This window comes from Pelophylax lessonae (assembly GCF_965119305.1).
Source record: "Pelophylax lessonae genome assembly, chromosome: 8".
Classification (NCBI taxonomy): Eukaryota; Metazoa; Chordata; class Amphibia; order Anura; family Ranidae; genus Pelophylax; species Pelophylax lessonae.
This window is the reverse complement of record NC_138775.1, coordinates 145,694,741-145,766,829: the sequence shown is the minus strand read 5'-3', so window position 1 is coordinate 145,766,829 and position 72,089 is coordinate 145,694,741. Positions and strand designations below refer to the sequence as shown.

Here is a 72,089-nt window from a genome sequence, read left to right as displayed (position 1 = left end):
TAACAGTGTAAATTTTATGTCCCCTTAAAATAACTCAACACACAGCCATTAATGTCTTTACCGCTGGAAACAAAAGTGAGTACACCCGTAAGTGAAAATGTCCAAATTGGGCCCAAAGTGTCAATATTTTGTGTGGCCACCATTATTTTCCAGCACTGCCTTAACCCTCTTGGGCATGGAGTTCACCAGAGGTTCACAGGTTTCCACTGGAGTCCTCTTCCACTCCTCCAGGACGACATCACGGAGCTAGTCGATGTTACCTTGCGCTCCTCCACCTTTCTTTTGAGGATTCCCCACAGATGCTGCGGCCCAGTCTCCAAGGGAAGGGGATCATGCTCTGCTTCAGTATGTCACAGTACATGTTGGCATTCATTGTTCCCTCAATGAAATGTAGCTCCCCAGTTCCAGCAGCACTCATGCAGCCCCAACCAGAACACTCCCACCACCATGCTTGACTGTAGGCAAGACACACTTATCTTTGTACTCTTCACCCGGTTGCCACCACACACTCTTGACACCATCTGAACCAAATAAGTTTATCTTGGTCTCATCAGACTACAGGACATGGTTCCAGTAATCCATGTCATTAGTCTGCTTGTCTTCAACAAACTGTTTGCAGGTTTTCTTGTGCATCATCCTTAGAAGAGGCTTCTTTCTGGGACAACAGCCATGCAGACTAAATTGATGCAGTGCAGCGTATGGTCTATGGATGTCCCGTCCCCATGACTTAAGTCACACGGCTCTCCTGTCTGAGTTAATTAGGCCCGTGGTTCTCAATGAGACTGACTGCTTCCGCCGAAGCATATGCTAGGAAGGCTGCTGCTCTGGTTAGCGTGGGAATGGTCTTAATTAACTCTTCCCTCGGTGTATACCCTTACAGAAATTCTTGCAGCTGAGTCAGCCAAACTAACAGAGTAAGAGCGGTGCATGTAGACGCGATTGCCGAATTCAGGTTCGCCGCACCTGCTTCCCATGCTCTTTGTAGCATTGCTTCTATTTTCTTGTCCATGGGGTCATTGAGAATCCCTGAGTCATCAAAAGCTAGGTCAGCCTTATTCCTGACCCTAGAGACCTTGGGACATTTTACCCAGGTTTGTGTGTCTTCTTCAGAGAAGAGGTATCTGCGTTTTACTGCGGGTGGTGTGAAGAGCTTCTTTTCTGGCTCTTCCCATTCCTTTTTAATTTATGACCTTCAAGGTTTGGTGTACTGGAAATGTTCTCAGTTTTTTGGGTCATGCAAAGAGAGTTTCCGAGCTTTTTTGTTCCTTGATGCCCAGGGTGTCTGCATTAGCACCGCAGTAGATTTTCAGTGTCCTCTGAAGGGAAGAGTGTACCTTTTAAAGCTGCATCTTCCTCGTCAGACTCTGAGCATAGATAATTTTCTTACTCTGAGCCTGGGTCATCAGAATCAGCTTCCTGGCTCTGCTTGATACACGTCCTCCCCACTACAAGAGGGGAGGGATGCCCTGTTAGTAGAAGGGGCACTGGCCTGGCCAGTACTTGCTGGGACTTCCAGCTTCTCTATGGCCGAGCGCAGTGGTCCAATGGTGCTTTTTATTTCATTTTTTAAGGAATTAAGCATATCCTTAAGGAAGCCTTGTGATTCCTTGGCAACCATTTTATGAATGCATTTCTGGCAGAGCGGTTTCTTCCAGTCTGCTGGAAGCCTGTGACTGCAAGAGGTGCATGCCTTGCTGCCGGTCTTTGCCCTTTTCTCTTCTGGGGCCTAAGCCTGCAAATAAACATAAGGGAACCCAAGTGAGATTAGGTGGTTGCTGTACCCAAACGCAGTGTAACGTCTGAGGTGAGGTTAAGACAGAGGTGACCCTGGAGTGCTCTGGCTTACCTTGGAGCTTTCCTGGTTCACAGGATCTGCAGGGCAGGGCGTTGAAGCATCCAACATGGTCAGCCAGACTGGGATACTGCCTAGTGCTCTTTTATCTGCTCCAGCCCCGTCCCGCCCCCATGCAGGTTGGTGGACACATACCTGCATTCTTACTCTGCTCCCCCAATGTCAACAGAGCTTCCTTATATTTGAAGGGAAGAGGGTACCTTATTGGTATTCTTCCCTATATTTCTTTTTCCTTTTTTTTCTTTTTTTCAATTTTGCCGTTTGGCGAAACTGGAAGTGACGTCAACCGCTGGGTGAGGCTTACGTCCGGTGGACATCCTTGCCTCCACCAAAATGGCCATTGACCAGAAGTCATCCGGCGGAAGGGACGCGGAGGCCGGATACACTGCATGTTTTTGGCCCTGCCACCATCTTTCTGCTCCCATCCATGCCGGGGGAGGGAAATGGGGAAATGTACCACAACGCTCTATCAGCTGGGGGGATGATTGTAGATTCCCCCTTAGGGGACGAAACCTCGGGGGAAATGAGCCGTCTGGCTCTGTTGCTGCCCCTGGCAGCTGCCCAAGCCCCACAGGACCAGATGGGAGGCCGGCCAGGGAGTCCCCTGCAACAAGCACAGGGACTGAAGAAAAAACAAACTGGTGCAGCTCTTGTGTGGTCCGGAGGAACCACAAAAACTGAGGCACACAGTTATCACAGCTAATTTTATAATGGTGGACAATTGTGTTTCCTGCTACAGGTGGGAGGAGCCTCTCTCTCAGATGCTGCCCTGTAAGATGATTAGAGAAAAATGAATGTAAAAGGGACTTTGGTGCAAGTAATGGGGGCTGCCTAGGAGATTGTGATGCAAAGGGGGGTGGGGCTGATGTAAAGGGTGGAGGTCCTGTTATTTGAAAGGGGACAGAGGGGGGATGCAATGTAAAATGGGGGGATACAAAGGGTTTCTGCAAATGCAAAGGGCATCTGCGATGTAAAGCAGGCACTGTTAAATAAAGGGGGTGCTGTATTGTAAAGGGGAGTGCTATGATGTAAATAGGAGCACTGTAATGTAAATGGGGTGTTCAGTGATATAAGAAAGGTTCTGCAAGACACTGATGTAAAAGGGGAAACTGTAATGTAAACAGCTGTGTAATATTAAAGGCTGTGATGTAAAGAGTGTGTGTCATAGCACAAACATAAGACTCAGAGCTCTGCTGGATGAAAATTTAAATGGCTGGACCTTCATGAATTTTCACTCAATACCCCTGCTGTAAAGCATAGCACCAGGGATCTGTGGATCGCAGGTGCAACATCAGGCTCCTGCTAACTCTTCTGCTAGCTTTTTGTCCTTACCCCTGTATGGGCTGTCAGTTGGAGAGCTGGAGGAAGATTCAATGGACTACGAGTGTGCTGATTACCGCATTCATAGTCCACTGACAGCCTGGACTTGTGGTTAAATAATTCAAAGATTCCGGTGAATGAATGATGCAGCTACATGGGTTCAGCCCCACAATACCCTACAGGTGCAACATGTAACATGGTGCAAAAGGTGAACTTAGCCTTAAAGCCATCTTGGAAATTTTACACTGATTGGTGATACATCTGTCTAAGAGGGAGGACATTGTGCATCACAGACTAATCTAATATAGATCTACCTGTGACTGGTGGATCTCTTGTCTTCCTTTAGGGTAAGGTAAGCGACATATGGAACCCATTATGGGTTTAAATACTGATAGATATAATATTTGTGTGTTTAGAGAGCACCTGATGAGGTAGAGACTCAGGTCTTTACACCAACAGAAAGGGCAGCACAGTCTGGGAGAGCAAATTGACTAGCAGAATGGCACTTCTGATAAGTCAAGAAGATAAAAATGTGTAAATGCAGGACATTATTATGACACGTTTATGAAAGGCCAAGATGTAATTATGTTCTGCTGGATCTGTTGGGCAGTACTATAGAGCATTTGTTACAATCAGCGATCACAGGACTGTTCTCAGTCATTTTAAAATTGGTGGTTCACGCTAGAAAGGCTAGACAATTTTTGGTGGAAAAACTCGTCATAAGCACTATACTATTTATTCCTTTGAGCAAAAAATCGAAGACCAAATAAAAAAACCTATGCAGCGTAATTCTGAAGATAAAAAGCAATACATGGTAATACATAAAATTCTAAAAAAGCATTTTGAAAAAAAGACAGCCAAATTAGCCGCTATATTATTTGAAATTTAAAGCTGAACTCCAGGAAATTTGCTAAAATCTACTGGCAAAGAGCATGCCACCTCTTGGACTTATCTTTTTTACTTACGACTCAAACTTTTTAAACTTCTCAAAGCTTGCAGCCTGGAAATTCTGGAGTTTATCAAGCTTGAGAAAGAGGCTTGTGCAGCCTTGAAATGCATAGCTCTGTCCCTCCTGTGGTGCCAATTATATCACATCTGGTCAGCTCTGCATCCCGCAGAAGCTCTCCACTATCTTGTTGGCTTCCACTTCCTGCCTGATATCCAGACTGCAATTGTTTTGGAGTGGCTCCCCATCCCAGATGCATGAGCCCGACCACTCACAGATTACATACAAAAAGTTAAATTTCTTCTCATGTGAAAGCAGGGCTCTCTGATTCCTCCTGTATTAAATTGTATTTTTTTTTTTTTAAAAGGTGTTTATTTATGAATTTTCAACCAACAACACATAATACAAGTACAGACAATGCAAGTAAGAGAAATTATATATATATATATATATATATATATATATATATATATATATATATATATATATATATATATATATATATATATATATAACAGGCAATGAAAATATACCAGGTCAATAGAAGGCACTGCAGAATAAACAGAATAAACATAACAAGAAGGCCAACAGGGCCCAGGGGGAGGGAAGGAGGAAAGGGAATGGGGAGGAAAGAGGGGGGGCGCATAGCGAAAATCTCCCCAAAATGGCAAACAGCGGCTTTGGAGCACACCCAGCAGGACACCGTAAGGGGGCCCCACCCTAGGATAGAGAAGGGGGGGAACAGCAACGGAACAAGACAACCAACACAAACAAGGACACACGACCATACACACCCCCAACACTCACACTAACACAACCACTCACACACACCTCCCTCTACCCTCAAGTACCCACCCCCATCTGGGGGAGGGAGCAGGTAATACACAACATGTTAACCAAATAATCCTTCAGTACACCTGGGAACCACAACAGCCTCAGTCAGCAGTCAAGCTTGAGGGCAGAGGGGCATCTGCCCAGAACGAATTCTCCACATCAAGCCAAGGCTGCCAATTTTAGTAAACTTATCAGGGCACCCTCTACTCTTATAGATCAGTTTAAAGAGTGGTACATCACCTCGTACTAAAACATAGAACTGTTGCATGGTAGGCGGTTCAACACTTTTCCAATGTAGTAAAATAAGCTTCCTGGCATAGAACAGTAGGATACAGAGCAAGATCCTAGGACGCACACGGTGTATGATATCATTCAACACACTCAACAGGCCTACCTCAGGCGTGTGTGGGACCGGTAGATGTAATTTTTCATTAAAGAAAGCGAAAATAGACATCCAGTAACCGTTAATATGGGGACAGGACCAAAACATGTGGATGAGGTCTGCTGCGGGACAGCCGCATCTAGAACAGGCGGCGCCCGGGGCAACCCCCATATGGACCAACTTTTGAGGTGTGTAATGTAAATGGAAAATGAATTTAAACTGTATCAATCTGTGGTTGGAACTAATAAGGTCCTGGAAGCACACCTCTGAGGCCTTGTCCCATACCTCCTCCGACAGCTCAGGAAGGAGCGCGACCCACTTGCCCATGGCCAATTTAAACGGGTCGGCACCCACCGCCTGCAACCTCGAGTAAAATGTAGTGACCAGTTTATTTATCTCTGGAATAGACAATAGCTTCTCTATTGGAGATTCCTCGAGCTCTAGGGTCAATCCAGCAAATTGCGCACGGGAGGCGTGGCATAGCAACAAGTATTTAAAAAAGGAACGGTTGCTCACACCGTGGCGGGCCTTCAGGTCATCAAAAGAAACAAAAACAGTTGACTGAAAGACATGGGAGACATGAGTCACCCCAAGTCCAGACCACCAGCCCGAGTCCGGATCACCGTAGAGCTTCGGGAAGTTGGGATTTTCCCACAACGGGGCATTAGGAGACACCACCGGTGCATCCCACAGCATCGCGTTGCCAGCATGCCAGGCCAGCCAATCAACCTCCACGGGAGAGGCACGAGAGCAGCGCCTGTGGAGCGACCTGTGGAGAGCATCTAGAGCCTGCATTCTCAAGCCATGCAAGGCCCATACAAGGGTAGTGGAGGAGTTCCCAGGAGAGTCACCAAACCAGCCATACAAATAGGTAATGCAAGAAAATATTTGTGGAGATCTGGACATGCCAGGCCCCCTTGAAATTTGGAGGCCTGGAGAGAGGATCGAGCTATGCGAGGGCGGGAGCCCTGCCAAAAAAAGGAAGTGAGGGTGGAATCAATTTTATGGAATAAACGCTTGGGCAGAAAAACAGGGGAAGCACGAAAAACGTAAAGGAATTTAGGCAAGTAAATCATCTTAAAAATATTAATCCTACCAATGAGATTCAGTGGCAACAAAGACCAGGTGCGCAACCGAACCTCCATATGCGGAATTATAGGCTGGACATTAAGAGAGCTGTAAGTTTGGAGATCTGAGTGCACCTGAATCCCAAGGTATTTAAAGGTGGGAGACAGGCGGACTCCGAAGCGCTGCAAAAAACTAAAGTCTGTGGGCGGGCCAAGCGGAAAAGCCACCGATTTATCCCAGCCCACTCTAAGGCCAGACACCCCACCGAACTCCACCACCACCCTCAGCAAGGCTTCAAAAAGAGGACTCACGGCCATCAAGGTAAATAAGTGCGTCATCCGCATACAGTGAAATTTTCTCCTCCAGGTCGCCACAAAGGATGCCGCCCACCGTCACCGTCTGACGCACCGCCAGAGCCAAAGGCTCAATGGCCAGAGCAAACAGAAGCGGCGACAGAGGGCAGCCCTGCCTGGTACCTATTGAATTGTATTTTAATTGACTGTCTGCCCTTATGTTGTAAAGCAATATTTCTCAAACTTTTTTCAGTCAAGGCACCCTTTAAAATTATAGACAGTCTTGAGGCACCCCATTCTAAACTGTAAAAACTATTCTAATGGTTTTAAATAATGCAGCATATCCACACGTAGGACACCCAATGTTAAGATGTTATTTATTCTTCCAAAGCAAATACACTTGCACACTGGTACTGACTAGTATTCCTAGGTTTCTATTCTCCTTTACTTTTACTCCATCAGTCAGCTAATGTGACCCCAGTGCTGAGGGAGAGGGGCAGAGGAGGGTCAAACAAAGATGTTGTGGGGGCAACAGACCTCCTCCTTATCAACTAATGAAGTCTTTGGTTTTTAGGCTTTGTGTAACTAAAAGACAAGCTTCATCCACCTGCTGGTCTGTATACAATTTTTGATACATTTTTAAGCATTTTGCCAAGGCACCCCTGAAGAAACCCCAAGGCACCCTGGTTGAAAAAGGCTGTTGTAAAGTGCTGCGCAAACTGTTGGCGCTATTTAGATCCTGTATAATAACAATATAATAATAATAAAAATAATAATGTGAGTTGCCAATTTATTAGTGTTTCGCAGTACATTTTTTGCTGCACTTAGTTTGGTGCCCCCTGGTGTGTTCTTTTGGTCCTGCAGGCGTATTCATCCACCCAGTGTTTCTAGCCTTGTCGGAGGTTCCCAGTTGTTGTGCAAGTGTCCACTGGAAGCCCTTACTATGTGTTGAGCCTGATTTTAAAGTTCACAATGCAAGTTTCCATTTGTCTTTTCACCACAATAAATACGTTTATATACAACACTCAGATTGCACCCTGTTGTTATCTAAGCAATACACACGCACCTGGCCATCCACATGATGTAAAAGAAAATGGAACTCATCAGAACAGGCCACCTTCTTCCACTTCTCTGTGCTCCAGTTCTGATGTTCACATGCCCATTGTAGGCTCTTTTGGCTATTGGCACCCTTACTTGTCTGTGACTAAGCAGCCCTATACACAACAAACTGCAATGCCCACTGACTTTCAGATGCCATTGTAGCAAGATAATCAATGTTATATACACTTTACCTGTTCATGATCTTAATAGTATGGCTGATGGGTCTATGCCTGTTTCTAAGACAGCATTGCATCTCAGTGTAACAAAAATATTTAAAAAAGTTTTCAGCTGCTGTTGGGGACAGTGCATCAATGGTCTTGCTGTTGGGGTAGGAAGTAAGTCATACCTTGAGCAAGAAGTGTAGAGCAGGAAGGCTCATATGTCCACTAAAATCATTCTGCCCAATAATGAAAGTGTGTCATGGTTTACAGACTGTTCTATCCATGCAAACAAATTAAAAGTTAAATAACTAGCTCAGAGGGAAATTAAATAAATGTATTGCCCCTGGCTGTGGATGTTACTCCACATGTTGGCTATGATGTGAGATCAGGCCACTGGACTGACACTGCTGCTGAGGTGGTTGGGTAGTGCAAGTTTAAATTTGCTGAATACATATGGAGACTTTCTAATTACATTACATGACAATGAAAAGGAGCTTGATTCTGCCAGCTTATACTGCAGGAGCTGCAGTGCCAACACTTTTTACAGATGAGTGTTTGGATGAGAGATTGTTGGGTTTATAGCATTTTATCCAAAGATTTTCTGATGGAGGACTCACAATGACATTTTTAGGCAGGATACGTTGAAGGAGGGAGAGACTTGGTTCTGCTGTAAATTTGGATGCTTAGCTCCTTTCCTTGATAAGATAAAGTGGCCTAACCATTGAGCTCTTTAAAACGCACATCCCTTTATCAACACTGGAGGCATGCTGCCCAAGTCAGAAACCTGAGATGACTATTATGTCTAGTGCACACGGTTAAAATTTTGGACAAATGATCATCTGGTTTTTGGTGTTTTTTTGCATGCTAGTCTCCTATCCAAAACCAATAGGTTACTAAAGTTACAAAATTTCTCGTATGACAGGATACAACTTTAGAAGTGATGTAATGTATTATATTGAATTCTTTAGTTTCTGAGCATGCATGGTCTTGGCCACATGATTTTTTTCGTACAAATCAATACTAAATTACACAAAAATCATTAATTCTGTTATAGCATGTGAAAAAGTTTGTGCTCGTGCCTTCAGATATTTTTATATGAACTGTCGTGATCAGCTCTCGGAAGCTGTGTACTAATAATCAGATTATGGGAGGATATTTTTCGTCCAATTTTCTCATTGTGTGTACTAGGCTTAGGATTGAATGTTAGAATGCTTTAAAAACCTGGGGAGCAGCTTCCATGTGGGCTGCAGATCACAGTTTAGCATAGGTGTGCAGCAAATTATGCAGGTTCAAAATTTCCAGCCCTGGCAAATTTATGTCAGAATTTACCTAGGCAATTTTTAAAAACCATAATAGACTGCATGGTTCTTGAACCATGGCTATCGGGCTCAGAAACGCCAATAAAGTGTTTTTTTTTTTTTTTTGATAAGCCACCCCCTGAATATATAGAGATAAATACAAGGAAAAATACAGTGTGCCTGAATTAGCAGAAGAAAATGCTTATAAACAATGCTTAGTGGTCAGAAAAATGTCTGGCGTTGTTGGTTAGCGGGAAGGAAAACTGTCCCGTATCAATAGTCAGAGAAAAAAAAATATCCCAGTGCTACTGATCAGTAGTAGGAAAACATGTTGGCTGTAACAGATCAGAGAGAAAATCATTTGTTAATGCTGATGGTCATTTGGAAGAAAAAAAACGCCCTGCTATCAATGGGGGAAAAAAAGGGTTGGCGCTCACTGGCAAAAAAGGAGGGGAATTAGGGTCAGTAGAGGGTATAGGTGCTTAGTGGGAGTATTTCTGTTCAGTGGGAGCAAAGGGAGAACATTGGTAACTGTGGGGGGGGAACTAGCGCTCTGTAGAGAAGAACTAGTGTTAGTGGGGGATATTGAGGATCTGTAGGATCCTGGAATTGTATTCAGAATTCCCAGGACCGTCATGCGGAATCCAAGACTGTTGGGAGGCACGTGTATAGCACAGAGTAGGATGGAGTGTAATGTTGAAGTGCAATAGTTCAGAGTATCAAAGTTACAGCTTAGTATGCAGACTGTATCAGTTTGGAATATGTGACATACAGCAGAGCACACAAGACATAAGCTCGTGAGAGTACAGGAAGCAAGAAACAGTAAAGTGTAAAATTACTGTATTTTCTGGCGTATAAGACTACTTTTGAACCTCAAAAAAATCCCCCAAAAATGGGAGGTCGTCTTATACGCCGAGTATAATATCTCCAAGGTAACCTAAGTATAAGTATTACCGGTAGATCATGTAATAGGGGGGTCGTCTTATACGCCCAGTCGTCTTATATGCCGGAAAATACGGTAAGTTTTTTTCTTGTTTATTATTCACCAGATGTGCTATTTCTGTCCAAATTCTGCCAATTAGCCCCGGTTCACACTTATGCGATGCGGGAAGGCTGCGAATCCGCAGCCTGTTCCCGCATCGCAAACGCACCCCCGGCAGTTCACACTGCCATATGCGATACGCTGGGGGTGTCAATGTAATCTTAACGACACCCCCAGTTTGATCGCATATCGCAGTGCGATCTTGCAGTTCGCACAGGATCGGATCGCACAAGTGTGAACCGCTGTGCGATCCGATCCTGATGCGGCTGCCAAAAAGGGTCCTGTGCGTGTTTGCTGCGGGTGCGGTGCGAATTTAGCCATACAAAGTGTATGGCTAAACTCGCACCGCACAGCCGATCGCATGTAATGAAGGAGCGGTGCACTCCGACATTACATGCGTTCAACAGGCTTGGCAGTGGCATGCAATGCCAAGTCGCTGCAAGCAAAGCCAACAGAATACTGGGATGTATAAAAAAGGGGATTCACTCCAGAAATAAAGAGATTATTCTCCCGCTCTACAAGACTCTGGTCCGGCCACATCTGGAGTATGCTGTCCAGTTCTGGGCACCGGTACCTCAGGAAGGATGTGCTGGAATTGGAAAGAGTCCAGAGAAGGGCAACAAAAATAATTAGGGGAATGGAGGACATCAGCTATGAGGAAAGACTACAAGCACTGAACTTATTCTCTCTGGAGAAGAGACGATTGAGGGGGGATATGATATCAATGTACAAATACTGTACTGGCGACCCTAGCATAAGGAACAAACTATTCAGAGTAAGGGAATACAATAAGACACGTGGCCACTCACTAAAACTAGAGGAAAGGCGGTTTAACCTTAAAATGCGTTAGGGGTTCTTCACTGTAAGAGCGGTAAGGATGTGGAATTCTCTTCCACAAGCAGTCGTATCAGCAGGAAGCATTGATAGTTTCAAAAGACTATTGGATGGGCACCTTAGAGACCACAACATACAGGGGTATAAAATGTACGGTTAAAAGCAAACACACACGCACATCATAGGTTGAACTGGATGGACTGATGTCTTTTTTCAACCTCACTAACTATGTAACTAAGGGGGGGGGGGGGGGGGGAGAGAGGGGGTGAAATAGAAGGATAGTAATAGAGGAAAAAGGAAAAGTGGTAGAGGTAAATGTACTACCAGGGCACTGATGAGTGCTCTTGGTAGTTTTTTTGATGCTTTCTGTCATTCAGTAACTGCCTGCTCACATGAAGTACAGGCAAACAGCTACACTGACAGTCTGCAGGGGCTTGAGATTGCACCCGCAATCTGCTGATATTTTATTTTTATTGTCCTATTTATTCCTTTCATTATTTTTTTCTTTTTTCAAAAGATGAGCATATTTTCTTATTAGTTACTAGCAAATATATACAGTATCTCACAAAAGTTAGTACACCCCTCACATTTTTGTAAATATTTTATTATATCTTTTCATGTGACAACACTAAAGAAATGACACTTTGCTACAAGTTAAAGTTGCCACGGTTTAGACTAGGCCTGCACGATATTGGAAAAAAAATATATTGCGATATTTTTTTTTTCAACGATATATATTGCGATATTGAGGGACCCGTCAATCCAGCCTTTCTGACCATACAGGGTTAATGTATGTTACTGTAGGGAATGGGATTCAGTGCACACTGCAGCCTTGTACCATAGGGTTAATGTTACTGACACTGTAGGGATTGGGAAGGATGCTGGGAATGGAAATCAGGAAGCATGCAGGCAGCCTTGTAAATTTTAATTGCAGATACAGGGCACTGGGCAGGTCAGGGTTAATATGGTAAAATCAATTACTCAGTGACAGTGTGGACTGTGGAATCGATCAGAATATTCAGTGACAGACAGTCTCTCTCATAGTGGTGGTGGTAGGAGGCTGGAGCGGTGGACTAGGAGCCGGGAAAGGATCACAGCACAGCCGCATACATTTACATTACTCACTCGTGCACTGCAGCCCGCCCCACACGTTCAGTGAGTCTCACTCTCCGCCCTAGTTTTCTCAATGGCACATTCAGGGAGCCAATCACGCCATGAGTAGCGGCACAGTGGAACCAATCAGGTGTGCAGGCACGCGTGATTGGTTAGCTGTGCAGCTAATCACGGCGTGATTGGCTCCCTGAATGTGCCATTGAGAAAACTAGGGTGGAGAGTGAGACTCACTGAACGTGTGGGGCGGGCTACAGTGCACGAGTGAGTAAGTGTATGCTCACCGCTGAAGTGTCCCGACTTCTCCCTGCCTAACACGGAAGTCTGTGAGTCCTCCTGTCCTCCTCCGAGTCCCTTCCCCCTGCCTATGCAAATATCGTGACCTCGGCGATATGAATATCGCCTACGGCCACAGAACGATAGTCGATATCATATCGACTATCGTTCAGCCCTAGTTTAGACATTAATGGCTGTGTGTTGAGTTATTTTGAGGGGGCAGAAAATTTACACTGTTATACAAGCTGTACACTCACTACTTTACATTGTAGCAAAGTGTCATTTCTTCAGTGTTGTCACATGAAAAGATATAAAATATTTACAAAAATGTGAGGGTGCACTCACTTGTGAGATACTGTGTATATTTACAAACCGCAATTTGTGAAGGCTTGCATTTTGTTAAGTGCAATAATTCAGTCAAGGAGCACACATAAAACAGAGAGCATTTAAAAAAGGGGGGGGGGGGGGGTTAGCAGACACTGAAGAGTCAAGAGGATAGAAAAAAAAAAAAAGAAGAGATCAGAAACTTGTTGAAGAGGAAGATGAAAAAAGGTTGCAGAGGTGGAGGAGAAGGAGAGTGGGTACTGGGTTAGTGGAGGAGTAAAGGAATGGAGACCAGAAGATGTGTGTAGGTGGTGATGTAGGTATACCACCACAGAGCAGTCTTTGAGAAGGAGGACAACAGTGGTGAAAGAGAACAGACGCTGTGAGAGGACGAAGACATCAAATGTGCAGAGACAGAAGTAAATTGGAGAGTGGGCACTTTATAGGAGACAATAGTATAGCTTTTCTTTCTTAAGCTGGCCATACATGTAGTGAATTTCACTCATAGGGTGACCCTGTCAGCTGCCTCCTGCCCAACATCACTTGATTGAAAAACTGATGGGACAAGGCAGAAATTTGTCAGCTGCATATTGCCTGCATCTAGATGTTGGCGGTCAAAATACAAAGCCACAGCAGGAGAGTCATCCATTCACGCTGTATAACATGGATAAAGGTAACGGTAAGATTTTTTACACTGTTGGTGTGTAGCCATCTTTAGTAGCAAAGTAGTTACAAAATGTAATTATGTTTTTGTCCTCAGTAAAAATGTATAATTAAACAAGTGAAAATCAGCTCTTGGAAAACATATGTTAAGAAAACATGGAGGACAATTTGTTTTCATTGTTTAAACATTTAATGTCACATTTAATACTGCTAACTATAGTTTTTCTTAATAAGGAATGATTGATGATAAACCAAAACTATTAACATGTTAATGACTTCTGTTTATAATTTCACTTACTGTAGAAGAAAAAAAAATATTGTACTACATTTATTAGCATCATAGTTATATGTATCAGTCCTGGTTTATGAAAGTATCACCTTCCACAGATAGGCAAAGGCTTAACCTCATCAACTCTGTTCTTATGCACCTGGAATGCTGGTGTCACCCACCGACCACAAGAACACTGTTCTCCATACCAGTTGAATGAGCCCAATTTTGAGTGACATCTGGGGCAGAGGAGCTGAAAATATATAAAGTATTACTATTATTAAGTAAAAGGTAAATTAAACCGTGCTTTAGTGAGAAAACAGATAATTCACTTTGACAAGTGTAGAGATTATTAAAAAAAAAAAAAAAAGGTTAAAAAAAAAAAAAAAAAAAGAGCCTTGAGAGATAATCAAGCAAGGTCTTTACAAGCCCACCCAACACTGATTACATGTTTGAACCCCAGAGGTTTGCAGGGCGATTAGTTACTGGAAGCAGCCCCAATGAAAGCAATGGGAGGCTGCCAGCAACATGTTAGTGATTGACTCTGGACGCAGACTGCCTGTGTCCATGGCTGATTACTGCATGAGCGAATATATGGGAGTTGTCGTGGATAGTTGTGGGAGCCTATATTAAAACAGAGATGACCAGCGCTATGGAGTATGTAAAATATGGATCTAAAATAGGTGTAAGCTGTCACCAACCAACCCCTGGGGTGCAAGGGTTAAAAAGTGAGATAAAATGTAAGAAAGGTTGGTAATGGCGCTACCCGTAAAAAATAACTAGAATAGATACGGTGTGTATAGAGTCACTAAATACACAAAAGAGTTCAATGTGAATATAAAGTGCAAAGTGCTAATAAACTGAAATAATCCGGGGTGTGATCTCCACAGAAATGTTCAGTATAAAGGATTGCTACAGTGAGCGAAAGGAAATGTGCAATCAGCAACAATAACAGAGGTGCACAAGAGTGATAAGTATTTATTGTAATTTTATATATAGTGCAGGTGATAAAAAAATATATAGTGCACCAATCTATAAAAACCATATGAATGCGGCAAAGAATAAAATCAAAACAAAACTGTGTATATATATTCCTTAATCAATACAAATTATATTGTGGGCAAAAGTGGATGAAGGAAAGTAGGAGATTCTTTCCTAAAAAGTGCTAAATGCAGTGTCCAGGGTGAAAACAAAATTGTTCCACAAGGTAGTATACACTCACTCAGTAGGCTGGTTAGGATCAGTAGAACACCGGGAAGCTTCCGCGTTCCACGGCTCAGGCTCCGATACCGGAAGTGATGTATGACGTTAGACTCCACCCTACGCGTTTCATCATAGGACGTCTGCTCCAGCAGACTAATAGTGTTTACCGCCTTGCACAATTTTTATGGGGTTTCTCTTTGCTTGAGCATTCAGATCGATCCATCTACATAAGCATCTGCCCATGAAAAGCGGAGGGGCCCCCCGGATTTGCCTAGCCTGTCTCCATTATACAGGTTGTATTGGTGGTGTGACACCTAGTGGCCAATATAGGTGCACACACCCTTTCATTTTCGACCTTGTGGAACAATTTTGTTTTCACCCTGGACACTACATTTAGCACTTTTTAGGAAAGAATCCCCTACTTTCCTTCATCCACTTTTGCCCACAATATAATTTGTATTGATTAAGGAATATATATATATATATATATATATATATATATATATATATATATATATATATATATATATATACACACACAGTTTTGTTTTGATTTTTTTCTTTGCTGCATTCATATGTTTTTTATAGATTGGTGCACTATATATTTTTTATCACCTGCACTATATATAAAATTACAATAAATACTTATCACTCTTGTGCACCTCTGTTATTATAAATACTTATCACTCTTGTGCACCTCTGTTATTATAAATACTTATCACTCTTGTGCACCTCTGTTATTATTGCTGATTGCACATTTCCTTTCACTCACTGTATAGCAATCCTTTATACTGAACATTTCTGTGGAGATCACACCCCATATTATTTCAGTTTATTAGCACTTTGCACTTTATATTCACATTGAACTCTTTTGTGTATTTAGTTACTCTATACACACAGTATCTATTCTAGTTATTTTTTACGGGTAGCGCCATTACCAACCTTTCTTACATTTTATTTCAGTTGTGGGAGCCGTTTGTAAATCTAGTGGAAAAAAAGTCAGAAAAGATGGAGTAGGGAAAAAATATCAGTGGCCTCCCACCTGTAAAACCATTTCTGTTTTGCAGGTCGTCTCATTGTTGCCCATCTTGTGCACCGGTTGTTGATTTCAGCAGCTGAAATTGATGAACAACCACCTATGCTACATAACTGACCAGATCAATATCCCAGGAGTTTATTAGGCTTGATGCTATACTGTGATTAAAAAGTGTTTGTTTAATTTTTATGAGCAGTGTATATCATTTCTGGTGGTCTTCGAGGACATTCAATCTGGATGAAACATCCTGAGGCGGGTAAGTCCGGTCATTGCGTCACCTCAGCAGTGTATATTTTAAGAGTAAATATATACAGTATCTCACAAAAGTGAGTACACCCCTCACATTTTTGCAAATATTTTTTAATGTGACAACACTGAAGAAATTACACTTTTTTACAATGAAAGGTAGTGAATGTACAGATTGTATAAAAGTGTAAATTTGCTGTCCCCTCAAAATAACTCAACACATAGCCATTCATGTCTAAACCACTGGCAACAAAAATGAGCACACCCCTAAGTAAAAATGTCTAAATTGGACCAAAAGTGTTAATAATTTGTGTGGCCACCATTATTTTATAGCACTGCCTTAACCCTCTTGGGCATGGAGTTCACCAGAGCTTCACAGGTTGCCACTGGAGTCCTCTTCCAATCCTCCATGATGACATCACGGAGCTGGTGGATGTTAGAGGCCATGAGCTCCTCTGCCTCCTGTTTGAGGATGCCTCACAGATGCTCAATAGTGTTAAGGTCTGGAGACATGCTTGGCCAGTCCATCACCTTTACCCTCAGCTTCTTTAGCAAGGCAGTAGTTATCTTGGAGGTGTGTTTGGGGTCGTTATGTTGGAATACTGCCCTGTGGCCCAGTCTCACAAGGGAGGGGATCATGCTCTGCTTCAGTATGTCACAGTAAATGTTGACATTCATGGTTCCCTCAATGAACTGTAGCTCCCCAGTATGGGCAGCACTCATGCAGCCCCAGACCATAACACTCCCACCTATAGTATAGTCCAATTCTCCTGCGCTCATGTGCAGTATAATGAAAGAAAGAGGAATGTTTCCAACAGGCTTGGACTGGTAAGACTAAAAGTCTTGCTGCCACCTCAGGACCAAGGGTATCCAATACAAACTCTCTTGTCCTCCAGTAGTGGTGGGCTTTGCACACGCGTAACACATATATTTGCGTGTGTATGGTGAGGTCACCGTCATAGCCCCACCTGGTCACCTAGCACTAGTTTGTCCGCTTTTTAAAAACTTCTGCTTGGCCACCCATTTTCACAATCAACATCACTTTTATTAGAAGTCAGTCACCATTTCTTTCATTGACATTTGTGTGCCCCTTCGTTTTTGGTATGGTCAGGTCACTTAATCCTCCCCGCCGCTTGCGCGGGTCCCTGTGTTGGTATCCGGGCAGGTGGTCGGGTATTAGTGGCTGCTTGTGACGTTACGATCTGATTCAGCCTACAGTGTCAGCAGCCTGTGATACTGACAGAGTCCGGAGGAGTGTGTGCATGATGCGGGCGGGCTCCGCCCCCTCCGGAAGTGGCGCAGAATGCGGTGGAACGCATCCACCCGCACTTCCGGTTTTCGGTAGGCATGTCAACTGACAGCACGGCCGACAGGGTCTGGAAAGGACACCTGTCATCTTGCTCCCTCTCTCCCCCTTTATCTTACATTAATGATGGAGAATCGCTGCATTCACATACAATTATGACAACAACCTTATAACAGCACAGAGGCATCTGATCTGAAGGCCAGTATATTCTATATACTGTATATAGGCACATCCATCTACCCTTCCAAATGTGAACAAGTGATAGTTTGGTTGTAACATGATTGAGTATAGCCACGTAAAATGTATATACATTTATATATGTGTATATATGGTTGTGCATTGTATATGCTAAGGTTGCATTTATGTTGCCATCTGTCTGTATTTGAAATCCTTATATGAGTGAGTGTTTCAGATGCTGTTTAGTATTACTGCTGCTGCCATAACCTAGTACAGTTGGGGGGTTGGGCGGATGTTACTGGTATTGGTGCGTGGTCCCACCATCCCCCGCCTGTCGACCTTTGCCCCCTGTGGGGCGGGGCAGGAGTGGGTGGAGCCAGCCTCTATTTAGCCCCCCTGGCTGTGCAATGTGGGGTTCAGCAGCATTTCTTGGCTCTAAGGAAGGAGGATCGCCCTCAAAATGCGTCAGCCCAGCCACAGCTGCTCCATGCAGCTCACTGCATGCCATCCAGCATCACGCAGTGTCCTGGCAACCTTGGAGATTTCTTATTGCTTATGTCGATGTGTGTATTATTCACACCTGTTTTGTGAGTATATTTTATACGTTTTACTATTTGAATAAATGTTTTAGTGGTAATGCACTAGGTCGGTGCGCCCCTCTTTTTTTAATTTTCATAACACTCCCACCACCATGCTTCACTGTAGGCAGGACACACTTGTCTTTGTACTCCTCACCTGGTTGCCAGCACACATGCTTGACACCATCTGAACCAAATAAGTTTATCTTGGCCTCATCAGACTACAGGACATGGTTCCAGTAATCCATGTACCTAGTCTGCTTGTCTTCAGCAAACTGTTTGCTGGCCTTCTTGTGCATCACCTTTAGAAAAGGCTTCCTTCTGGGACGACAGCCATGCAGACCAATTTGATGCAGTGTGTTGCGTAAGGTCTGAGCACTGACAGGCTGACTCCCTCACCCCCTCAACCTCTGCAGCAATGCTGGAAGCACTCATACGTCTATTTTCCAAAGACAACCCCTTAATATGACGCTGAGCATGTGCACTCAACTCCTTTGGTCGATCATGGCGAGGCCTTTTCTGAGTGGAACCTGTCCTGTTAAACCGCTGTATGGTCTTGGCCACTGTGCTGCGGCTCAGTTTCAGGGTCTTGGTAACCTTCTTATAGCCTAGGCCATCTTTTTGCAGAGCAACAATTCTTTTTTTTTCAGATCCTCGGAGAGTTATTTGCAATGAGGTACCATGTTGAACTTCCAGTGACCAGTATGAGAGAGTGAGAGTGATAACACCAAATTTACCACACCTGCTTTCCATTCACACCTGAGACCTTGTAACACTAACGAGTCACATGACACCGGGGAGGGAAATAGCTAATTGGGGCCAATTTGGACATAGCTAATTGGGCCCAACTTGGACATATTTACTTAGGGGTGTATTCACTTTTGTTGCCAGCAGTTTAGACATTTATGGCTGTGTGTTGAGTTATTTTGAGGGGACAAAAAAATTACACTGTTATACAAGCTGTGCACTCACTACTTTACATTGTAGCAAAGTGTCATTTCTTCAGTGTTGTCACATGAAAAGATATAATAAAATAATTACAAAAATGTGAGGGGTGTACTAACGTTTGTACTACTGTATATAATTTTTTTATTTATTTATAGCAGTAGCGCAGCGTATTGGTATATAATCTATTTACATTTTGTTTTTTGTCATTTTATTTTTCTTTGCTAAATTTTTCACCAGGACTCTTCTGATAAGATCATAGCTGCTCATAGCCACTGCGGCTTTTGGATTTGTTGACTTCTCAGCTGCTACTTGGGGAGCCATAACCGGACCCTGCCAGAAAGAAGATGCAGAGCCAGTCTGTAGTGTTGCTTTGACTACTGAAATCTGCATTTGGTGCTCACCTAGGCACAACAGGTTAGCCATAGGGTGCCATATAGGTCCAGGGCTAATGTCCATCCACCAGTGGAACCCTGACTATGAAGACACCTTAGGATATCTAAGAAACATGGAAAGGTTGCAAACCATTTTAGGGGGTATGCTCACCATGAGGGAGAAATGCTGGAGGGTCCCTATCTTTACTCAATTCCCAGGACCAAAGACACTGAGGTAAGTCAGGGCTATAGCCCTATCTGAGTATCCAGGGTGCTGCCACTCCAGTCCCTTAAGGGTTAAAAATGCAGCACCTGACTGCACCCACAAAAATACTATTTTACAGAAGGTATATAACCTGAGCTTTAAATAAACCTACTTCAACACTCTCTTCTGAATTTTTCACTTTCACGTATCTTATCAAGAACACCAAGTTCTGTTCTTTTAGGGTAAAAAGGCCAATTTAGAGTGCTCAGTTTTAAGCAATATGCTACGATCTTTCATTGCACAATTCAAATACTGATATTAACGCTTATTCATAACTTATGGACATCCATAGGTCATACAGACAAACTTTCTTTGTGGAGTGGACACGGTCTGCCTCTACATGTACAGAGAATGTCTAGGGAAATAACGTTTATAATTTTCCAAATTTACCTGCCCATCCATTACTCCTAAAAGACTTTCCTCCATCCACTGCACAGGTTCTACAAAGTATGAGGTGCATTTGGTAGAGTCTGAGCTATTTAGCACTGATAATCTTTTATAAGCAAACGCCACAGGCCCAGCACCTAAAGAGTGATTTAAAATGCTTCCTGCACGGAATAAGGAACGCCTGGGGGAAAAAAAAAAAACAAAGATAAAAAAACAAAGATAAAAAAAACTCTACAAAATCTATTGTTTCAAAGTACTCATATAACAAATGCTAACACTCACTAACCATAAACTGAACAAAAGCACTAGAATTCAAACCTTAGATATTTTCTTCTATGTGTTACATGAGACTACACAAACTAAACATTGACTCCAGCATGTGCAGAACAGCCAACCTTATAAATGACATGCAACACTAAAAAAAACGGCTGTTAGACTTACCGGAAACAGTGTTTCTACGAACCTTCCCGGATGGCAAACATATGAGAGATGATAGACTCCTCCCTACAGGAAACGTAATCAGATCACAGCTTAAAAGGCCTACCCCCTTCCCCTTGTTCCTCAGTTGTAAAGAAGTAGTTTCTCCAACCGAAAAACACAAGGGATGTATAATCACTTAGGTACTTACCACCTATTGTATACATTCTTCCTTACCCTTTTAATCAGGGCGGGAAGTAGGCCTGCCGTCCTGGAAGGTTCGTAGAAACACTGATACCGGTAAGTCTAACGGCCGGTTTTTTCCTCTTACCTTCCAGGACGGCAAACATATGAGAGGATAATAAAGTAACCATAGGAACAACTGTGTGTCTGAGGCTTTTTCTATAACTAGGGGCACCAGGCAGGGTTGCCCCCTGTTATTTTCCCTCGCTATTGAGCCCTTAGCCGCGCAGATTCGCTTTCATTCTGGCATCTCCGGCTTTGTGATGAACGGCTTGGAAGAGAAGGTTTCCCTTTACGCTGACGATATGCGGCTATACCTTGCTGACCCACATGGGTCTCTTCCCGTATTGCTAGAAGTTATACAACGATTTGGCCATTTTTCAGGGTTTCAGGGTGAACTGGAGTAAGTCCACTCTGTTTCCCATTGATCACAAAAGCCCTGTCCCCCCCCCCCCCCACCCTCTTGCCTCCTGTCCTCTTCGGGTGGTGGACAAGTTTCGGTATCTGGGGAATGAAATTCAACTCCCCCTACCCCGATTCTTTGTGAATAATCTGGACCCCCTGGTTGCCCGTCTGGCCACTCAGACTTTGGTCTGCTCTTCCCCTTACGATACTGGGTAGAATCAATATTTTCAAAATTATTTTTCTGCCACGGTTTTTATATGTGTTAGGTAATTTCCCGGTATATGTCCCTAAACAACGTTTCCAGGTGATAGATTTGCTTTTGATTTCATTTATCTGGGGGGGCTGGGCCGTCAGGATCGCCAGAGATGCCTTACAGTTACCGGTCCCTGCTGGGGGATTTGTGGCACCTAATCTCCGACTTTATTATATGGCCTCCCAATTGGCTCATGTCCATTGGTGGCAATTTTGCCTGCGCAACGTTTCGCTTGAACCTTCTGCGCTGGAAAATCTTAATTCTGATTCATCACATGATAAACTGGTTTCTACATATTACTCTGCCTTATTGCACTCTAAATTTAGGATACTGGAGGTGGTTGAATCTCTTTGGAGAGAGAACATACCGGATCTGTCGGAAGAGGTGTGGCAAGAGGTCCTTCACTTACAAATTCCAGTGGTTATCTCTTCTAGGGATAAAGCTATCCAATTAAAGTTCCTATATAGAGCCTACTTTACACCCACCTTCCTGTACCGAATAGGTAGATTGCCATCCCCGGTGTGTTCAAAGTGCGCTGTTGCTGAGGGTACTTTCTACCATATCTTCTGGGACTGTCCGCCGATACGGACCTTTTGGTCTACTGTGACGGACTTCATTGCTAATCTTACTCAGGGGCCCAATATTTGTAGCCCCCTTCGCTGTCTGTTAGGTTATGTGGATGAGGAGTAGGGATGCACCGATCCCAAATTGGGATCGAATATCAGCGCCGATATGGCCATAATAGCTGGATCGGGGGATCAGTAAAATTAACAGATCCACGGCCGATCCGGTTTTGCTCTTTACATAGCTGTGAGGGAGCAGAGAACAGCTGTCAAAGAAAAAAAAAAAAAAGAGCCTCCTGCAAATGCCTGTCAGTCTCCCAGTTAAGTAAACACAATGAATACAATGTATCTTTTCGTTCCAGAGGAGGGAAGTTTAACCTCTTAAATGCACAATTGTTATAAGGTATCTGCCGATAACGATACCAATTCGGAAGTATTATTTTGTTATAAGCTCACAAAAAACAGTACTTCCGGATCGGACTCGGGATCGGCGATGTCACAAAGCAAAAGATCGGGACCAAAAAAGTCGGATTGGTGCATCCCTAACATTGAGGAGTATGCTCCTAGCCGCACTAAATTGTTTTTGCGCCTGACCTTCTTTTATGCCAGGAAGGCTATAGTGCTACATTGGAAATCTGCTACCCCCCCGGACATGCCATTTTGGATCTCACTTATTAACCAAGTGCTTCCTTTCTATAAAATGACTTATGAAGCTAGAGGCTGTACTAAAAAGTTTCATAAAATCTGGTCCCTTTGGGTTGATTCTAAGCTTACTACTTCTCCACCTGTTACTGAATCCCCTTAAGCTAGATACTGGGTATCCTAGTTTGGTTTTTATTACAGGTTGACCTCTCTATTTGTCTTCATATCCCCTTCCCTACCCCCCCCCCCTCTTTCCCCCCTCTTTCCCCCTTATCCCTACCTGTGTGGTTTCTATTATTGCTTCTCATTTTTTTATTTTTTTATTGTGTTTGTTATGTATGCGCTATGCCCTATGTGGGCATCTAAATCTGTGGCTTTGTTCTCTTTTTATTTACCCGTTCTTTTTCTTTTTTGTAATGGATTATGTATCCTCTGTTATTTTTTGGTTTTGTGTTCTGTTTGAGCATATTTAAATAAAGTTTGCCTTCCGATTCCGGCACCCTATGAACCAGGAGTGAAGAGCGGCGGCTCCGGACATATCAGCTTACTAAGCCGGCTCATCTCCGCTAACAGTTGCCTCCCGCTGATCTCTCCGCTCCCCTCTACCTCTACATGGACCGATTTGTGGTCCACACTACAGCGAGAGGTGCCTCTCCACATCGTCTGGACGGACAGGTCCCAGCACCCCAGGGAAGCAATATGGCCGCCGCCTCACACATGGGGGGACGCTGTTAACCCCGCGCCTCCCGCTGAACTCCATCAGGATCCTCCAGATGAACAATGCCAGCGCCTGGCTCAGGCTGTGGCAGCTCTGTTGTCACCCACCATATCTGCTACGGTGGAGAGGGCTGTCACGGCAGGGAATATCCCAGCTCCGTAAAGAACTGGGAGAACATGCAAAACGGCTGAATGAGGTGGAGCATAGGATCTCTGAGATAGAAGATGACGTGCAAAGCTCCTTCTCTACAGAATCCAGACTGAAGCAGAACCAGCAGTATATATTTGATAAGCTGGATGATCTGGAGAACAGGTCCCGCTCACAGACATATGCGTTGCTCGCATAGCGCAGGCCCTGAGCATCACCATGCCGTGCATAATAGAGAGGGCGCACCGCCTTGGATCTCCCTCAAAGACCGCCCCACTCCTGGCCCAGTGATAGTGCGATACTTGAATTACATGGACAGATCTGCCATACTGAAATCTTTCTTTCCTGCAGATTGGTGGCCATCACCTTCTCCTGTTTGCCGATTACTCGCAAGATGTTGCTCGCAGACGAAAAGCTTTTCAACCTTCCTGCACAGCCTTATTCCAAAAGGGAATAAAGTTCACCTTGGCATACCCCGCAGTACTTCGCTTCACTGAACCATCCGGCACCTCCAAATCTTTCTCTGATCCTGATGAAGCCGCCGAATATCTTCAGCAGCACCTCCACCTGTCTATTGACACCGACCCTCCAGCCGGGCCTTCCTTCTCCCCGGGATCCAGAGACCTCCGCAGCCCCAGGAAGGATTCTCCAAAGAGCCCATATGTCTGGTAAAGCCAGATGAGCATATCCTCTTGTAAGGCGATCTTTGTTCTATATTCCAGGATCACCCTCAGGAACTCAGTTCTGTGTTCACCATCCTAGGCAGGCAGCACCTGTTATCTGGCCCATTTTCTCTCTTTACTACCAGGCTACCTCGCTAATATTGGCGGTGCCATGGCACCAAATCAACCCCCCCCCCCCCCTCACAGTCTTTTTGCTTATTACCATCTCATCCGCAAGCCCACACCACGCCAGTGCGCGTCCCTCAGTAGTATTGTTCATGTAATAGTGTATGGGGCTGTATACCATGTTTTGACTGTTTTCTCTTTTGTTATTCCTGTCCTTCTCGCCCACAGCTTTACCAGAGACCGCACGGTACCCACCACGTCGACAGGTATGCTGCTCTTATGACTCTGCTTAGACTCACCTCCTGGGTGAGACTCACCTTCGTCACACTTCACCGTCTCAACACGTGAGCGGACCAAGCAACCCTCTGGTAGCGCTGTCGTTGGCGGAGTTTCTCATGGGGAAAATAGTGAAGTCACTCCTCATTTTGATATGTTTCCGTTTTCTTAGTTTGACTGTTTTATTCCTAGTAATACCTATATGTCTCAATGGCATAAGTCACAGGTGTGATGTTTACCGCATGCCTACCCTGAGAGGCTATTTCCCTTGTGCCACCTGCAATCTGCAGGTGGTGCACCTCGGCGTCCCACTATCACCCTCCACATAGCACTATAATGTCTTATGCAAAGCCCCCCCTCCCCCCCACCTTGATTTGAAAGTCACTTCATGGGAATGTCAAGGATCTTAGGTCCCCTAATAAACAATTGGCCATCCTTCGCCACTTGAAACGTCTTAAAAAACAGAAATAGCTATACTTCAGGAATCACATCTTCCCTCTTGCGACTTCTCTCGCATCCAAAAACTGTGGGTGGACCAAGTTTTTGGCTCCTCATCGCCCAAAGGCAAGGCGGGTGTCCTGCTCCTTATCCATAAAAATCTCCCCTGCGAGGTTCTCTCCATTGACACTGATACTGATGGTCGGCTCCTTATAGTGAAACTTCAAATCCACGCAAAAGAGTTGGTTATATCCACAGTCCATGCCCCCACACCTCCTACCAAAGCTTTTTTTCACTACCTCACCTCGAAATTAGCCCCTTACCTTCACCTCCCGCTATTGGTGGGAGGTGACTTTAATGCTGTCATCGACCCGGCGGAAGACAGATCGCCTGCCCATTCCCACCCCATATCGCCAAAGCGTCAGTCCCCTACCCTCTTTAATCCAATTTGTTGCCTCGACTCCCCTAACAGATGTCTGGAGAACTGCCCATCCCACTGATAGGATGTATACGTACTACTCTCCGCCCCACAATTCTCTATCGCGTATAGATTATTTTTTGGCCAATCACGCAATGCTACCATACACCCGAGATCCTGATATAGCGGATATAGCCCTTTCGGATCACTCCCCTATTTCAACCTACCTAGAGCTTCAATCTGCCGGGGCTCCCCCAGCCCCTTGGCGTTTCCCAGCGTACCTGGCCAATAACTCTGACTTAGCTGCCACTTTGCAACACACTTGGTCTAACTTCCTGGAAGACAATGCTGCACATGCCGATAATCCTAGCCTGTTGTGGGAGACGGGTAAAGCCGTGCTCAGGGGCAAGATTATTGCCTTCTCTCATCAGCTTATAAGCCTAATGCCAACCACCAATATCTGGCAGGCCAGCGTGTCCCTGAGGGCGGCCCAAGTCCGTCTCTCCCTCCAGAACACGCCGGCACACAGGACTGCATGGAAGGAGGCGAAGAAGTCCGCCTTCGATTTATGGGCCAGAACACAGGAAACTTTCCGCTCAGCGGTCAATGACCTCCAATATTTCAAATTCGGGAACAAGGCGGGTAAACTATTAGCTCGTATGTGTAAAGGCCCTTATATCCCGACACACATTATGGCCCTGAAAGATTCCTCTGGCCACCTGTCCACAGACCCACGCAAAATGAATACTATCATGGAACAGTTTTACACTAAATTGTATGGCCCCAACCCCATAGATCCGGAGGAGGCTCAGGCTTTCCTGGTGAACACATCAATTCCCAAGCTAGATCAAACTCAACTCTCTACTCTAAATGCTCCGATCACTCAGGCTGAAGTAGATTCCGCTATTAAATCCCTCTCTCTCTTGGCAAGGCCCCCGGCCCGGATGGCTATACGGCAGCTTTCTACAAAATGATGGCTCCCTTGATTTCTGCTACGTTAACGTCTACTTACCAAGCCATACTGTCGGGAGGATCCTACCTACCGTCTGGTTTGCAGGCACACATTAAACTCATCCCAAAACCCAATAAAGATGTCATGGACCCGGGCTCCTATTGCCCTATCTCCCTTCTAAATTTGGACGCTAAAATATTATAAAAATTATGGCCAACAGACTGGCCAAACTTATGCCCTCCCTCCTCTATCCCTCCCAAGCAGTATTCACCCAGGGTCGATCTGCCACCTCCAACATACGTAAGGTCATGGCGGTACTCGAACACGCGAAGGCTAATCCCACAGCTGACTTAGCAGTTATTTCCCTGGATGTGAAAAAGCCTTCAACGTCGTCAGTTTTCTTTGGCTTCGTTTAGTCCTGCTTGCCTTTGGTTTCACTGGCCCATTCCTCCACCTGATCGAAGCAATGTATTCGTCTCCCAGTGCGCGTGTGGTAACGTCCCACCATATTTCCAATAGTTTCCCACACACGAAGGGAACCAGACAGGGGTGCCCTCTATGCCCCCTTCTATTTAACTTAGCCCTGGAACCCCTTTCTCGTTCCCTTCTCCACAATCCTTCCTTTCATGGGGTACGAATAGGCCAGGAAGAGGTCCGTTCGGCCCTCTTCGCTGATGATGTACTGCTCTACACTGCCGATCCTGCCGCGGATATCTCCTTAATTAAGAACATATTTGACACTTTCCTTAATTGTTCTGGACTCCGTATCAACTACTCAAAAAGCAAAATTTTGCCCCTTTACCACTTTAGGATTATACAATGGGCTTCCACCTCCCCCTTCAGGGTGGCAACCTCTTTCATCACCTACCTAGGCATTAAAATTGGCAAAACCCCTTCATCTATATATCGTCTGAATTTCCCTCCTTTATTAGCCTCGATAACTAAACAACTTAAACACTGGACGCACCTTCCCCTTTCCCTATTGGGCAGTTGTCACCTCTATAAAATGGTAGCGTTTTCTACATGGGCTAACCAGGGTTTACGTTGCTTTTCACAATTATTTGACCCATCCTCAGGCTCACCCTACAATCCCGATATGGATTGCCAGCGGGCCACTTCCTTTTTGCCCATCAAGCCACAGCCTTCGCTTTATCAATCACAAAACTCAAGTCGGAGAGAATTCGCCCGTCTATATTGGAAATGGACACAAACGATCTCAAACCCGCCCATATTTATAAGCCTCTTCAATTGCGCATTAGCCTCCCTCAAATGGTCCAAATTCCCCTGGGAAAAAGACCTCCCACTAAATGACTCTAGATCTCATATGCTAAGAGGTATGCCGCCATCTGCAAAAATATTTCCAATGAATTTTGGAGAAAACAGCAACTGAAAATAATGCATAGGGCATACTTTCCCCTCTCCACCATTACTTCCTCCCCCCCCCCCTCAAAACATCTCCCCCTCGGGCTTGGTAGGGAATTTCTTCCCTTTCTCAGAGGACTGGGACAAAACTTCATCCGGGCCCGAGCCAAACAGTAAGGACCCCTCAAAAGGTAGTCCACAGAGCTTAGCTTTTGACGTAAAGTCGCCTTCCCACTATTTAACCCAGATGGCTCTCCTAGCTGAATTAATGAGAGCCCCAGTCTTGACTGAGGCTATTACTGACTTAACTGCAGCGTCAGCCAGGTAGGCGACCACTTTCCCTATAACTGAAAGGGAATAGGGAATCTTGCAGTTCCTAGGATTAGACCTGTGAAAGGTGTTTTGAAAGCCTTTCCATCCAGAAATGTGCATTCCTAGCCATGCAGGTTGCAGCTAGAGCTGGAGCCATAGTGGATGAGCTGGCATCCCAGGCTTTCCTTAACAAGAATTCTGCCTTACGGTCCATGACATCTTTGATTTTCCCAGTATCCTCAAAGGAGAGGTCAGACCTCTTCTTACTTGAGATAAGGAGGCGTCCAATTTTGGACTTTTAAAATAACTTTTCCACTTCTTCCTCTTTAAAGGGGAATCTCCTTTTCCATGACTTTGGTTTAACTAGACCTCTTTTAGGAAACTGCCATTCTTGAAGGATTAAATCCTTCAAAGATTGGTGAACTGGTAAAACTCTGGATAGGTTTTTACCCAACCCTTTGTACATTTTATCCTGTGCGGAGGTTTCCTTGGGGGGGTTCTGGGATTTCTTCTGAGGCATAGACAGTCTGAAGGAGTCCCTGTAGTTCTTCCAGACGAAATACATTTGTATTCCGTTTGGTCTCTTCTACCTCACTATTTGGGTCCACCTCGCCCTCATCCCCAGAGCTAGGCTGAGACCTGGCCTGCCACTCTGCATTCTCTAGGCCTTCCTCTTCCCTTGCTTGAGCAGGGGGGAAGACCCTGTGACACAGGCAGAAAAGCAGATGGGCCAGCCTTGGAAAGTGAACTCTCCTGAGAAGACAGGCCCTCTTTAGGAGCTAGCTCACCTGGTTCTGAAACCTGGGGGGAAGCTACAGAGGTGCGAAAGGACTGTATAGTGGCTAACATTTCCTCTTGCATAGATTTAAGGAAATCTTTCATTAACCCTCTTTACCAGCCAATTTGTTAATAAACCTATAACAAAAGGACTTGGTGTGAGAACTAGGTAGTTTATCACCGCAATTACCACATTTATCAGGTTCCACCTGGGGACTCTGCAAGAGAAGAGGGAATAACAGATCACTCTTCTAAACCCCAAAGAAAACTGGCTACAGGTCCTGCTGGGAGCATAGGAATTACCAAGGATTTTAACTAATACTGGTACTAGTCCAAATAATCAGGAAAACAGAACTTACCCGGTCCCAACCTGGTTTTGCCTGTAGCCACCTGGACCGACCTTCCCTCCTCCTTTTCTGCGAGGTGGGTAGCGGCAGGCTTCATCTCCTTTGCAGCTTTCCAGGCTCTTTGGGCCTGGAAGTCTGCCTTCCCAGCTCCATGCGGGTCTGGCGTCTCCTCCACGGTTTCTTCCCTCTTCCGGGTAGCGCTGCGCATGCTCCGACTTCTGACACAGGCCGGAAGTTCCGGTTTCCAAAACGAGGCTTGGAGTGCTCTTTCCGGCGGTCTTTTTGAATTTTCCCAGGGCAAAAAGACCCAGTGTAATAGCCGGAGGAGACCTCTGCTGAACAGCAGGACACAGGCCTAGAGGGACCACCCTGGTGATCGATGGCCAGTGTTTTGGGGGCGACCTGTGAGAAGCCTAGGAGGCAGTAGGTAGAGTGCAGCCATCACTGTCGTTCCTGTACCTGGCTCACAGGGGGACCATCCCACTTCAAGTCTTCAGGTCAGAGATAAAAAAAATAAATGTTTCACTGTGGGATAAACACAACTGAACTGAGGGACAAGGGGAAGGGGTGGGCCTTTTAAACTGTGATCGGATTGTGTTTCCTGTAGGGAAGAGCCTATCATCTCTCATATGTTTGCCGTCCTGGAAGGGGAGAGGAGAAATTGGATTATAATAAGATGCCGCCACAAAAGCATCAGAAGGGTGGTGCCACATCTACACAACCATGGTAATGCAACACTGTACATGATGGAATGAAGGATGGAACTTAGATAGTGTATAAGGAGAACAGGTGTACCTCCTAGCTACCACAATTTTATTATGATGAAAACTATGGCGATACAGAATATCTTCAGTTTATTTAAAGCAAAGTTCCGCACCCCTTAAAAAAATTAAAAGTCAGCAGCTACAAATACTGTAGCTGCTGACTTTTAAATATTAGAACTTACCTGTCCCGGGAGCCCGCGATGTCGGCACCCGAAGCCAATTTACGTATCGGCTCTCGGGTGCCGCCGCCGCCATCCAGAGTAAGGGAACCCGGCAGTGAAGCCTTCCGGCTTGACTGCTGGTTCCCTACTGCGCATAGCGCGCTGCGCTTCGTAATTGGCCCAGCGGCGGAGGAAAAAGGAGGGGGCCGAACTTCCGAGGGACAGCGCCGCGGTGCTGTCTCCCAGGAATTCAGGAATTGTACCTGTCAAAAACAGGTACCCGTTCCCCCCTCCCCCTGAAAGGTGCCAAATGGGGCACCGGAGGGGGGAGGGAAGCAGATCCGCGGAGTTACACTTTTGAGTGGAACACACACATACATATACACACACACACATATATATATATATATACATATATATATATATATATATATATATATATATATATATATATATATATATATATATATATATGTATATATATATATATATACACTACATCTAGTTTCCAAATTGTAGCCATTTTCATGTAAAAAGAATATTGAATCCTATCACCTAGTACCCAGTGTTTGTGGACATCATCCCGATAAGTAGAGACAAGAAGGGTACCCCCAATTGTTTTGGACTGTAAATGCCACTAAACACTGAAAAGAGTATGCACTGAAGTATTTAAAAATATCTAATTTTTTTTGTACACAAAAAGAAAAAAATACTAAATATACAGTAAATGCATATTCCAAACAATAAATGACTGGATATATATCAGAATTAAAATTGCATGCAAAAACAGACCATTTTCAGCACAGAGGACTCCTAGGTACAGCTGGTGGAAAGAACCGGACAGGACCCTACGCGTTTCGGGTATGATACCCTTCTTCAGGGTCAACCAAAGTTCAAAGCACAAATTGTGCCAGAGGGAGTCCATATATGGAGAAAAATGGGCTGTCAATTAAAATGGTAATATACCGAAAGAGGAATGCCGAGTCTCCCATATACATAGTTCACTGGAAAAGGAAGAAAAATAAAGAGTGGTGACCGAACAGAGTGCCCATGGGCGCCACAGTGATCCACAGTTGGTCCGAAGAAGTCCTTATATGGGTATGTGGGCCAGTGTTGGATACCTGTTATAGGTGAGTATTTCGCGTGACTAGAGGTCAACAAAGTAAGGTAGGAGTATCAGTCCAATATATGGAGTATTCCAAAAAATGGAGGTCTGTAGCCTCCTGTGGGAGATGGCGGCCTCTGCGGAGGCCAAACATTTATTGTTTGGAATATGCATTTACTGTATATTTTGTATTTTGTTCTTTTTGTGTAAAAATAAAATTTGATATTTTTAAATACTTCAGTGTATACTCTTTTCAGTGTTTAGTGGCATTTACAGTCCCAAAACAATTGGGGGTACCCTTCTTGTCTTTTCATGTAAAAAGGTCTTATTTGGCCTCTATGCCATTGCAGAGAGTTAGCTCCGTCAAGTATCTGGGGATTCAGGTCTCTCTGGACTTGGCGGACTTTGTACCCTTGAATGTTGAACCCCTCATAGCGCTGACTAAGAGTAAGACGCAGGTTTGGTCTAGACTACCGTTAGGAGTCATGGGCCGTATTGGCTTGATTAAAATGATCTTATTTCCTAAGATCTTATATGTTCTTTGGCACGCACCAGTTTACATTCAGTTGAAGTTCTTTCGGGTCCTGGAGTCTATCTTGAAGTCTTTTGTTTGGGGTTCCTCCAGACACAAGCTGTCCTGGAGGGCCCTGAAGTGTCCTACCAAGCTTGGCGGCCTAGCGGTTCCAGATCTTAGTCTATACTATATAGTGGCGCAGTTGTCCCATTTCTTTTACTTTGATAAGGTAGATAGGCATCGCTTTGAGTCCTTGGTCAGCACTGGTTCCTCCGGCCAATTCCCTCATCCCTTTTGTGATATCCTGCAAGGCCTTCCGGGTGCGATTGGTAGCCCTGGTAGGCACACATATGCGTTCCACAATAAGCGGATCTGGGACTTGGCGGCTGCGAAACTGGGCTGCCCTCCCCTTCACGACGATACCCCTCTGTGGTTTAATAGATGTCTTCGAGAACTCCTGCTGGTTCTGGATCCGCAGATCTGGATACAGCATGGCGTATATCAGCTCTCCCATGTTCTCCGCGATGGCCGTCTTAAACAATTTGATCAATTGAAGGCCGAATTCCAACTACCAAACTCTATGTTTTTCCGGTTCCTCCAGCTGCGTCACGCTTTGCGTGCGCAGTTTGGTGGTACCTACCCCCAGCTGCAACCGTTGGATGTTATTCTGATCCGGCGGGGAGATGAACCTAGGCAATTGATTTCGCTATTTTACGACATGCTTCTTACTCCGTCGGCTACGAAATTGGCGTATTCTCTGAAGCCCGCCTGGGAGGAGTGTGCTGGGGAATTGGATGATGAAGACTGGAGTGATGTGCTGGAGGTGGGTAAGCTGGTGTCTCCTAAGTTGTCTGACAGGTTGACACAAACTTATATTTTACACAGGGTATATCTTACTCCTGTTCGCATGGCAAAGTTTGACCCCTCCCGTAGCCCGGACTGTCCTAAATGCTCTCTATCCGCTGGTACCTTTGAGCACCTGATCTGGCAATGTCCCCAGGTCAACTGTTTCTGGCAGCAGGTGGTTCGGTTTCTGCACGATCAGATGGGCTCTCCGGTCTCACTGGATCCTCGGCAATGTCTATTGGGTTTATTTCCTGATCTAGAGGTAAATAAGAGCACACTGAAATTTATACACAAAACACTGTTTAGTGCCCGGAAGCTGTTAGCGCGCAGCTGGATGCAACCCTCACCCCCTACTCTGGCTGCCTGGATTGCCGAGGTGAATGCTACTCTGCCATATAAAAAGCTTATTTATGTTAATAGGGGTTGCCCTGCTAAATATCATAAGATCTGGGATAAGTGGCTGCAGTCGTCTCTGACGTGTTCCACTTGATAAGTTCTATATATGTAATTTTTCTCTGTTTTATGTTCTCTGTGGTGTTGGACTGGAGCTCTCTGGACCGTAGGAGGACCCTCTCTATGTTTTTTTTTTTTTTTTTTTGGGGAGGTGGTGTGAGATTTGTTTACCTCTCCTTCTGGGTTTATTTTGAACTTTGATGCTATGTCTAACTATTACTGTGTATATGGTTGTGTACCTTTTTATGCTTCTACTTTTTGATGCTTGTTGTGCTTCTTCACAGTTCAATAAACTCGGTTTTTGATTCAAAAAAAAAAAAAAAAAAAAAGGTCTTATTTGGAAGACATACTTAGTACAATTAATATCTTTTCTTAGCAAAGAAAATCCAACCTGCATTTCCTGCAGCGATACAGAACCTCTTTCGTTTGAGTTGTGGAGCTAGGATCCAAAGCAAACACTTCACGTGGCAACCTTTGCAATTCTGAAAGAAGACAAAAAAATTGCAATTAACCTTTAAATGTAGGATACCTCAAAAATGTATATTTCATATATAGCCATCAGCCATAAACATTATGATCACTGACAGGTGGGGTGAATAACACTGATCATCGTATGACAATGGCATCTGAGAGTGAATTGGGGTGTGGAAGGCAGAAAAAGGGAAAGTGTAAGGAGTTAAGCGACTTGGACAAGGGCCAAATTGTAATGTCTAGACGACTAGATCTGGGCAACTCTAACTGCAGCTCTTGTGGAATGTTCCAAGTCTGCAGTGGTCAAGATGTACCAAAAGTGATCCAAGAAGGAGAACACACCTATCTATCCAATCAAGCAGGCCTTTGCACTACTTAGGGGATGGTAGATCTAAAGGAGATTGTTCAATCAGATTATATAGTGTATACAGACTTCCAGGGACATCATTCGGTTTTCATGCCTGCTTGTCAGTACAGAGGGCGGTTGGAGTGAAGAGTGAAGGCAGGTGCAGGGTGTGTACTAATGAGGTCAGCTGGTGAATTACTTCCTGTTTCTTAACAGATTTTACATCCTAAATCTACATACCAGGAAGTCATGAACTTTTAATGGAACAAGCTGGAAGCTGAGGTAAGACCTTGTCCTAAAAAAACACAGAAAGCTTTTTCTTTTCTGCAACAGAAGTACATTGGCACATACAAAAGTAAGCATAGAAATGCATTTACCAGGGTACTTTTCTGTCAGCTTTTGCAGCCGATACTGTTTATAACTTGCACTGCTCATATCCACTTCACAACCCATTGCTTCAAATAGTGCTAGTTGGTGTACAAACTCCTCATTGATTCTGAAATAAGCACATTAAATTTATTTGCACATTGTGAAAATAAACATTTTTATTTTACTATTTTAATACCGGACACTTTCACCCCCTTCCTGCCCAGGCCAATTTTTAGCTCTGTCACATTTGAATAACAATTATTCAGTAATGCAACACTGTACCCAAATGAAGCTTTTATCAATTTTTTCACACAAATTATTATTACAATACAGGATTTATATAGCGCCAACAGTTTGCGCAGCACTTTACAATATAAGGGCAGACAATACAGTTAAATACAGGAGGAATCAGAGGGCCCTGCTTGTTAGAGCTTACAATCTAGAAGGGAGGGTCAAGTAAAACAAAAAGGTAATAAAAATGGGGGATGAGCTGATGGAGAAAATGAAAATACAGTTGTTAGGTGTGGGTAAGATAGGCTTCTCTGAGGGGGAGGGCTTTCAGGGAACGTCTAAAAGCGAATAGAGTAGGAGATAGTCGGACAGATTGGGGTAAGGAGTCCCAGAGGATTGGAGTGGAGAGGCTCTGGAAAAGTCCTGGAGGCGAGCATGGGAGGAGGTGACGAGGGAGCTAAAGAGCAGGAGGTCTTGAGCGAAGAGAATGATTAGGTTGGTATTTCGAGACTAGCCTAGTGATGTAGCTGGGGGTTAAGTTGTGGATGGCTTTGTAAGTTGTTAAAGTATTTTAAATTTAATTTGTTGGGTGAGTGGAAGCCAGTGGAGGGATTGACAGAGAGGAGTAGCAGACACTGAGCGATTGGTAAGGTGGATGAGTCTGGCAGCAGCATTTATGATGGATTGAAGGGGGGCTATCCTATGTAAAGGTAAGCCAATAAGAAGGGAGATACAATAGTTGAGGCGAGAGATGACCAGGGAGTGAGTGAAGAGCTTTTTTGTGTCATTGGTTATAAAGGGGCGGAATTTGGAGATGCTTCGGAGGTTGAGGTGGCAAGATCTGGCCAATGTTTGGACGTGGGGCTTAAAGGAGAGTAGAGAGTCCAGCACTACACCTAGGACCTTGGCATGCGGGGATGGGGTGATAGTTGTGCCATCGATTTTGACAGAGAGATCAGGGGAAGGGGCACGTGGTAGAGGAAAAATTATAAGTTCGGTTTTGGATAGATTGAGTTTGAGGAAGTGGTATGATATCCAGACTGGATATCATACCACTTATATCTAGATCTGCTAGTAAATTAGTGAATGTGAGGAGACAGAGGGAGTGATCTGAGGGGTAGAGAAATAGAGTAACGTGTCGTCAGTATAGAGATGGTATTGGAAGCCATAGTTACATAGTTAGTGAGGTTGAAAAAAGACATCAGTCCATCCAGTTCAACCTATGATGTGTGTGTGTGTTTGCTTTTAACCGTACATTGTATACCCCTGTATGTTGTGGTCTTTAAGGTGCCCATCTAATAGTTTTTTGAAACTATCAATGCTCCCTGCTGATACGACTGCTTGTGGAAGAGAATTCCACATCCTTACCGCCCTTACAGTGAAGAACCCCTTACGCATTTTAAGGTTAAACCGTCTTTCCTCTAGTTTTAGTGAGTGGCCACGTGTCTTGTTGTATTTCCTTACTCTGAATAGTTTGTTCCTTATGCTAGGGTCGCCAGTACAGTATTTGTACATTGATATCACATCCCCCCTCAAACGTCTCTTCTCTAGAGAGAATAGGTTCAGTGCTTGTAGTCTTTCCTCATAGCTGATGTCCTCCATTCCCCTAATTATTTTTGTTGCCCTTCTCTGGACTCTTTCCAATTCCAGCACATCCTTCCTGAGGACCGGTGCCCAGAACTGGACAGCATACTCCAGATGTGGCCGGACCAGAGTCTTGTAGAGCGGGAGAATAATCTCTTTATTTCTGGAGTGAATCCCCTTTTTTATACATCCCAATATTCTGTTGGCTTTGCTTGCAGCTGCTTGGCATTGCATGCCACTGCCAAGCCTGTTGTCTACCAGTACCCCCAAGACTTTTTCCATCCTAGACTCCCCCAGAGGTTCCCCCCCTAGTGAGTAGCTTGCTTTCTGGTTTCTGGCCCCCAAGTACATTACTTTACATTTATCAACATTAAACCTCATCTGCCATGTAGTTGCCCACCCCATTATTTTGTTTAGGTCCGCTTGTAAGGTTTCCACATCCTGTATAGAAGCCTCTCCGATTTTCAAGAACAGAACCTTGGGGGACCCCAACAGAGAAAGGGAGAGGAGGAAGTAGAATTGTATTGAATTTCCCCCCTTTTTATGATTATATTGCGAGGTGAACAACCATACATTACCAATTATGGCAAGTTAAGGGCCAATGCAGCCTTTTTATGGGCTATTGCATGCCTGCCTCTATGTCCCACTAGTGGAGACATGTGGGGTATGTGTCCCTATATTACTTACCTTTCACTGCTTTTAGAAGGTGGTGTGTCTCGCTTTCCTCTACTTCTTGTCTAAAGTTTCATCCCTTTGTATAGAAGGGACACTTTACCATACTATGGTGTTGGTACTGTGTGCGCCCCCACATTTGCCCTTGGCTTCCTTGCATGCCGGTTTCCACCTTTGGACCTCGAGCACAGTTTCTCCGTTTTTGGTCTACTTATTAGTGAAAATTGTTTATACATGTTATGAAATGTACTTATGGTTGTTTTTTCTATCCATCTAGAATACTAAATGAGCTCCTGAAAAAGCGAAATATCACGAAACATGTCGAGCTTCTAATATTGATGCTGACCAATCCCAACTGTATTGGCTACCACCATTGGGCCCTGGGTTGCCAGTTGATCCCAGCTAGCATTAGCTTGTGGTTTGGTCAGTTATTCAATCGCACTAGGTTAATTTTATATGTTTTTTTATATGATATGTATTTGGTTTTGTTTTTGAATAAACTTATTGGATTTTACACGTGTGCCTAAAAAGTCCATGTTTCTCTTGAATTTATACAGAAGTAGAATTGTAAGTAACGCTAACGGTGCGGTTTGAAAAGTAGGAAGAAACCAGCAAAGAGTACACTCATGGAGACCAAAGGCGCGGTGTTTTTTGAGGAGGAGGTGGTAGTCAACCATATCAAAGGCAGAAGGGTCCAGGAGTAGGAGTACAGAATAATGTTCATAGGATTTGGCCGTGAGTAGATCGTTTGTTTGTTTTAGGAGAGCAGTTTCTGTGGAGTGTTGAAGACGAAATCCAGACTGAAGGGGATCAAGAAGGCTACTCTGGGCAAGGTGGTCCCTTAGTCAGTTGGAGCCCAGACATTCAAGGAGTTCGGATAAAAAGGGGAGCGTAAGTTGTGAAGATTGGTTGGGTCCAGCGAGGGCTTTTTAGGTATCGGGCTGACTAGTGCATGTTTTAAAGAGTTGGGGAAGATGACAGAAGAGAGGGAGAGATTGAAGATGCGGGTTAGAGAGTGTAGAATAGAGGCAGAGAGTGGACATACCATTAGCGTGGGAACAGAATCCAGAGGGCAGGTGCTTAGCTGGATGTTAGCAAGTAGTTTAGCAACCTCATGTATAGTGGTGGGGTTGAATGAGGGAAGTAACGATTGTACCTGTGGGCATGAAGTTTAAAAGCGTGGAGGGTATCTGAACAGCAGAGATCTCCTCACAAATTGTATCAGTCTTCTATTCAAAGTGATTGGCGATCTCCAATCAGTGGGTGGAGGTGCTGGAGGACGAAGTAGAGAGTTGACGGGGACGGGATAATAAGTTGTTAATAAGAGAGATAAAATAGGTCTGCTTGGCAGTGTAGAGGCTGGAATTGTATTTTTGGAGGGCAGATTTATATTGGTTGAAATTTTTCTGAGACCTAGTCTTACGCCACAGGCGCTCAAGAGCACAGCTATGCTTTTTCAGACTTTTAGTGATATTTGTTTGCCAAGGTTGAAGGGGTCGGGGCCTGATTCTGTGTGTAGTGAGGTGGGCCTATGTGTCCAGGGAGGCTAACAGTGAAGCGTTGTAGACAGAAGTCGCTAGGTCAGTGCAGGACAGGGATGAGATTTTGTCATAGAGGTGGTCGGTAGCAGAGTAGAGAAGAGAAGGGTTGAAATGGCGAAGGTTTCTACGGGTAACAGTTAGGTGGTTGGAGAGAGAGGAGGTGGAGGAGAGGAAGAAAGTAAAACTAACAAGGTAGTGATCAGAGAGAGGGAAAAGATAGTTGGAGAGGTTGCACGGAGTGTATAGGTGGGAGAAAACAAGGTCAAGGATATTGCCTTCAGACTGAGTAGAAGCATGTATCCAATGCTTTAGGTCAAATGAGGAGTTTAGAATGAGATGTTGGAAGTGGCAGGAGTGTTAGTATTACTAGGGATGTTGAGGTTACCGAGAATGATTGTGGGGATTTCAGAAGAGAGAAAGTAGGGTAGCCAGGCAGAGAAGTCATCAATAAAGTTTGATACCGGTCCAGGGGGCCGGTAGATCACAGCTATCCCTTAGAGAAACCTGGGAGAAAAAAAGACGAATGCAGTGTGCCTCAAATGAGTTGAGTGACAGAGAGGGAGGTAAAAAATTACCCCTTTTTTAGAATGTAGATAGCCCAAGGGATTTTGTAAGAGGCACGGTACGTTTTTGAAGTTGTAATTTTTTTGTCACAATTGTTTAGAAAAAGTTTTTTGTTTTTTTTTAAAAGATACTATCACCAGTATACACTGTATAGCAGTACAGCGTCATCATAACTGGTGTGGTGGTGATCAGGGACCCTGACTGGTGACAGTATTTTATTTTTTTTTCTTTAACATTTTTTTCAACAATTTTCTAATACTACGATTGCTTAGAACAGTGAATATCATGGTTCTATTACATGCCGATGTTGAGGGCATGTGGCCTGCCAGGTGGCATGCTTAAATAAGGGTCCGGTATAGATTTTGGGGGACCCCACGCCAGTTTTTTTTCTTAATTTTTCATTGCCCGCAATATTTTTTTTTACATTCATTCAGGAATGCGATTTTCAGATACAGTTCAGATGTTAATTCTGGAGCCGGGGCCACCTGCATTTCTAATAAATAACTGGATTTTTGACTTACCGTAAAATACTTTTCCCTTTTTGGGACGTCCCAAAGCAGTGCCATAAATGAGGGGTGGGACAGCAGAAACAAGTCCACAAGGCTAAACATAGCCAACCAGGTAACATAGGACTCATCGAAGCAATAAGCGGAGACCCACCTGAGAAACAGAAAACCTCAAGGGAAATTACGGGTCCCCTTAAAAAGCAGCCTGCAAAATTTGCGGCCAAAAGAGGTATCCGCAGATAACTCTTTACAACTTTATAAATCTTTGTAAAGGTGTGAACAGACAACCAGGTAGCCACCTCGCAAACCTGAAGTACAGATGCCGGATGGCGAAAAACCCAGGAAGCACTAAGCGCCCGAGTAGAATGCACCTGAACAGGGAAAAGAGGAACCTGATTCTTATCGAATAAGCCTGTACCACCGTCTGCCTGATCCATCTGGAAACAGTAGCAGCAGATGCAGGCAACCCCTTTCCAGGGCCATCCGTGATCACAAAAAAACAAATCTGACTTTAAAAAGAGTCAGTAGTTGCCAGGTACACCCTGATTGCCCGAACCACATCCCAAGCATGCAATGCAATTTCTTTCTGTTGTTTAGGCTGAAGACACAAAGAGTCTCTACAAGATGTCTTCATGCAAGTGAAAACTGAAACCACCTTCAGAGGAAGGATGGATCCGGATGAAGTACCACTGTTTCCCTATGAACCATCAGATAGGAAGAATGACAGGACAACACCGCCAGTACCGACACCCTGCGCGCAGAAGTAATAGCCACAAGAAGGCCACCTTCTGGGACAAGGTAAGCAGGGGAATCTCCTGAAAATTTTTAAAGGGAGGGTTCTGGAGAATCGACAGCATCAAATCAAGGTCCCAAAGTGGTAACGGAGGTCGCACCGGAGGTACCAGGTGTCGCATCCCCTGGAAGAATATACGCACCAGGGAAAGGGGGGTTAATGGCCTTTGGAAGAATATTTCCAAGGCCGAGACATGACCCTTGATATACTCAAGGCCAACTTTTGAGTAAAAAATCAAACAATCGAGCCACCGAGCAAGAGCGTGGGGGAACCCCAACAGACGCACACAACGCAATATATGACTTCCAAGAACGATGATAAAGCTTTCTAGAAGTCTCTTTCCTCAGTGTAAGCAGAGTAGGAATGACTGAAGCAGACAATCCCCTGTCCTTCAGCACCCGGCTTTCAACAGCCAAGCCATCAAAGCCAGCGACCGCAAAACAGGATGGAAGATTGGCCCCTGACAGTAGGTCCCTCCTGAGAGGAAGTCCCCAGGGAGCGACTGTGACTAGCCTAACCTGGTCGGCGTACCAAGCCCAACGAGGCCGATCAGGAACCACAGGAATGACCGGAATCCCTTCCGCCTCTATCCCATGAAGAAGCCTCAGTAGTAACCTGAGAGGAGGAAAGGCATACAGCAACTGATACAGACCCCACTGGGCAACCAGGGCATCAGTGCAGTCTACCTGAGGATCCCGGGAGCGGGCTACAAAACGCTGCACACTACTGTTGATCCGGGACGCCAACAGATCCACATCTGGAGTGCCCCAACTAAGGCACAACTGGTGGAACACCCCAGGATGGAGAGACCATTCTCCTTGATCCAAGATCCAAGGTCCGTCGGCCGAGGAAGTCTGCCTGCCAATTTTCCACTCCTGAAATGGGAACAGCAGAGAGAGCTGGAACAAAGCGTTCTGCCCATCGGAGAATGCCGCCACTTCCAAGGCCGCAAGGGCACTTATGACACCCCCCTGGCGATTGACATAAGCCTGTGGCATTGTCCGATTAAATGCGCACTGGGCAACCCAGAAGATGTTCGGCCCAGCGAACCAGGCAAAGCCTGATCGCTCTCAGTTCCAGTACATTAATAGGCCAACCTGGATCCTTTCAGGGACCAGATTCCCTGAGCAGAAAATCCGCCAAGAACCCCTCCCCACCCGGATAGACTGGCATCCGTGGTGACAATGGTCCAATAAATCGAAAAGGAAGGACTTCCCTTGAGTGAGCATCAGGGACTGCAGCCACCATATCAGGGAGTCCCTGGTCACCTGGATCTGACTGTCCAGGGAAATTTGATTTTTGTTCCATTTGAGAAGGGTTTCCTTCTGGAGGATTCTCGTGTGGAAGGAGCGAAAGGAACCACCTCAAAGTAGGACACCATCAGTCCCAGAACTCACATACAGGTCCGAAGGGACGACCATTTGCAGGACAGCAACAGCTGAATCGCAGTCTGGAACTCGTGGAGTTTTTCCAAAGGAAGAAACACCCTGACTAAGGGCAATGCCAAAGACAGGCCCAGATAGTCTCCCAAGACCGATATGGGGATGAGAAGGTAAGCATCTTTGGATGGATTCTATCTTGAATTTTAGAACCCAAACAACAATTCAGCTCCCTAAGTCCAGGATTGGACACGCCTTTCCCTCCTTCCTGGGTACTGTAAACAGGTGTGAAAAAAAAGCCCCGGAAAGGGACCACACAAGGAACCGGAACTAATACTGCCTGTTGTACCAGGTCCCGTACTGCCACCAAGAGAGCCAGTAAGCGATTTGGGGACAGCCTCACAGTGGAAGGGAAGAACCTTACCGGTGGGGCAGAGCGAAAATCGATCTTGTACCCTGACCGCATGATCTCGTGAACCCATCAGTCTTGAATCTGGGAAGCCACGGGTCCGGGAACCGGCAAAGACGTCCCCCCACCCCAGATACGGGTGGGGGCACACCTTCAAGGCGGAAGTGGCATTGTCCTCAGGTCTGGAGAGATTTGATTTTAGTTTTCCAGACCAGGGTCGCTTGGAACCCCCCGAGGGAGCCGTGAAGGACTTTGCCTCATCGACTGACCCTGAGGGACGAAAGAACTTCCTGTGTGCTGAAAAGGAGGATCCTCGTCAGCGACAGGAGTCCTCACCCTTGGTAGCCTACGGGAGAAAGGTACTCTTACCCACAGTGAGACCTTTGATAAAGTCATCCAGGGTAGCCCAAAACAGGCGAACCCCCAGAAGGGGAAGATCAGTTAAGCTTTCTTCGAAGTCTGATCCGCAGACCAGCACTTCAGCCACAACATGTGCCGGAGGACCACTGCCGAAAATGACAAACGGCCCAGCATGGGAGCAGCGTCCAGTGCGGCATCACAAACAATTGCAGCCCTAGCACCAGTTGGTCCAACAGCTCCGAAAAAGCAGGGGGGACTTGTATCCTCTCCAGGTTACATCGTAGTAGCGTAGCCCTTTCAGTCAATTTTTGCGAAACCAGGGCAATAGTAAACACTGGTCTTAAAGCAGACCCCCCCAGGGAGAACATAGTGCGGGGCACAGACACCGCCCTCCGATCCACCGCATCCTTAGGAGAAAGGGATAGAAGGGGGGGGGGGGGTGTGAGGTTGATGGCGCTGCCTAAAATGAATAATAATAGTAATATATCTGGATAAAACAACCCACCCCAAAACCCATCAGGGAGAGAGGGAGAACATTTTACTCACCATACCGGAACAGGCGGGCGCCAACTCCTGACAGAACCCCTCTCCACCAAGGTAGGGGGCTGTCGGCCAAATAGGAAGCTGCGACTCAGGTTTAGACTGGCCGTATGCGACCTGGCGAGACATTTAACTCGTGGGGCCAGTCCACATCCAGTGGGACAATGTCGTGGCCGACTCAGCACGGAGCTAGGGCCTGCACGCGCTCGTTGGCCGGCTGGGGTGACCACTGGATCTCAACATCCTGCCCTTCGCCCAGATCCGGCATAATTGCTTCTAGATCTCACAGGAACAATCCGGAGAAAAAAACTAGCTAAAAAAAATTAATTTAAATTATCTAAAAAAAGCTTGCCAGGACCAGAGATCCCAGCAAGGAACTTAGGTCCTTACTCCTGACTAGGCAGATTAAAACTGACATCCTATAGCAGGAAGTGAGAGGGTATACCCCCTGGGACTGCCCATAGGCATAGCCAGAACTTTTTTTCTGCCTAGTGTCCTACTCCTGTAGGGGGCAGTATAACCCTACTGATATCAATTAAGAAGACTGCGTCTGTCAATGAGCGACAGAGAAATTTAGATTAGGGGTGTCTAACCTGCGCGCCAAGACGGCTATGAATGCAGCACAACACAAAAGCCTAAAAACTCACCTAAAGGAGAAATACAGCCAAAGCTCATTTGGCTGTTCTCCTGTGGATCACAAGAGTACAGTTAGTTTTGCACTCCTGTGATCCTTTTTCAGCAGAGGGCGGGCTGAAGTCCGCTCTGTGTTGACATCACAGAGCTGGTCCGGGCACTGTGTCATCATGATCATGGAGCCGAGATCCACTCACATGCCTGGACCAGCACCTGGCCCAGCCTCTCAGCGAGCTGCTGAGAGTCTGAGCCAACAGCTCCCACCCCCTCCATTGCCCAGCGCTCTAGTGAGCGAGGAGGGGGCAGAGCAGAGAGCTGCTGATTGACAGTAAGCAGCTCTCTGCTTGGGGAGCTGTGAGAACCGAGTAATCGGCAAGGGTTCGATCGCTCGGTTCTCAGTGTTAGAAGCGCCGGGGGACAGATGCAGCATTGGACCGATGCTGCATCGACCTAGGTAAGTATGACTATGAAAAAACAAAAAAAAACAAACATACATCTCTTTTAAAAAGGTTGATTTTTTGTAAAAATGCATTTACACTTGCCTCATGCGAACAAGAGACTGAAGAAAAATTTTACAGTGTCTCTTTACTGGACTTTTATACGTTTTATCTTCCCAAAGAAGAATATCCCACTCTTCACAATCACTCCTTATTCATGTCATCAGTTTTCTGCAACGTTTGTGAGCAACTATTTTCAAAGATGAAGCACATGAAGGGCAAAATTAGAACCAAAATATCTGATGAGCACCTTGAGAATTGCTACTACAGTCATCGAACCAGATATTAATTCAGAGCCGGTTCACATATGAGCGATCCGACTTGCCGGGGCGACCTCACAGGTCCGCGACCTCTGAGCGGCCGGCACGGACTTCATATCATTGAAGTCAATGCAGGTCGCTCCGGGTCGCCCCAAAGAAGCTCCGGACCCTTTTTCTAAGTCGGAGCGACTTGTGTCGCTCCTATTAGAACGGGTCCACAGCTTCTCTAGGGCAGGCGACCTACGGCGACCTGTCAGGCGACCAGGTCGCCTGACAGGTCACCCCAGTGTGAACCGGCTCTCATTCGTTTATCAAAAACAAAACTAGTTTTATGTTGCCCTCTTTTATTAGGTACATTAGCCATACGATCGTTAACGATCGTTAACTTGATCTGCCTGACATTTTTTTGCTCATCAGCTATCTTTATTGTTAATGTATTTTATCTGTGACCTAAGACAATTCCTCTTCTTCCAATGTGCCCCATGGAAGGACAAAAGGTTAGACACCCTTAATTTAGATAGATTTTAGGTAAAAAAGTACAAGAAACAGAGCATATACTCTCAGAGTGTCACCTACTGGCTACATTTAGTCAACATTTCTAAGCAATATCTTGTATAAAATGGATTTAAAAACAAGATTTATTTTAGCACAAACATACAAAATAAAGAAAATATATTATAAACACTATAGAATCCCTTCAAACAATTAGTAGTATTCTGTATTTTTGCAGAAAAAATATTAAGCAGTAAATACAAAGCTGTTTTTATTTCCACACAAACGTACCTAATATCCGATTTTATGTCTTGTAGTCTCCTGTATGCTTCTTCATAAGTACATTTTGTTGTGTTCATGAAATAAGCTATAACTACAGCAGCACTTCGGCTAACTCCAGCATGGCTGTTAAAAGAAAACCAAAAAAAAAAAAAAAGTAGTTTATATTGCATCTACGTTCACATTTTCCAGCCATGCAACATCATTTAGAAGATCTAGATTACTCTAGGGTTCAAGCCACTTTTGTTTTTTTCTATTTGAGTAGGGTAGGATAAGAACCCCTGTCATGCTGCCTGTGTCCCCACTAGGTGAATTCACCAGCACCATTTGTGGTGGGTATACAGGGTCTATTCGGATCAGGTCTGGCATTAGTTTAAAGCGGTTGTAAACCCGAAAAAAAAAAAACCTGCAAGACAAAAGGCATAATGAGCTAGTATGCATCGCATACTAGCTCATTATGTATTACTTACCTTAGAACGAAGCCCCGAAGCGGACCCCCGGACATCGCTGCGGGCGCTGCCATGATCCCTCGGCTCCGGCGCTGTGATTGGCCGGAGCCGCGATGACGTCACTCCCACGCATGCGCGCGGGAGTGATTTTCCGGCAAGCTCCCGGCAAGGAAAACTGAAGGTCCCCCCGGACCTTCAGAGCGCATGCCGTGCCGGTTTAGGAGATATTAATTGTACCTACAGGTAAGCCTTATTATAGGCTTACCTGTAGGTAAAAGTGTCAAAAAGCGGGATACTACCGCTTTAACCACTTTAAGTGTCGGTTCACATTTGTGCGATCACAGAGATCGCATGTAATTCGGGGGGGGGGGGAATTTTTGATTATTACTGAATTTATTTATATTGCATATCACATACATACCCCTTTGTATTGCGCGGCACTATTTATTTCACAACTTTGAAAAAAAAAAAAATGAAAAAACACGAGTGACAGGCATCAAACCAGCAACTGAGGGCTTGTATGTGAACAGGCATAACTTAAGACAATGAGAATTTTGAGGCCGAGTGTTGCCCCTGTAAGGAAACGTGAGAAAATGTTCAGGTGTGAATGGGGCCTAAAATGTAAGAAACCGACAAAGCTTTGTTTAACCAGTTGCCGACCGCCCACCGCAGATATACTGCGGCAGGGCAGCTCAGCTGCACAAAATCATGTAGATCTATAGGATGTTGTGCATGCGGTCTCGGCGGCGCGCGCGCTACGCCGGAGCCATGCTCCCAATGTGTTTAGACACAGTGGGAGGCGGGCCACAGCGGCAAATGCCAACGGCCTCCCGTGATCGTCAGAGAAACTGACAGAAGACCCACCTGCTTATGTACACAAAGCAGGGGAGTCTTCTGTCACACAGGCACAGAGTGATCAGGAGTTTCAGCTAAGCTGAAACTCCGATCTCTCTCTGCCTGTCACAGAACCTCCCCCCCACAGTTAGTAAGCACCAATAGGCATACATTAACCCCTTTGACCACCCCCAGTGTTAACCCCTTCCCTGCCAGTGTCATTTATACAGTAACAGTGCATATTATTTAGCACCGATTACTGTAGTAATGTCACTGCTCTCCAAAAAGTGTCAAAAATGTCAGTTAGGGGTCCGATCTATCTCCGCCGCAATGTCGCAGTCCCACTAAAAATCGCTGATCGCCGCCATTACTAATAAAAACAGAAAAAAAAATTAAAAGTTCAAAAATCTCTCTCATAGTTTGTAAACGCTATAACTTTTGCGCAAACCAATTAAAATATGCTTTTTGGGATTTTTTTTTTTTTTTACCAAAAATATGTAGTAGAATACAAATTGGCATTAACTGATAAAAAAAAAAAAAAAAAAAAAAAATTGAATTTTTTAAAAAAACAAATTTTATTGGGAATTTTTTATAGCAGAAAGTAAAAAAAATGGCGTTTTTTTCAAAATTGTCACACTTTTTTGTTTATAGCGCAAAATCTAAAAATCGCAGAGGTGATCAAATACCACCAAAAGAAAGCTCTATTTGTGGGAAAAAAAGGACATCAATAGTATTTGGGTACAGCGTCGCATGCCCGCCCAATTTTTTGGTAAAGTAACGCAGTGCCGAATCGCAAAAAATGGCCTGGTCATTAGGGGGTAAAACCTTCCAGAGCTGAAGTGGTTAAAGAATATGTAAACCCAACATTTCATATTTCTGATATGTGCCTTCTGTGCCTTGTACTTGTATGAAAAAGTATCTTGTTCTCTTTACATTGCTTCCTTCAGGTCTCATGCACACTGGACGTTATTTTAGCTGCTCCTAGGGGCATCTGGCGTTGTTTTTCCCAGCCTCTAAACTACCCTGCATGTTAGCATGTGTGTCCATGAACACAGGCTTTTAGCAACATTTAAAGGCTTTTAGGAGGATTTTCAAAATGTCCTGTGTGTGTGAGGACTAAGCAGGAGAACACAGCATGGTCAGTTCTCTAGCTATGCTGGATGCTGGGAACACAACTTGCTCTTCTCCAATTATCAAACTTGTCCTGACACCCCCCCCCCCCCCCCCAGCATAGCCTTCTACTAGGAAGATCAGTGTATTGCTGTTTCTCCTCCTGCAGCTCTTATGCAGAACAGAGAGAATGCAAAAAAATAAATAACTTCTTATTTTTTTCCCTATCTATACACAAATGTTTTGCCTTTAATTTATACTTTAAACTGAATGGGTTGTTTTAAAGGTGAGGGTTTACAAATCACTTTAAGGCTGCAGCCTTGCCCAGACTAAAGCCCCGTACACACGTACTGATCGTCGGCCGAACGATCGGCCGTCTTTTGTCCAGGGCTGTCGTGTCTGTTGAAAACTGCAAAAGACTGCACACGAATTTTGTCGGCCAACAACAGCCGACTGCAGAAGTGATGTCATGTGATGGTTAACTTTCCTTGTCTTTTTTCTTTTCTGAGCATGCCCAGTCTTGCAAATCTGCTGTCTGTCGGCCGAAATCTGTACTGACTGGCGAACAATCGGCCGTTCTGGTGTTGGCCAACAAAAATTTTAATGCCTGCACGACAGATTCTGTTCGGCCGAAAATGCGCTGTTGGCTGTCGGAAGCATCATACTAACAAGCCTACAATATTTACGGCCGACAATCGGTACGCGTGTACGGGGCATTACACCAGATTATGTGCTTGCCTATAGAGGTATAAAGGTGCATTTCAATGTCTAGTTGAAGGGTTCTAAAAAAATGTGTAATATTATTGCAGAAAAGGATAGATTTTGTATATTGAAGGCAAGTGTGCGAAAAGGAGTCTAGAGTGTAGGATACGTGTAAAGCAGACATTTAAGCATTAAGTAAACCTTTACTATCTTTTAGCTTAAAGTGGATGTAAACCCTCGCATATACCTAGTGGAGTAAACTGCTTCAGATGATACACAGAGATGAAAGTGCACGTCCTGTTAGAATTTTCTCTTCCTGATTCACCTGTGGGAGGGAAGCTTGGCCATACACTGAGACAGCTGATTGGAGGAAAGGCACACACCTCCTCTCCACACAGGCAGAAACATGAAGCTGTGCTGTGAATAGACCAGCTGTCCGCTAATCTATTTATAGCACCCACCCCGACACAAAATTCAGGCTGATTTTATCTCAGTCGACGGAGAACTTGCCAGAATTTAACCACTTGCCGACCGCCGCACGACTATTTGCTGCGGCGGTCAGCCCCTCACAGGCAGAGTGATGTAGGTCTACGTCGCTAGCCTGTGAGGGTCTAGGGAACGAGCGCGCGCTCCCGAGTGTTCACAGACCCCCCCCCTGCGTGTGTGACCGGCGGACCCGATGTCCGCCGGTCACTCGGCGATCGTCAGGGGAGAGGGAGAAGGGCAGGCGCTAATGTAAACAAGCCGCCTGTCATTCTCCCCGGTGTATGAATGATGATCATATGGTTCTACTATGTAGGACCATTGATCACTGTTCATACATCTCAAGCCACAGCCAATCACAGTTAGAATCACGCCCCTAGGGACACACATAGCCCCTCCCTCTCAAAAAAAAGTTAACCCCTTCACTGCCAGTGTAATCTTACATTAACAGTGCATATGTATAGCACTGATTACTGTAGAAATGTCACTGGTAACCCCAAAAGTGTCAAAAATGTCAGTCAAGGGTCCGATCTGTCCGCCGCAATGTCGCAGTACCGCAAAAAAAAAAAAAAATCGCAGATCGCCGCCATTACGCGTTAAAATAAAAAAAAAAACAACAAAAATGACAAAAATCTTTCCCTTTGTTAGTAAACGCGATAGCTTTTGCGCAAACCAATCAAAATACGCTTTTTGCGATTTTTTTTTACCAAACATATGTAGCATAAAACAAATTGGCAGAAAATGTTAAAGAATTTTGATTTTTACATTTTTTTGGGGAATTTCATATAAAAAATGTGAAAAATATTGTTATTTTTGCAAAATTGATGCTCTTTTTTTGTTTATAGCGCATGGTCAAAAAAAAAAAAAAAAAAAAAAAAAAAAAAAAAAAAAAAAAAAATCGCACAGGTGATCAAATACCACCAAAAGAAAGCTCTGTTTGTGGGAAAAAAGGACGTCAAATTCGTTGAGGTACAGCGTCGCACGACCGCGCAATTGTCCATTAAAGTCACGCAGTGCCGAATCGCAAAATAGGCCCTGGTAAGGAAGGGGGTAAAATCTTCCGGGGCTTAAGTGGTTAATATGCTGATAACAGAAGAACAGAGCAGGAGAAAGCCAGGGGACTCAGGGCTTTGAAGAGAGATAGGTAAAACGCTACAGATAGATGTGCCCAGCTCAAATTACATGAATGGGGTTTACATCCACATTAAAGGAAAACTTTAGTGCCGCATCAATCCCTTCCCCCACCCCTCTTTAGTGCCACTGCCATCAAAATTTGGAATGTGTGCAGATATACCACTGGTCTCAGTCTAGTATCTGGGACCTGCCAGAGACCGATGGCTTATCTACGCATGTGTGTGGGGTTTTTTGTGAGCCAGGGAAGAGGTAGATGGATCATCCAAAATAATTCAGAATGGATTTGACTACAGAGGACCATTTTACAATTGTGAACTGGAATACGATGAGGAAATGCACATGTATTTAAAATGTGTGAGAAAGAAAAACCATGTAATTGTAGAATGTGTGAGAAAGCATAGATGCTGGAGGTAGTTAGTGCTCAAATATAATGTTTGAATTAGAACAGAATCAGATATTGCCCCTCAACAAAAAGGATGTCATGATGTTAAAAATAATTAGGGTGGCACCAATAAAAGCATTAGTGCCAATACTAAGCATTTGCGCATGTACTCGTGCAAATGCAACGATACCAGAAATTAATACCTTTGTGGTGCAATTTGAGCCCATACAAAATAAATGAGCTCAAGTCACACAGCAAAGAATCGCATGTGATTTAAAATGGATGCAGTGCGATTCCTGTCTGAATTACAAGCAGTTTCACCCACCACTCCTGTCACTGTGTGAACCCAGGCTTTTCAGAGTGACTTCAGCCTAGTTTCACACAGGAACAGTGCAGGGAAACCGCATGCGATTCAGACAGGAACCTCATTCCTGTTCAAATGGCATGTGATTCTTTGCAGTGCAACTTGAGCCCATTCATTTTGTGTGGGCTCAAATCACACTGCAAAGGTATCTGTAATTGGTATTGGCGAGTACTTGACAGAAAGCATCGGTACTTGTACTCACCGGTAAAAATTATTATCCGTGCAACCCTAAAAACAATAGTACCGTAGTTAATTATGGCACACAAAGAATATATTAGTATTAGTGGGAGCAACAGACCATCCCAGAGACATCAGTGTGGACCTAAATCTAAAAAACTGATTTTAGGGGACCTACTGGTCCCCCTTAGGGCTGCAATTAGAAAACACTGTGCCAATTCCCTGACCTCCTCCAAATACCTCTGTTCTGGGGAAAGTCTCAGACGTCACTGCCCCAATTCCTATTCCCTCTGTTAGTTGCATACAAGTGATCTGAGTAATGCAGAAGCTTTGACTGACCATTCAAGAAAAGTAATAGGCTTCGATTGGCTGCTCAGGTAGAGGCAGCTAATTATAGTGTGCAGCCAATCAGAACCTTTACCCACACAGTCCTGTGTCATTGCTGAGAAAGGAAAGGAAAAGGAAAGGAAAAGGAAAAGGAAAGGCAAGGCTGCTGGAATGGAAAAACATGGACCTCTAAGATCAGCATTTTTCGGGAATTTTCCTTCGATAAAATAACTATTGACCTTTATTAAAAAGGCACCTGTGAAAGGTGAAGGAAATCCTATAAACATTAGGCCCCTTTCACACAGGTGGACCGTTCAGATCTGCCTGTCCGTTTTTTTGGCGGATCTAAACGGTCCCCCCATGCATCTCTATGGAGGATCGGACGTCAGAGGAGACATGTCCGCTGACATCCGATCCCTCAAATCTGGACGGATGGAAACCCTATTTTCCATCCGTCCAGTGGATCGGATGGGATCGGATGAGAACGGACCGACGGTCCATTCCCATCCGATTTCCCCCATAGAGATGCATGGGGAACTGACAGCTGTGTCTCCGCACACAGCACGGAGACACAGCTGTCATCCTCCTGCTCAGCGGGGGATCGGCGGCTCGATCCCCCGCTGAGAAAAACGGAGTCCGTCCGACGGACGCATAGTGTGAAAGGAGCCTTATTGATGGGGATACTTGAGGACCGAGGTTGGGAACTACTATCTTAGATGGTAGTAGGTAGAGAATCTGTTACAACTGTTGCACTTTCAAATGTATAAAATAACTTACCAGTGAACAAGAGCAGATGATTCAGCTATTGCCAATGCTTCCTTCAAAAAGTTTAGACACTCAGGCAAGCAACTCAAAATGTCTGCATTGGAGTCGTCCAGCAAATGAACAAACTTTGTCTGAAATGAAGTCAGATCCGGTTGTACACTGTCTACTGTCAGTACGTGGGTAATGCCAGATTTTTGTAAATGTTGTACATCTTCAACATCACTGATGTTACCAAGATATAGTCTTGGAAGTACAAGAATCATTTTTCAGATAAAAGTCAATCCACAGATTGCTCTGAAAAAAATAAAAATTAATTAAGCAAATATTAAAACTTTCTTATATTTTCTCTTTCCTTTTACCTCCCACTCCTTGATAATCCACCCACAATAATTTTCATGTGCAACTGTCTGCTGCCCTTTATTTAAAAAAAACCTGTACCTAATTTTAAAGATTTGCCCATGAAGCTGAACAGTACCTGAAGTTGACTTGCAATCCCCCATACAGCAACAGAGAGGGGGACAGCAGTTGATGCCAATTAGGTGTGCTGTATGCAACGGTTTTGACAAGGTACATGCTGATGCAAGGAGAGAGCAGAAGTATAACTTCATCAGTGTTCTTCTGGTCTTCCGCTGTCCATTCAACAAGCTGGGGATGGTAACACAATACCCCAATGTAAACGTAATTAAAGTAATGAAAATTAATTTGTAGCAATGAAAAGTAAACCCTCTTATCATTTTCAGCCAAGGTAGCTGCCATCTTGGCTGAATCCTAATCTGCAGCTGCCATGATGCTGCACATATGATCCGTTATGACCCCAGCCATTGGATGGTTTGATAGTTGAGAGCACAACCAAATGAGATCATCACATGACAAACCTGTTTGTGCACGAAGGGAGTAGCCTCTTATCCCTAGGTCCACACACTACACACGTCAGTGATCATGGACATCTGGCACCTCACTCTACACACCTACACCATTTCCCTGTCCCTCATCCTCTCCCAGGTGGGTGGTTTTGGGTCCCTTTCCATCAGCTCCCGGTTCAGGCGTTCATGCCACCACTGGAGTTCAGTGTCTCTTCCTTGTCCAGACCCGGCCAACTGACATGCATGTGTGCATCCATTTCTGAAGAAGCGAGCAGTTTGTTCGGGAAACGCGTCAAAGTTATTAAGATTCCTGTTTACAACCATGCAACAATACAGTTACTAACTGCAAGCATGTACTATATTTGTGCCTATACCTTGTTTGCCTTGGTTAACGTTTTATGTACCATGTTACATGATGTAATTTTTTTGATACTAATCATTGAATTGAGATTACATTTACTTCATTGAGTGGCCACCTGTGTTCACCTAATCTAAAGTCCCAGGGCAATCTTCCCTTTCTGTATGTAAATGTCATTATCAATTTCCATATCCCTGTATGCTGTGTCTAAGAAAAATATCTATATTTCCTACTAACACCACCAACTGCATAAAGGCGTTGCACATCTTTACCACTCTAACAGTAAAGAACCCCTTACACCGGGGGTCAGCAAGCCATTGATCACAATTGACCGGTTGACCGCAGGGGGCCAACAAGTGGATAGTGACCACGGCTCTGCATCCGACACTCTCGTTGGAGGGGGAACAGAGGAAACTACAGTGAGGGGGAGGAGAGATTGAGGATACTGCTTTAAAGGATGGGAAGGCAGAGAACGCTGTCTTAGGGAGTACAGGACACTACAGGGGGGGTCTGCAATGCAGCTCAATTTACATTCCAGCACAAATCATGTGTGCTGGGATGACTGAACATGTGCAAAAGTGAGGTCACCCCACAGTCGCCAATGAAGATGGGGGTGCACCCAGAAGAAGCTGGGTAGGAGCTGCCGGAGAGGGACAGGGGACTACTGAAGATAAGGTAAGTATCACAGACTTTAGTTGCGCTTTAAAGGAGTTGTAAAGGCAGAAGGTTTTTTATCTTAATGCATTCTCTGCATTAATATAAAAAGCCTTCTGTGTGTAGCAGCCCCCCTAACACTTACCTGAGGACCCTCTCTGTCCAGGAGTGTCACAGCAGTCCGAGATTCTCCCTCCTGACTGGCTGAGACACAGCAGCAGCGCCATTTACTACCACTGCTGTCAATCAAAGTCAGCTAGCCAATCAGGGGGGAGAGGGCGGGGCCGAGTTGGGGCTCCGTGTCTGAATAGACACAGGGAGGTGTGACTCTGCTCGGGGGCCCCCAAGCAAGCTGCTTGATGTGGGGACACTGAACCGGAGGGAGGGGCCAGGAGCACAGAAGAGGGACCTGAGAAAAGCAGGATCCAGGCTGCTTTGTGCAAAACCAACTGCAACAGAGCAGGTAAGTATAACATGTTTGTTATTTTTATAGGTAAAAAAAAAAAGTGACTTTACAATCACTTTAAAGCGGTGTTCCAGCCTTTTCTGTGTTTATTAAATTTCAGCAGCTACAAAAAGTGTAGCTGCTGACTTTTAATAAACACACACTCACCTGTCCCACGATCCAGCGATGTGGCCAGCCCGAAGCCTCGCTCCTCTCCCTCTCCTCTCGGCAGTGCCAGCATCACTAGTGTGGGCACCAGGCTGTGACACCTTGTGGCTTCACAGCTGGGTGCACACCGAGCATGCGCGAGTCGTGCTGTGTGTCTTGATCGGCTGGCAACCTCCTGGAACCTCTAACGTGTCCCAGAAGATTGCAGGAAGAGAGGGGGAGAGGCGCCACAGCGCTCCAAGCGGAAGTAAATACCTGTAAAAACTAGGTACCCGCTACCCCCCAAAAAATGACATGCAAAAGGTGGCATGTCAGGGGGTTAGCAGTACTTAAAGCGGAAGTTAACTGCAAGTGTTGTCATCCACCTGGGCTGGCTGAGGTGTGTGATAGGGCTATATAAATCTCAGAACCGGAAGAAAACAAGTACAGATCCTTTGGTGAGTAAAACTGTTCCTATAAGGAAGAAATTTGGGCAATCTGCAGTGTAAAAAATAAGGTAGGTCTTATGAGATAGTGTATATGCCTCTTTAGGTGTCATTGGCATTCCTTGTAAACCCACTTTAAAGACTTTTGCCTATAGGTAAGCCTATATTAAGGCTTACCTATAGGTGCTAATAATATCTCCTAAACATGCACCGTTTAGGAGACATTTACAGTGCATGCAGCCGATGACATCATTGGCGCATGCGCTCTGAAGGAACGGCCACCCGTGCCATTCCTACAGAGCCCTGTGCCGTGAACGGCGGCTCCTGCGGGCATGCGCAGGAGTGATGTAATCGCGCCTTTGGCCAATCAGATGGCCGGAGGACGCGAACCAAGAAGCAGAATAGCCGAACATGTCAGCCATCCTGTCGCTGAGCGGGCGGGAGCTTAGTTTTAAGGTAAGTACTTCATAATGAGCTAGTATGCGATGCATACTAGCTCATTATGCCTTTGTCTTTACAGGCTTTTTTTTCAGAGGGTTCACTTCCTCTTTACGATACTTTCACTTAGGATAATAAATCTCTTTCTATACTTTCAGCCTGCTGCAGCTATGAGAGAAGTCCGTGCTGTTTTTCTATCCTTTGCTTATTCACAAAACGCTTTGCATTCTGTGTATGGGTGGACAAACGACAGTAAGGATGCACCGAAATGAAAATTTTGGGCCGAAACCAAAAATGCAGGATGTCCTTGGCCGAAAACCGAAACCGAAAATGACTTTTTCCCCCAAATAATTTTAAAATAGATAGAAGAGGGGCATACACCAAAAACCGGCAGCGACGTACACCTGTAGCTGCCACCCTGTCACATGTATATGTACTGTGATGGGCTGGCAAGAGGTTAATTTAATTACCAATGGTATTTCTATTATGCAGCAAGAGGGGGTTAATGTATTGCCACTGCTGGTCACTCATCTATTAGTGACCGACCAGTGGCAGTTAATTAACCCCTTTGTTCTGCATTAGTGCAACCAGTATCAAGTGTTAATTAACACTGGACTGGTTGCACTAATGCAGCACAAAGGGGTTAATTAACTGCCACTTGTCGGTCACTAATGCATCAGTGACCAGCAGTGACAATACATTAACCCCTCATGCTCCATAATACTAATACCATTGGTAAGCTGCCTCAGCTAACCCCCACCCCCCCCCCCCCCCCCCACTGCCTCAGCGTCCCCCTCGCCAGTACACCCTCCCCCCCTCTGCCTCAGCGTTCCTCCCCATCCCAACGATTAAATCTCCATACTTCTCACTCTGCTAAGTGCTCCTCCGGTGTCCTTCATTCAAAAGAAGCGCCTCTGGCCGGCGGCCCGCCTCCCGGTGATGTCACTACTACTACGATCTGTACATGAATGAAGTGACACACCGGGCGGGAGGGCGGGCGAGCGGCCGCTAATACGGTAGCTGTAACTATGTGAGCTTCACTTCACTGTCAGCGGGACGATGAGCATGAATGAACAGACACACCGGGCAGGAGGGCAGCCGCTAATAGCTATAACTATGTGAGAACTTCACTTCCCTGTCAGAGGAGATACCCGCATGACAGGGAAGTGAAGCTCACATAGTTATAGCTATTAGCGGCCCCTCCCCCCGCCCGGTGTGTCCGTTCATTCATACACAGATCATAGTAGTAGGGACATCATTGAGAGGCGGGCGGCAGGCCATAGGCGGGACTTTTTAAACCAGCGCTGCGCCCTCCTACTTTCTCACGGCGGCCATTAATTTTGGCATGTTTAACCCATTATCGGCCGAAATGGGATAGGCCCATTTTCGGCCGATAATTTCGGTGCATCCCTAAATGACAGTACAGAGTCTGTGTAGTTCTAATAGCCACAGCAGACCAGAAGCACTGTATAGTGAGAAATATTTTAGTCTCCACTAATGATGTCACTTCCAGCCTGGTGAAAAGTTCATATCTGGTTTTTATTACCTTTCCCTATGATGGCAGGCTGGATCCTGGTTAAAACGAATATATTTATGCTGGATTATCCAGTGCTGGTTGTTTGGCACTTTTAAAATGTCAGTTTACTTGATGTTGTTTTTATTGCATTGAAATAAAATTAGATGTGGTGCGCAATGAAGGCTCTCCTTTTCGCTTTGTGGTTCCGAGTATGTAAATGCAGAGGGGCTACGGGTCTTCCACCAGGTGTCAAGGAGCCAAGAGGTGTGGTATTTTGCAGAGTCAGGAGGTATGGAATTTTTATATTGAGCACACATTGACCCATAGCTTTCAGGGTATCTGGTGAGTGTAAATTTCACGACGGTGATCACAGTTGAATTTTGGAAACACAGGCTATGGCACTTCCTTTATGAGGGGAGAGAGCACTTGTGATTGCATGGACACTAAATATGGGATTTTTTTTTTTTTTTTTATTGAAAACACTATAGCTTGCACTAAATGTAAGTGGGTTATATGTACATGCATGTTTGTTAAAGCGGGGCCCCACTCATTTTTGTAAAAAAAAGTTTTATATTTTACAAAAAGTGGAGCTGCTGACTTTTAATAAACACACACTCACCTGTCCCACGATCCAGCGTTGTGGCCGCCTGAAGCCTCGATCCTCTCCCTCTCTGCGGCGCCGGCATTTCTCTACTGTGGGCACCCAGCTGTGACAGCTTGCGGCTTCACAGCCGGGTGCGCACTGCGCATGCGTGAGTCACACTGAGTGTTGTGAAAGGCCAGGCAATCTTCTGAGACCTGTGACCAGCAGATTGCAGGGAGGGAGGGGGAGACGAGAACTTCTGCTTGAGCTGCCTGAGCAGAAGTGGGAGCGGGTACCTTTCAAATCTATGTACCCCCCCCCCCCCCCCCAAAAAATGACATGCCAAACGTCGTATATCAGGGGGTCAGCAGTATTTAAAGCGGAAGTTCCACTTTTGGGTGGAACTCTGCTTTAAGAACATATGTATGCTTTTTTCACATGTGTTTTTAAAGAGTTACTGGTCCCTCCAGAATAATCCCAATCTGACAGCTACAGATACAGGACAGTGAAAGAACAGACTGATGGGTAGGGGGGTAGTGGAAGCCAGAGGCATACACAGATCTGACTCCCCCCAGAAGTCTCAGACTGGGGTGACTGCAGTGCCTGTATATCATCATTGCTGAGAATAATGCTTGTCCTTTCCCACACCACTGATCAAACACAGGCTTGGTGACAGGGCCTCTTTAAGAAAGCACTTCAGTCATTGTGGGGTCTTCTAAACATAATACACACATTATATATATATATATATATATATATATATATATATATATATATATATATATATATATATATATATAATATAATAATAATAAAACACACATTATATAACAGATGTGTGATCACTTATAAAAGACCACATCCAAGTCTGGTGTTCTCTAAAAGAACTCTTTAGTGTATATCCATTGTGTATAAGCTAAATGTCACACTGCAGGTCTCACCTCCTCACACCCAGCCTGCTGTATGAGAGATAGAGAACACAGGGAGGAGCTCCATCCCACCTCTTCAGTCCTATGGACACCAGAAGCATGCACCCTGCCCAGTGACTGATGAGCCCACTACACTCCGATGTCCTGAGGACCTTCCTTCATCATAACTCACCTACACTGACACATATGTTATCACATGGATCCCACAAACACACACTCCGGCAGGAAAAGGACCTTCGATGACGTCATAACCATGTGACCACTCAGTGAGGAAGAGCTGTTGTATTCACTGAGCCTGCGCAGAATTTGTATCCCTCAGGTCTGACAGTTCTGCAAAGCTGCACACAAGCCTTCCTAAGTCCAGGCTCTCTGATTAATATCTCACTGATGTGAATGTACAATATACAGTGCTTGGTCTGAGAGTGTTTTACAAGATAAGCAAAATTTTTATTTATACATTTTGACTTGATAAACGAGTGGTGTCCTGATATACAAGTAGCCTCACGTCACAACTGTGTATAAAAGAGAAGAGAGGCGCCTCTAAGTGCAGCAATGTGGTTACATTTAACCACTTCAGCTGCAGAAGGTTTTACTCCCTTAATGACCAGGCTATTTTTTTTCCGATTCGGCACTGCGTTACTTTAACCACTTCAATACACTTCCCTTTCACCCCCTTCCTGCCCAGGCCAATTTTCAGCTTTCAGCGCTATCGCACTTTGAATGACAATTGCGCAATCATGTTACACTGTACCCATATGACATTTTTATCGTTTTTTTTCACACAAATAGAGCTTTCTTTTGGTGGTATTTAATCACCGCTAGGTTTTTTATTTCTTACAAAAAAAAAAGACAGAACATTTTGAAAAAAAAAATAAAGTTTTTCTTATTTTCTGTGGGTAAATTTTGAAAATAAATAATTTTTCTCCTTCACTGATGTGCGCTGATGAGTGTGCACTGATGGGCACTAATAGGCTGCACTGATGGGCACTGATGAAGTGGCACTTATGGGCACTGATGAGGCGGCACTTATGGGCACTGATGAGGTGGCACTGATGAGGATGTACTAATATGCCGCACTGATGGGCACTGATGAGGCGGCACTTATGGGCACTGATGAGGTGGCACTGATGAGGCAATAATGAGGATGTACTAATATGCCGCACTGATGGGCACTGATAGGCAGCACTGATGAGCACTGATAGGCGGCACTGATGAGCACTGATAGGCGGCACTGAGAGGTGGCACTAAAGAGGATTTAAGAGGCAGCACTGACGGGCAGCACTAATGGGCATTGACGGGCAGCACTGATGGGCGGCACTGGTGAGCACTGATTTTACTTTAAGTCCAGCATTAGGTGAGAACTGCATAGGCTACATTTTCTGAAAAATATAGTCTATGTGGGACTTTAAGTGAGACACCAGCAGGTAATGCCCAGCGTCTCCATCCCTGTATCAGAAAAAATGAAGGTTGAAAGGATTAAAAGAGGTGCATGGAAGTCAGCCAGCCCCCAGTCTGATGTACTCACCCACCAAACTGCCACCAACCAAGTAGACCTGTCTCATGGCTACATTTTCTAAGCTCCTGATGATGCGCTTAGCGCAAAACGGCCGTTGAGCTTGGTGATATGCCTTAGGTCCAGCCGCCATTCTACGTTTAGACTGGCAGCACCAGATGTAAGTGTATTATTTGCACAAGTTTCTCATTGCACTTTATTGGTCCTTTGTCTCATCGGTCTTTGTCCTTTGTCTCATCGCCAGTTTTTTCTTGCACAATGTTTCTGCCGTTTTGATGATTGAAATTATGTTTTCTTTTATCTTGTCATATTTTATATATTTTTGTTTTTTATTTTATTAAATACTACACTATGAGTAACACAGTCAGATAGTGTCAATCCGAGAGGAAATATATCATCACCTGAGGCTATAATAGCTGTCCTATGATTTAGACAGCAATTATTTTTGGTGAGTTTGCATTTCAGCGGTTCGGTGGAGGCAAATATTTAACGGGTGACATACAATATATTTTCTACACTTGGCAACAGAGCACTTTTATTCTTTGCACCTGGATTTGTCTTATTGGACACTTTCATATGATTAATGATATTTTATCATATTCTTGTATTTTATTTGATAGTCACATTTTTCTTTAGAGCTATCGAGCATTTTTTGTCACATAAATATAGAGATATGGACACTTTTATATGACCGGGGTCATGCCATTTTCGTATTTATAATTTTATTTGTTTATTTGGATTGTCTGATGGATATTTTAATATGATTTGAGATTTAGATATTTTTGTTTAAGTCCCTGTTCACACTGGGGCGACCTGTGAGGTGACCTGGTCGCCTCACAGGTCGCCGTAGGTCGCCTTCCATAGGGAAGCTGCGGACCCGTTCTAATAGGAGCGACACAAGTCGCTCCGACTTAGAAAAAGGGTCCGGAGCTTCTTTGGGGCGACCCGGAGCGACCGTCATAGACTTCAATGTTATGAAGTCTGTGCCGGCCACTCAGAGGTCGTGGCGCGCTGCTCGCACCGCGACCTCGGAGGTCGCCCCAGGAAGTCGGATCGCCCCAGTGTGAACGGGGCCTAAAGCGCTGAAATTTCCTCTTCATATTTACACTAGTGTTGGTATATTGACACTTATTGCACGCTGCTGATATTCTTTTCAGACGGCGACATTATTTTATTAATATTTTGCAGGCCACTGTTTAACCACATAACGACCGCTCACATTGCTGCTACTGCGGCAATGTGGCTCGTTATCGTCCAGCGACGTAGACCTACGTCGCTGGACTCCTCCTCTTGTGGGCGGCGCGCGCGCGCCGCCGGAGGCTCGCTCCCGCTGTGTTCAGTCACAGTCGCTGCTCTTCCCCAATCATGTAAACAAAGCGGGCGGATCTCCTAAGTTACAGGCAGGGTCAGATTGCAGGGTTCAGCATAGCTGAACCCTGGATCTGTCCCTGTGTCACTCAGTCACCTCCCCCCACACATGTCAGTAAGCACCAGGCATACATTAACCCCTCCCTCTCCAATAAAATTAACCCCTTCCCTGCCAGTGTCATTTTTACAGTAACAGTGCATATTTATAGCACTGATTACTGTAGTAATGTCACTGGTACCCCCAAAAGTGTCAAAAATGTCAGTCAGGGGTCCGATCTGTCCGCCGCAATGTCGCAGTCCCGCAAAAAAAATCGCAGATCGCCACCATTACTCGTTAAAAAAAAAACACCAAAAATGACATAAATCTTTCCCTTAGTTAGTAAACGCAATAACTTTTGTGCAAACCAATCAAAATACGCTTATTGCGATTTTTTTTTTTTTTTTTTTTTTTCCAAATTATATCTTTATTTCTTTAAATTCAGTTACATAAACATTTAATACATGTTAACTTCCAGAATTATAGTGTACAAAACATCAATGTCCCGCATTCGGGACAAATATCTTTCATAATATTCTATAACTGAACCCAAATCTCCCCTTTTTCCTTATCTTTTCCCTCTTTTCCCTTCCCCCCTCTCCTCCGAGGTCCTAACAACAGACAAACTACAAAGAAAAAAAAAAAAAAAAAAAAAAAAAAAAAATAAAGAAGGGATAGTTAATACTCTGTTATTCTAATTTATCTATTTTCTGTATGCTAATGGGCTGGTTCTTGCTCTATGATTACCGATTGACCTTCCTCTGAATTAGTATAATCTATCCACTGTTTCCATTTCTTCTCATATTTATCCGTTTGTTGGCGGGCTGATAGAACCAATTTCTCCAGGCTGCTTATCTCCTCCACTTTCCTCATCCACATGTTTATATTAGGTGGCTTAGTCTCTCTCCATCTAAGGGGTATGCATATCTTTGCTGCGTTTACTAGATGGAGCATAATAGATTTTTTATAATTTTGCACCGGTTTACTGGGGGCGTGGAGCAGAAAGAGGGATGGTTCTTTAAGAAAATTGCATTTCATAATCTTCTGTATTGTCCTCCAGATCTGTTCCCAAAACACCTCTAGTTCAGGACATGTCCAGAATATATGAAGCATTGTCCCTCTCCCCGCTCCACATCTCCAGCAGCGGTCAGTATTTGCTACAGAAATTTTATTCAATTTAACTGGGGTATAATACCATCTGGTAAAGATCTTATAATTCAGTTCTTGAATTCTCACACATATTGAAGTTGAAAATACTGACTTAATTATTTGATTTTCTTGTTCTGTTGAAAATATAGTACCCATTTCCCTTTCCCATTCCCTCAGGAACGGGAATTTTCGCCGTTCTGCTGATGTCATTATCAGGGAGTACAATTTTGATATAGTATGTTCCAAAATCCCATTCTGGCTACATATTTTTTCAAAAGGTAATACAATTTTGTCCCCCTGAGAAGGCATCTGCAACGTCCCTAGAAAGTGGCGTAATTGAAATGCTCTCCATAAATCTAGGCCAAAATGGCCTGAGACACTTGTTAGTTCCTCCATGGTTGCCCATCCTGTCTCTGAGATGAAATCTGATATCTGGAATATTCCTCTCTCTGCTAATATCTTAAATTTCTTATCCTGATATCCTATCTCAAAGTGGGGGTTACCCAAGACTGGATACAGGATGGAGTTCTCCCGTATGAGTTTTTCCTGTTTGAATATTTTCGCGCATATTTTAATTGTGTTTCCTATAATAGGATGATTCTTCATGGATGCTGGTATAATTTTATAGCACCATGGAGCTCTTTTCAATAAGATCTCACATTGTGCCTGCTCTAAGTTTGGCCATGTCTTATATTTCCCATGACGGCACCAGTCAATCACTCTTCCCAGTTGAATAGCTTGGTAGTATTTCCTCATGTTCGGAACTGCCAGACCCCCCTCTGATTTTGATTTAAATAGATATTTTTTCCCTATTCTCGGACGTTTTGATTTCCAGATGAAATTCATTATCATGGTTTCGATCTGTGACAGGAATCGAGATGGGATATGGATGGGAAGTGCCTGGAACATATATAGAAATTTTGGTAGTACACTCATTTTGACTATATTGCACCTGCCGATCCATGAATACATTCCCCCTTTCCATTTTTGCAATAATAGGTTTATTGATTTTAGTAAAGGGTTGAAATTTAAGCTAAATAATTGTGCTATTTTTGGTGTAATCCGTGTTCCAAGATATTTTAGGGCTTTCTTTGTCCAATTCAACTTAAAATTTACATATAATTGTTGTTGAAGTGCCTCTGACAGTTCTATTCCCATTGTTTCGGACTTAATAAAGTTTATCTTCATATTCGATTGAATGCCGTATCTCTCCAATTCATATAACAAATTGGGAAGTGATATAGTTGGATTTGTAATCGAGAATAAGACATCATCCGCGTACGCTGATATTTTATATTGGTCCTTCCCCACTTTAATACCCGAGATATCAGGATTCATGCGAATTTTGCAGAGAAAGGGTTCCAGTGACAATACGAACAGGAGTGGAGACAGGGGGCACCCCTGTCTTGTACCATTTGCAATTAAGAATTCTGAGGAGAGAACTCCATTTACCTTTACTCTAGCCGATGGAATTGAGTAACTCTGTTTTATCCATTTTAACATTTTCTCTCCTATTCCTATATAGCGTAGGACAGCGAACATATACTCCCACCTAACCCTGTCAAACGCTTTCTCTGCGTCAGTATTTAACAAGACCGTTGGTATCTTATTCTGATGTATTATGTGTATTAGGTTCAGTAACTTGGTCGTGTTGTCCCTTGCCTCTCGGGTTGGGACAAATCCAACCTGATCTAGATGGATCAATTTTGTCAGGTGTTTCTGCAATCTTACTGCTATAATCTTTGTAAAAATTTTGAAATCAGTATTCAACAATGAAATTGGTCTGTAGCTTTTACAGGAAGAAGGGTCTTTCCCTTCTTTGGGAATTACCGTTATATGAGCATGTATGGTTTCTTTGGGGATACTATTTCCTGCACCCCATGAGTTAAACATATCTCTCATAAATTCTTTCAGGTATGGGATTAGCTTTTTATAATAGTGTATAGTAAATCCGTCAGGACCAGGTGCCTTCCCTACTTTGATATTTTTAATAGTTTCCATTATCTCCACTGCTGTAATTGGAGATTCAAGAATCTTACTCTCTTCTTCTGACAATTGGGACATTTGTGAAGTTTGTACGTATTCCTCCAACTGTGTATATGGAACTATCGGGGTTTTCAAGTTATATAGGGTTTCATAATACTTTTTGAATTCTTGAGTTATCTGTTTAGGATAGGTAAATCTCTGTCCTGCATCATTTACTATATGTGGTATATAAGATGTCAGGTTTTGGTCTCTAAGCGATCTTGCCAAAAGCCTTCCACATTTGTCCCCTGATTCATAGATATTTTTTTTAGTTTTCTGAATTGCAGCTTTGGCTCTGAAAGATAGGAGTTCATTAATATCCCTTCTTATTTTTAAAAGTTCTGCCTTTCCCTCTGTTGTCGGTGCGTGCTTGTGTTTTGCTTCTGCTTTATGTAAGGATTGGAGTAAATGGTTTAATTGTTTATTTCGTTGTTTTTTGATCCTGGACCCATGTTTAATTAATATCCCGCGTATGACTGCTTTGTGAGTTTCCCATATTATACCTGGATCTGAGTCTTCCGTGGTATTAGTCAGAAAAAAGAATTCTATTTCTGATTCTACCTCTGCCATAGTCTCTCGGTCCTGTAAAAGACTTTCGTTCAATCTCCAAGTTGTTTCTCTCCTTTCTCTTTTGTTTGGTAACTCATAAGTTATTATAATTGGGGCATGATCGGACCAAGTCACTGAACCTATCTTTATATCTTTTATAGCGTGTAGTTGACTGTGTGGAATTAGAAAATAATCTATGCGGGAGTATTGTTGATGTAGGGAGGAATAGAATGAGTAGTCTCTTTCTCCTGGATGTCTAAGACGCCATGCGTCTATTAATTGCCCTTCCTGTAATATTTTGGCAAACTTTTTTTGTACCCTAACAGGGATTGAGGATACTCCCCGTGATGTATCCTCTGATGGAATCAGAGGGATATTCAAGTCTCCCCCTATTATTACTTGTCCTTCTCTAAACTCATTGAGTATATCCATCCCTTTACCCAGGAATCCATCCTGTTTTGTGTTTGGGACATACATGTTGACTAATGTAACTACGGTCTCCCGTATAGTCCCTTTTATAAATAAATAACGGCCATTTGGGTCATTCAAGATTTGCTTACATTTCCAAGGCAGACTCCCTGATATCAGGATGGATACACCCCTTGACCTTGCCTCCAAGTTAGTTGCGTGGTAGACTATAGGGAAAAAATTATTGCCTAGCCTTGGGCATTTATCCTCTCTGAAATGTGTCTCCTGAACCATTGCTATATCCACCTTTGATCTTTTCAAGTCATCTAATAAGATTTTCCTTTTTTCAGGCACATTAAGGCCCTTTGCATTAATAGATAAAATTTGTATATTTTCCATTGTATTAACGAAAAAAAGTAAAGATAAAAGAAGAGGTAAAAATAGAAAAAAAAAAAAAAAAAAAAAAAAATTTAATATCAAAACTTAAAACCCCCCAAAGGATGAGGGAGGAAAGGGAAAAGTACCCACTTGATCTCTTAGTTATAAGAGGTCACTAAGTAGCTTTGCGCTGAGTTGCTCCTCCAATTATTATTGGTTCTTTGAGCAGTTTCCTAAATGGGGTTATGGTTGGATTAGGCTAGAGAACGAAAGAAAAAAAAACAGAAAAAACAATAAGAGGAACTCTCCCCTCCCGCTCCCGGGTCCCGACACAAATCATTTCCATAGTCTAATGGCATTTATTTATATACAATCACTTTCTCTCCTGAACCCTCCCTCCTCTCCACACATCTCTATCTCGCTCTTTAAGCTGAGGCTGGGAGGATGAGAGGCGAATAATAATAAAAGTAATCCCCCCCCTCCCTCTCAAAACCAGAAAAGAAGAAGGGGGGTGGGGGGGGAGGGGGGGAAAAGGGCAGGCAGAGGGGAAAACCCTCCCCCCTCCCATCCCCCCCACCAGGGCCCAATTTCATACCTCCTTCATCATTCACTGGTTCCCTCCCCTCCCTTAGTATTCCAGTCATTGAACTATTAGTTAAATCCTCCTCCATCCTCCCGAAAAAAAAAAAAAAAAAAACAGGTGAGTGAACCCCCCCATCTCCCTGTTTTATCACCCTCTTAGGGACCCTCTTAGTTCGGTCCTATTAAACTATTAAGTGCTTAATCAAAAAAAAAAAAAAAAAAAAAAGAAAAACAGGAGGTGCTGTGCAGTAAAATAAAATATAGATTGAATATTTATATTGTGTTTGTTTTGTGAAAACCACTTCTCCCTTTCTTATCTCTTATTCCTTCTAATTCCTCTATTTACTTAGTGTATTCAATTATCTATTCATTTTGTGTAAAAAAAAAAAAAAAAGAGAAAAAAAAAAAAAAAAAAAAAAAACCATACCCACATCAAAGAATAACAAAAAAAAAAAAAAAAGGGGGGGGGGGAATCCCAAAAAAAAACAGAAAAAAAACCCCCACCAAAAACTCTCACCCTCTTTACTCAGAAGAGAGCCATATCTCCCCACCTCTACAATCGTGTACGTGTTTCTAGTGATATTTATGAAAAAACACCAAATAGCAAACAAAACCCAAACAAAACAAAAAACAAAAAAAAAAAAAATAAAAGAAAAAAAATACAAGGAAAGAACCCTCCTTCAGCTTATATGGTCAGTTGAATCCATGCAGGAGTTCATATTCTGTCCTAAGGGGTTAGGAACTCCACCCTCTGTCCCTTACCAGAAAAAAGAAAAAAGGGGGTGAGGTGTATATATCTTCAACAGTTGAGCAACATGGTGCAACATATTATTCACCCCTAAACAAGAAAGAAAAAAAGAATGGGGGATAAAATTGCGGAGAGAGGGAGATGCCAGGAAAACATAATATAAATTATAGGAATATGGCTTCCCTCTCCCCCTTCCAAAAAAAAAAAAAAAAAGGGGGGGGGGGAGGTCAGATTCCCCCTTACCCCCCACCCCATCCCCCTCTCCTCTCCATCTTAATCCTCAGTTTATCCAGGCTTCTCAAGCATGTATTGTCCTATTTCCGTCCAGCCTCCTTTCACGGGGTCCCCCATTTGGGTACCCCCTTGTTCTTAGGGGAATTGCAAGCCAGTCTTGTACTTGTACAGGTTCAGTACCAAGAAATTCAAATAAATTATGCAGGTCTTCTGGGGTACGGAGAACAAACGAGTTGCGTTCCTTAAAGAAAGTCACTGCTAATGGGTATCCCCATCTGTACTTGAATCCTAGCTGTTTTGCTCTTTCCAGCACAGGCCGTAATAAAGCTCTACGATATAAAGTGGATTTAGACAGGTCCGGAAGTATCTTTATTTTGGCCCCTGCAGTTTCAACAGTACCTGTATCCCAGGCTTTGCGGAGGATCTCCTCTTTCTGTCTATAATAGTGTGTTTTACACACAATGTCTCGGGGTCTGTTGGGGTCAGTACTTCTAAACCCCGCAACTCTGTGGACCCTGTCTATTTCCATGGGGGCTGTAGGGTGAGAGGTAGGAGCTAACAATCTTAGAAAAATATCTCTCACCTTCTCCTGTAGGTTTTCCCCTTCCTCCTCAGGGACACCTCTCAGCTTCAAATTACCCCTACGGCTCCGGTCTTCCAGGTCTTCCATGTGTAGTTGCATATTGATAGTAGCTTCAAACAGTGCTTCTGTAGTTTTCTTTATTCCAGCCACTTGTTCTTTGACTACAGTGATCTCAGTTTCCTTTGATACCACTCTGTTTGATAACTGTGTCATGTCTTTACGGAGCTCTTGCATGTCTGTCCGGTGTGTCTCCTCAATCCGCATAATCAAAGCCTCTATTTCCGCTTTTGTTGGAAGTGCTTTCAATAGGTCTTTGATATCCGGACTCTCCAGCTCCTGTTGTTTAGTGGGGTCTGGTCCAGTTTCCCTCACTGCTGTTGCCCCCGAGCTTGTAGTTTCTTCCGGCAGCTTTTCCCCTCTCTCTGCGTGATGTATATCTTGTGTATTCAGTTTGATCTGTGTGGTCTGTGTGCCCGCACGTGCCACCGCCATCTTGGCTTCAGGCGTTCCAGGCAGCTGATGGGAAAAGTATTGTTTGATGTCTCCTGATCTCCTCTGCGGGTGGCGCCTTTCCGCAGCCGAGCGGTCGCTGGTCGAGCGGGTTACCGGGCGGGTCCTGGCCGGTTTGCTTGTTTGCATGCCGCGCTAACAGTGCCGTGTCGGGCCGGTCCGGGAGCGTGGCGATCGGGAGCTTCGCTCAGACGTCCTCACATCACGCCCTCTCCAAGCCACTCCCCCCCGATTTTTTTTACCAAAAATATGTAGCAGAAAACAAATTGGCTAAAAATGATAAAAAAAAATTAGATTTTTACATTTTTTGGGGGGGAATTTCATATAAAAAAATTAGAAAAATATTATGTTTTCAAAATTTTTGCTATTTTTTTGTTTATAGCGCAAAAAGTAAAAATCGCACAGGTGATCAAATACCGCCAAAAGAAAGCTCTGTTTGTGGGAAAAAAGGACATAAATTTCGTTTGGGTACGGCGTTGCATGACTGCGCAATTGTCAGGTAAAGTCGCACAGTGCCGAATCGCAAAAAGTGGTCTGGACGTAAGACAGCAAAATCCTCCGGTGGTAAAGTGGTTAGGGTTCCTCATTTCCCTCTTGGGGTTTTTTCAGGTGGTTGCATGTTTTCTTGTGTAAAGAAAAGAAGAAAGATCCGCGCTTAGGATAAACTATCTATAAAATAGTGCGTAAAATTTCTATAAATAAAACACTAATGGCTGCTGCCCACTCCAAAAGATGCACCCCCAATGGGGGAGCGTCAGGTGTAAATGTCAAAAAGGGGAGTGATTGGCGCTGCCAGGAAGTTAGGTTAATGGGAAATCTGGGTTAGGCTCCTATAGTTCAAGACCAAGTTCAACACATGCAAATGCACATAGAATGTATGTGGGAATAAGAACTATATAAGTAATAGGATATAAAAACACAATGGGTGTGTAATATGTGTGTAAAATTAACACTATGTGCTGATACCAAATCAATAAATAAATGTGTTCAATACCTAACCGGCTTATTGAGACTCAACATAAATATGCAAATATATGTAAATGTAGGTATAAAAATATAAAAGCATATAAAGATAGTATTAATAAATTATGGTGATATAGAGAGTTAGTGTGCAAAGGTGCTAAAAAATATAGTGCACTAATCAAACTAAATAAGGTGCATTCCGAATAGTCATAACCATCTATTCAATAAAGTGCAACTGCATACTCATAAGCAATGAAAATAAATAAGTGGGTGAACTATGTGCATCCCACACTGGTGACAATATAAACACTAGTAAATAAATAAGTGCAGCCGTGCAAATAACTATATAAATTATGAAAGTGAGAACCATATAAATTCAAAGGCTCAAAAAGCAGGTTCTGTGTATTTTAAAATTGTCCAAAAATAGTGCAATCAGAGTTGGTACAGAAATCATAAAGTTCTATAGTCCATATAAGGATGGAGTAAGGTGCTCTTTTTTTCTATGAAGCCGGGAGTGCAGTGAGTGATTGGAAGATAGGGTGCTCCCCCTCTCCTGGGGTCCTGTGCTTACCGGATGTCCGTACCCCTACAGGGGTAAATGGCGGGTCGATAACAGGGATCGCTCCCATACACCGGCAATCTGGTTCTGTCCTATCCTTCCTATTACCACTCGTATCCACTCCTTGCTCCGGTACACATAGGGGTTAAAGCATCAGGGAGAGAGCTCCAGTACAATTCCCGGGTATATGAAAAAGGGGAAAAACAGAAGCCTCCGATAGTGCAGGATTGCCTTTAAAACTTTTATTTAGATTCCAAAAAAGACATGTACTCACATAAAATCAACATGCAGCGCATCCGTATGGCATAGGGTCCGCAACTACCTCGTTCGCGGTGCTCGCCTGGGATCAGCGTGCGTTCCTAGCCTCGGGATCGTTCAGACGGAAGTGATGTGGTCACGTTCTCGACGCGTTTCGTCACACTGACGTCAGTGTGACGAAACGCGTCGAGAACGTGACCACATCACTTCCGTCTGAACGATCCCGAGGCTAGGAACGCACGCTGATCCCAGGCGAGCACCGCGAACGAGGTAGTTGCGGACCCTATGCCATACGGATGCGCTGCATGTTGATTTTATGTGAGTACATGTCTTTTTTGGAATCTAAATAAAAGTTTTAAAGGCAATCCTGCACTATCGGAGGCTTCTGTTTTTCCCCTTTTTCATATACCCGGGAATTGTACTGGAGCTCTCTCCCTGATGCTTTAACCCCTATGTGTACCGGAGCAAGGAGTGGATACGAGTGGTAATAGGAAGGATAGGACAGAACCAGATTGCCGGTGTATGGGAGCGATCCCTGTTATCGACCCGCCATTTACCCCTGTAGGGGTACGGACATCCGGTAAGCACAGGACCCCAGGAGAGGGGGAGCACCCTATCTTCCAATCACTCACTGCACTCCCGGCTTCATAGAAAAAAAGAGCACCTTACTCCATCCTTATATGGACTATAGAACTTTATGATTTCTGTACCAACTCTGATTGCACTATTTTTGGACAATTTTAAAATACACAGAACCTGCTTTTTGAGCCTTTGAATTTATATGGTTCTCACTTTCATAATTTATATAGTTATTTGCACGGCTGCACTTATTTATTTACTAGTGTTTATATTGTCACCAGTGTGGGATGCACATAGTTCACCCACTTATTTATTTTCATTGCTTATGAGTATGCAGTTGCACTTTATTGAATAGATGGTTATGACTATTCGGAATGCACCTTATTTAGTTTGATTAGTGCACTATATTTTTTAGCACCTTTGCACACTAACTCTCTATATCACCATAATTTATTAATACTATCTTTATATGCTTTTATATTTTTATACCTACATTTACATATATTTGCATATTTATGTTGAGTCTCAATAAGCCGGTTAGGTATTGAACACATTTATTTATTGATTTGGTATCAGCACATAGTGTTAATTTTACACACATATTACACACCCATTGTGTTTTTATATCCTATTACTTATATAGTTCTTATTCCCACATACATTCTATGTGCATTTGCATGTGTTGAACTTGGTCTTGAACTATAGGAGCCTAACCCAGATTTCCCATTAACCTAACTTCCTGGCAGCGCCAATCACTCCCCTTTTTATGTTTTCTTGTGTGCTCCTGTTTTGCCAACCCCTCAGTGAGGCACTGCTTTGGGGCATCCCTATGGTCAAGACTGAGAAGAAGTTGTGTCCATCGATGAAAAAAAAGAGAAAATTGGATTTTTTGGTACTCACGGTAGAATCCCTGTCTCAGTGGCGAACACAGTACCCATTCCCATTCCTCTATATCAGTGGTTCTCAATTCCGGTCCTCGGGACCCACTAACAGGCCAGATTTTAAGTATTACCTTGGGGGATGCAGACTAGAATACTGGAATCACTTAGCAGCAAATTAGATCACCTGTGATGTAATTTAGTTATCTTGCAAACCTGGCCTGTTGGTGGGTCCCGAGGACCGGAGTTGGGAACCACTGCTCTATATGGTTTATTTTTACTTTTACTGCTTTGTGATTAACTGACTTGCCTATTGCAGAAAGGGAGTTTATACCAAGTAGGACTGCCCATAGGCGGTGTTGTGTTTTTTTTCTGCCTAGTCTCCTACTCCTGTAGGTGGTGCTATAAAAACATGAAGCAGAGGGTGCACCAACCTAGGGCATTACCTTCTTGATAGCTTTATTGTGTAAAAGAGACAGATGCATAATCACAAACAACATCGACAATAGGGCACATCAAAGTCCACAATATACTTGAAGCAGCCTG

The 72,089-nt window shown here is 44.1% G+C and overlaps 1 protein-coding gene across 1 annotated transcript; it reads right to left on the bottom strand.

Moving 5' to 3' along the window:
* Positions 1–13,816: 13,816 nt before the first annotated feature.
* Positions 13,817–58,499, bottom strand: DUSP12 (dual specificity phosphatase 12). Its single transcript, XM_082266051.1, has 7 exons — positions 58,395–58,499; positions 51,856–52,137; positions 45,129–45,242; positions 34,385–34,503; positions 33,582–33,672; positions 20,293–20,470; positions 13,817–14,025 (listed from the first exon to the last, which is right to left on the bottom strand). The coding sequence occupies exons 2-7, from the start codon at positions 52,104–52,106 to the stop codon at positions 13,879–13,881; spliced, it is 900 nt and encodes a 299-aa protein (XP_082122177.1). The 5' UTR covers positions 52,107–52,137; positions 58,395–58,499; the 3' UTR covers positions 13,817–13,878.
* Positions 58,500–72,089: the final 13,590 nt, after the last annotated feature.

What these genes read in the sequence shown, in the direction of transcription:
- DUSP12 (XM_082266051.1), bottom strand. Translation starts at nt 52,106, where the DNA reads ATGATTCTTGTACTTCCAAGACTATATCTTGGTAACATCAGTGATGTT. An exon ending in GACATAAAATCGGATATTAG is followed by an intron (nt 34,504 to 45,128) that starts GTACGTTTGTGT and finishes TGCTTATTTCAG; the next exon opens with AATCAATGAGGAGTTTGTAC. An exon ending in GCTGACAGAAAAGTACCCTG is followed by an intron (nt 33,673 to 34,384) that starts GTAAATGCATTT and finishes GTCTTCTTTCAG; the next exon opens with AATTGCAAAGGTTGCCACGT.